Source organism: Papilio machaon, chromosome 2, assembly GCF_912999745.1.
Source record: "Papilio machaon chromosome 2, ilPapMach1.1, whole genome shotgun sequence".
In the NCBI taxonomy this organism is placed as follows: Eukaryota; Metazoa; Arthropoda; class Insecta; order Lepidoptera; family Papilionidae; genus Papilio; species Papilio machaon.
This window is the reverse complement of record NC_059987.1, coordinates 669,843-741,657: the sequence shown is the minus strand read 5'-3', so window position 1 is coordinate 741,657 and position 71,815 is coordinate 669,843. Positions and strand designations below refer to the sequence as shown.

At 36.0% G+C, this 71,815-nt stretch overlaps 6 protein-coding genes across 8 annotated transcripts; 4 read left to right on the top strand and 2 right to left on the bottom strand.

The window, feature by feature from the left end:
• The first annotated feature begins 22,781 nt into the window (after window positions 1-22,781).
• Window positions 22,782-24,416, top strand: LOC106716078 (putative flavin-containing monoamine oxidase AofH). The gene has a single exon (XM_014509512.2). It carries the CDS (start codon window positions 22,782-22,784, stop codon window positions 24,414-24,416), a length of 1,635 nt encoding a protein of 544 aa, XP_014364998.2.
• A 6,931-nt stretch (window positions 24,417-31,347) lies between these two features.
• Window positions 31,348-47,740, top strand: LOC106716035 (zinc transporter 2). Of its 3 annotated transcripts, none has more exons than XM_014509460.2 (10): window positions 31,348-31,735; window positions 44,090-44,259; window positions 44,607-44,711; window positions 45,365-45,485; window positions 45,634-45,813; window positions 46,016-46,103; window positions 46,210-46,398; window positions 46,557-46,688; window positions 46,984-47,092; window positions 47,545-47,740. In XM_014509460.2, exons 1-10 carry the CDS (start codon window positions 31,470-31,472, stop codon window positions 47,688-47,690), a joined length of 1,506 nt encoding a protein of 501 aa, XP_014364946.2. In that variant the 5' UTR covers window positions 31,348-31,469; the 3' UTR covers window positions 47,691-47,740. The 3 variants fall into 3 exon arrangements, with proteins under 3 accessions (XP_014364946.2, XP_045538272.1, XP_014364949.2); XM_045682316.1 differs by lacking the exon at window positions 31,348-31,735 and adding an exon at window positions 37,595-37,731; XM_014509463.2 differs by lacking the exon at window positions 31,348-31,735 and adding an exon at window positions 43,278-43,590 and having other exon boundaries at window positions 44,056-44,259.
• Window positions 47,741-50,420: 2,680 nt separating this feature from the next.
• Window positions 50,421-56,641, bottom strand: LOC106716073 (myrosinase 1). Its single transcript, XM_014509508.2, has 9 exons — window positions 56,508-56,641; window positions 55,823-55,926; window positions 52,593-52,785; window positions 52,342-52,513; window positions 52,061-52,265; window positions 51,886-51,980; window positions 51,416-51,718; window positions 50,984-51,222; window positions 50,421-50,655 (listed from the first exon to the last, which is right to left on the bottom strand). Exons 1-9 carry the CDS (start codon window positions 56,558-56,560, stop codon window positions 50,532-50,534), a joined length of 1,488 nt encoding a protein of 495 aa, XP_014364994.2. The 5' UTR covers window positions 56,561-56,641; the 3' UTR covers window positions 50,421-50,531.
• Window positions 56,642-58,160: 1,519 nt separating this feature from the next.
• Window positions 58,161-58,956, top strand: LOC106716074 (protein lethal(2)essential for life). Its single transcript, XM_014509509.2, has one exon. It carries the CDS (start codon window positions 58,210-58,212, stop codon window positions 58,804-58,806), a length of 597 nt encoding a protein of 198 aa, XP_014364995.2. The 5' UTR covers window positions 58,161-58,209; the 3' UTR covers window positions 58,807-58,956.
• Window positions 58,957-59,404: 448 nt separating this feature from the next.
• On the bottom strand, window positions 59,405-60,112 carry LOC106716076 (alpha-crystallin A chain). Its single transcript, XM_014509510.2, has one exon. The coding sequence runs from the start codon at window positions 59,965-59,967 to the stop codon at window positions 59,410-59,412; it is 558 nt and encodes a 185-aa protein (XP_014364996.2). The 5' UTR covers window positions 59,968-60,112; the 3' UTR covers window positions 59,405-59,409.
• Window positions 60,113-67,947: 7,835 nt separating this feature from the next.
• LOC106716038 (protein lethal(2)essential for life) lies at window positions 67,948-68,883 on the top strand. The gene has a single exon (XM_014509466.2). The coding sequence runs from the start codon at window positions 68,226-68,228 to the stop codon at window positions 68,742-68,744; it is 519 nt and encodes a 172-aa protein (XP_014364952.2). The 5' UTR covers window positions 67,948-68,225; the 3' UTR covers window positions 68,745-68,883.
• The last annotated feature ends 2,932 nt before the right edge of the window (window positions 68,884-71,815 follow it).

Genomic DNA, 71,815 nt, shown 5'->3' with positions numbered 1-71,815 from the left:
GGGTATTGGCTTCCCGGATCATCCAGCATCTGGAGACGGAAGGGCCGCAGCTCTCCGAGAATCAGTTCGGGTTCCGGTCCGGGCGATCCACTCTGGACGCCCTGACCGTCCTGAAAAGGTTCTCGGAGGATGCGGCCGAGAGGGGACAGGGGGCGATGGCGGTGTCACTTGACATCGCCAACGCCTTTGGCTCCCTCCCCTTCGGAGTTATAGAGGAGGCACTTCGGTACCATGAACTGCCCCTCTATCTCCGGAGGATTGTGGGACACTACCTGCGAGAGCGGGTAGTGTCCTACATGGGGAGGGGGGGAAGAGAGGAGCGGCGGATGGCCTCCGGTGTTCCTCAGGGGTCCGTCCTAGGACCCCTGCTGTGGAACATCGGTTTCGACTGGGCCATCCGCGGGGAGGTGCTGCCCCGGATGGCTGTCATTTGCTACGCAGATGACACGATGATAGCCGTCCGGGACACCACCTGGAGGAAAGTTAAGAGGAGGGCGGAAGCCGGGGCCACCCTGTTGGTCCGGAGGATCGAGGCGCTCGGACTCCGCGTGGCACTCCACAAAACCGAGGCCCTCTGCTTCAAAGGGTCGAGGTGGAGAGTGCCCGCAGGAGCGACCCTCCGGATCAACGGGGACGAGGTCGAGGTTAAGGCCCGGATCAAATATCTTGGCCTTATCCTCGATGGGGGTTGGCGTTTCGGAGATCACTTCCGGACGCTAACCCCCCGACTCGTCGGCGCGGCTTCCGCCCTCGCCAGGCTCCTCCCGAACCTGAGAGGTCCGGGCGTGCAGGTCAGACGACTGTATGCCATGGTCGTTCGCAGTATGGCCCTGTACGGCGCGCCGATATGGGCAGAAGCCCTTGACGCGTCAAACAGGGCCCTCCTCCGCAGGCCGCAGCGCATCGTTGCGGTGCGCGCATGCAGGGCCTACCGCACGGTTGGCCATGCAGCGGCCTGCGCTTTGGCCGGCACTCCCCCATGGGAGATAGAAGCGGGTGTGCTGGCCGAAGCGTACCGGGAGCGGGTCGAGCAGAGAGCTCGGGGCGAAGCCCCGGCTCCAGAGGAGCTCGCCCGGTCCCGGGCGGAGAGAAAGCGAATGACCATAGAGCTGTGGGCTGCTGGCCTAGCGGACGCCAAATACGGCGCCCGCACCATAGAGGCCATACGCCCACAGCTCTCGGACTGATATCACAGATCCTTACAGGTCATGGCTGCTTCGGGCGGTACCTTTGCCGAATACAAAGAGAAGAGACGACGTCGTGCCACGAGTGCGGCGCTGATGAGGACACCGCGCAACACACCCTTCAGGTATGTACAGCGTGGTCCGAAGAGCGCCGCACTCTGGTAGCGGCGATTGGTGATGACCTCTCACTCCCAGGCGTAATTCGCGCCATGCTGGGCAGTGAGGGGTCATGGGAGGCGGTTTCCTCCTTCTGCGAAATTGTAATTTCGCAGAAGGAGGAAAGGGAGCGAGAGCGCGAGGATAATCCCCTCGCGCCCCCGCTCAGACGCAGGAGAGTGGGGAGAAGGAGGCGGGGTTTCGCCGCCGTACTTCTCCCCACAAACCATGCGTGAGAGGGAGGCCCCTTCAGGGCGATAACGCAGGCGGGGCCACGGAAGAAAGCTAAAGCGTTCCCGTGGCGCCCGCCATAATGCGTTAGAGGGCAGTCAGGTTTTAGTGGGTATTCCGGTCACCTTCTGTGGCCGGCGAGTCCCACACTCCCTACGCCATTGCACAGCCCGGCGTAGGCGTGCGTAAACGCATTTCCTGACTATAAAAAAAAAAAAAAAAAAAAAAAAAAAGGTATACCTCTGATATCTAAAATAGCTTACTGCAAAGCGTCTCGTGCGAAATTGCAAGCAGTCATAAAATTGGGATGTCTCTATACATCATTATTTGTAATTTAACAGGTCATCAATCGTATTAAAAGATTAGATTATATATTTATAGGTATATCACTCATCGTTCTTATGATTAAATAGAAATTTAAAGTGGTTGTTATTGTGGTGCTATCAAATGAATAAGGAGGTGGTCACGGAAAATTATCTGATGTAATTTTGTTTATAGATAGTGTCACGCGCAAATCCAAACGGGACAAGCGAGCTGTGTCCTACAATGTATAGATACGCTACATTTGAGATACAAACGAAGACACAAGCTCTTATAATTGAATGCAGTTTAGGATGTTACACGTGTAACCTAAATACGATCACAATTTGAAATAAAACAATAGTTATTTCTACTACACTTAGTATTGCAATGTTCAACTAGTAATTCCCAAATGTTAGATGATATAAAATGGATGAATTAGTCTAGCCATTCAAAGAGGGAACGCTGCCAGTATCTTAGGAACCTTGCCTAAAGGGACACCTTTTAATGACATATTTTAGTTTTTATATTATACTAGCTTTTACCCGCGACTGCGTCCGCGCGGAATAAAAAATAGAAAACGGGGTAAAAATTATCCTATGTCCGTTTCCTGGTTCTAAGCTACCTGCCCACCAATTTTCAGTCAAATCGATTCAGCCGTTCTTGAGTTATAAATAGTGTAACTAACACGACTTTCTTTTATACATTTAGATTTTTTAAGGTTTTTAGTTTTGGATAAAATGGTAAATTATTAAAGCTAAAAATAACTTTATAATTCTATGGACTTTATGTTTACGTTTTCGTCACAAAGTTCTTGGAAGTCCAGATTCGACAACAATAACTAACGGCTGCATTTGCAAAATAACTGGAGCGAGTTGGCGGCATCATTTTCCTAGTACAAGTGTGTTTATTTATTTAATTTAACCTATTTTACTTTGAAATTTGTTTATAGTAAATTGAAATATGTTAGTACTAATTGGTGTAATTGCTTACGTTGATGTCATTGCTGGCCGATTGAGCATTATTCTATACACTATTTTTCATATTTCTTTGTTACGTCCACAATCTCTTACCAAAAATCAAAGTCTGTGTGGATTTTATCTTTTCTCTGTATTTAGAAAAATCACAACGACTTGCGAAAATGAATGAAAAGAATTATACAAACATTTCACGTAGCTTACTGCGTATTTGTAATAGATTTTGATTTCGTATTCCTAAGAGATTTGTTCCGCGATGTTTCTTATCGTGCTGTGAAAATTTCCACTCGTTGTGCTTGTAAAGACATCGCCTTTTATGGTAAGTATGATACGAGTAGTTTGATTTGATATATTGATTACGTATTGTTAGAGATAGCAAACCAAAGTGGACAGTCTATATGAGACATTTAAAAATATTTCAAACCTGACCGAACCGGATCGTAATTTAAACGTTCAGATTCCATCCCAGGCCTGTATTAAACATTTTTTTTGACTTTCGAACTTTGTATGTATTATTCGACATCCATATTACCATGCGTAAAAAGATATTTAATCTGAAATGTTTTGTTTTTTTTTTGCGTAAAGCGCAATTTGTCAATGGTTTATATGTAATCAGCGTGTTTATATTGGTACCAGGATTTTCTTTATGTTCGGGATTTTGATGCATAGCTTCAATCAATGATTTAATTCCATTATTGACTTATTTTAAATTCCCAGTTTTATTTGTTTCTGATAACTAGGTATCGGTAAATAAAATATTTTCAATGTATCACAATTCTTATGAATACCAATAACGTCTGTGTTTATTCCCGATAAATGGCTTGAGAAATCCAGACAGTAATAATAAATTAGTAATGATAATGTGTTTAAGGAATATTAACGGCTAATAATATTCATTATTTCTGATTTAACTATGGCATCCCAGCCTTTGGGTTAGTTAGAATAGTGTTACCTCTTTCAGTATCATTTCTAGCGGTCGCCCGTGACATCGTCAGCGTAAAAAATTAAATAAAAAAAATTAACATGCCAGCATGCATCAAAATAAGGCCAGTCGTTTCGGAGTTTTCTTTCTCAACCGTATATTTCGTATTTTCTATCGTTCTCTTTGGAAAAAAACAGAGATGGTAATTTCAGTCGATACAAAAATCACGGCAGTGGTATTAAAAGACAACGTTCTACCAGATTGTATTGACAGCAGTCGGAGTATGTTTTTAAACATTTTGTTTATTTATTCTGCCTGTTGTTTTATAAAACAACTGAATACCGACCGTTGCTGTCTCAATAAACAATGTCTACATCACAGTTAAGGCCAGAGTGTTGTAAACCTACGGCAGAACAAAAAATAGTACTACTTTTGACGCTATACCCTGTGATTCTTTCGTTTCGGAGATGCTTTCAAACAATCATCCATCCATCCAAACATTCGCAATTATAATATTAGTAATATATCGGTTATAATTATAATTGTTTCCACATGTGTTATATTATTCGTTACGTGTCGATAAACAGCTAGACCAGTTTTTATCAAAACTAGTTTTGTTTTCATACCTGTTATTTTTTTTGGGCAATTTTTGCCGGACTTTCATGTAAATTATTATTAATCAAATTGGGTTCAATTCAAACTTAGTTCAAAAAAGTATTTTAAACTTCTAAAATGGTAAATATATTTACATAAAATATTGTTTTATAAATTGTGTTTTAATTTATTAACGAAAATTTTACGTTTTATTTTAAATTAATTACGTTTTTTACATAAATCTTTAATATGCGTTAATTGGCATGTAGTTTATTTTTTGTGATTTTAAATCAATTATTATTCAATTTAGTAACCGGTTTAATTGTACGATAAATCTATACTTATAAAAAATTTAAGTATGTCTGTAACATCAAGAAAAAAACATATTTCGTCCACATATATATGTAATACGTATTTACGTTTGTTTCGGGTAATCTCTGAAATTGCTCGACCGATTTTGATGGGACTTTAACGAGAAGGTACCTGATGTATGCGAAAATATTACAGGCTACGTTTTTTAAAATACTCAACGTTGACGAATTCGAGGGCGACTGCTAGTACAAAATAATAACGTATACTTCTGATATAACAAAAAAAAGTGAATTAGCTGCAGCCTCATATAACTAATTGCATCGAATTGAATCGCATTGAAAAATCACGAAAAACTTTTTCCGCGTTCATTCGATGCAAATATTTGATAAGTAAAAGGACAAATGAATAGTAAATTCGTGGAAGCATTGATTTCTTACAACACGTACTGTGTGAGCGATATGCGGTTCATTTTAATTCATGGGAACTAACCTCGCTCCTTGAATTTTATAAACAGCGCGTGGTCAATCGCACGTCCACAGTTGCAAAAATCTTACAGCATCCAGTGCTCTTGAGGAAAAAAAAATTAAGAAGTAAAATTGAAGAAGAAAGCTATATGTTTTTTAATGTAAACTTGCATTTTGAGTGAGGGCAAAACATAGATCATTCGAACCCCACAAAAACTTTTTTCGAAATAGAATGTACGAAGGAAATGTAATGTGGCAGCATTCAGGTATTATTACTCTTCGTAGTTATAATTAGAGTTTTAAAAATACTCTATTTAACATAACTTACCATTTTAATGTGTCACTGTGTCGTTAAATTTTTAAGCAATAAGGTAAAGCTTTGTATCATCGTCTAAGTATTTTGTGGATAAAGAGAAGATGCTTTTAATGCCTCAAAAGAATTTTAAATTGTAAGTAGTCCTTAGTAAACGACATATTTTTTTTATAATTACTTAAGAGCACTTCGAAAGTTCATTAGATAAGACTATTTACCTGGCCCAGTTCGACAACTTGTGCAGGAATATTTCGAATGGTGCAAGTGGTGAAAGATTACAAATGATAAGATATGGTTAAGAGTATTGTACTAATACTTGATGAGTCATCGTGATTTTTTACATCATTAGATAGTGTAAATATCAGGGGTAATAAACAGTCGGTGTATGTAAAATATTTATAATATTTTTCTAAGATATTCGAATCACGGCCCAGCGAAATTACTCATTAAAACTATTTAAGTTTTTAAGCAATGATCAATAAAATAGTATTGTGCTCACAATAATTGTTTTGTATTACTTTTTAATCAAAGTACGTAAGTTATCTTTTGCTTCCAGGTTTTTTCCCTATTGATAAAGTTTATGGATTTTTTTTCTTACATGTAGAAGTAAATCTTAATTTTTCTGTGTCTACATATTTTATTTATATTAAAAATAACAGCAGTGGGTATTTCTTATGACGTCAATATGACATATCGGTATTTAAAGGCTGTAAAAGGAATAGGTATGTTCCAAATTCTTCAGAAATGCCCCGGCAAGCCCCAATGGGGTTTCCCAGACCTTTCAGAAGATAGTATGATTAATATAAAGCCTACAATCTACGTGGAAATTATGTTATTTAAGAGACATCTATAAATTGGTACTTCCCCGATAGAATTTTGGTATCGTATAACATTTGCAACATTTTTCTCTAAAACAGAAATAAAATTGACGAAAAACTACACGGACATTCAAGTGTGGAATTTTTTACAGAAACAATAAAACATAAATAGCAGGGAACTTATTTATTTTCTTAAAACCAGTTAAGATTACTTTTTAGTGATCGATATTAATAGATATGATTGATAAATTAAACCACTGATAATATACGATATACTTTGAAAAGAGGAGAAAAACAATACACAAAGATGTACTTAGAAAAATAAACAAGGGAAAGAAAAATGTTGTACACTGTAAATACGTAACTGTATTATTGGCAAGGATATTTGCGGTATCAGGTCAAGATGTGTACAACAATCATAAAAGTACACTCAATAGTTAGTATCTTTCACAATTAGAGATAGTATTTCACAACATCTTATCTATATATATAAAAGAAAGTCGTATTAGTTACACTATTTATAACTCAAGAACGGCTGAATCGATTTCACTGAAAATTAGTGGGCAGGTAGCTTAGAGCCAGGAAACGGACATAGGATAATTTTTACCCCGTTTTCTATTTTTATATTCCGCGCGGACGGAGTCGCGGGTAAAAGCTAGTATAATATAGAGGACACTCATCACTTTTAGATTTCTGGTTGACACTACGAAATCGTTTTAGATTTAAAACTGCATTACTGTATTTACAAAAGGATATATTCTCTTTTTTTTTTAATTCTTTGCAAGCTAGTCATTACAAATAATTGACGGATTAAGTTTTTATGTTTGGCTCAATTTAAATAACCGTCGTTTCGTCCTTGCTTAACTTTGATGCGTGACCTCAGAGATAATAAATATGAAGATGATTTCTTTGAACAAAACTCAAAATTGGTATTAATCGAGACTTCATAAAAAAAGAAGTAAAGACAATTTTCGACCAGAAGTAGACCAGATGATGTTGTTTGTTAGATAACAAAAGCCTCTAAAGGCTTGACATAAACTTCTGAAGAAAAATGCTTCAGAATAGAACTAAGTTAAAACAATTTTCCATCCCTAATCTTTCTAGTTTCTTGGTTAGTTGTATGGTATATATGTCAAGTATTTTTAAATGTGTCCTTGAATGACCTTGGCAAAGTCAAACTCTAACTTAAGTAGGTAGTATAACTCTCGTATTTCAATCTTCGTTAAAACAATTTCGCCTTATATTATGTCCTTCTGATGGACTTTAAAATGTGTCAGTTCAAATGTGAGTCGTTTCCTAAATTGAAATACCCTGTTTTAAATTGCCACAACGATGTGCTTAAGTTTCAACTGACTGACTTGTGTTACTGCAAATAAATCAGCCAGTTGTATGATATTAAGAATTTTGCAGTTTGCTAATTAAAAAAAAACTGTTCCTCTCTCCTATAGGTCAGGGCAACATGATGCCCTTTTCCTTACGGAAAACAAAACAAGAACAAAAAGTATTTATATGGAAATAATCGTTTGGCTATTATGACTATAGGTGATGTTCATCCGCTTGAATGTTTGCCATTTTCTCGTTCTCCAATAAAAAAAAATCATGATTCAAGATGATAATTTCGACAACCAAATATTCATGTACATCGTATTATACAGATTTGTTATTAAAGTTATTATCATCGTATAATATTATTAAATATATTTTCGTATATTATTTTCGTTATCAATAAGAAAATTATATGTAAAGTATTTTACAGTTTTAGATTTTACGAGTTTATTTATCCAACTTTATAAATGTAATAGTGGTATTATTTTATATTTCGACTTGAATCGGTAGTGGTTTGAAGGGACTTCCCCCCCAATCTTTTTTCAAAGAAACTGGAAACATTTCGATTACTTTTTATCATGATATTTTTCATCACTAGTGATATAATTAGCTGGAATTTCGTTATTTTTTTATTTTAAATTTTTACGTTTTTATTTTTTACTTTTCTCTGGTTAATCAAATATTAAGTTTTCATCTGCGGTTATAATTAAAATTGACGTTTTTAAAATAAATAATACAAAGCTCGAGAAGAAAAATACATTTCCCAAAAGCGAATCAATAATAAGGCACAATAATTGACCAGATGACATAAATGGCGTCACAGTAGCTCTACATGACCTGATCGAATGACATACGAGCGAGGGGCGATGTGGGAAGGTACCAATTACAGCAACGCGAAACTCGCAAATACCTTCAAGGAAGAACGCATGTACAGCCACCAGAACATTTGAAATCTAACTCTGATACCCTGCAATAAGGTGTATATTAGTTTATCTGAGATCAGTAGGTTAGGGTCGCAGATGGATGCTTTGGATTTGATATTTGCAATGGGTGCAGCGACCTGCAGATCACGTAGGCAAATCGTCACGTGTAGATTAATATTTTTGTACGTTTGTACGTCTCAAATTCATACCGTGTTATAATTAATCCATTATAATTAAGTTATAAAAAGTTTTGTCTTTGCTTTTGTTTTGTGGAAGAAAACGAAAAAAGAAACCTTAAACACATTGTAACTAAAGTTACTTTGTCACGTAATTATTTGCTAGCCTTTAAATTTAGGAGTGGTTTGTTTACTATGGTTTTATGGCAATACCAATCTAAATTGTCGGAAAAGTAAGTCAATATGATAAAGCCGTTTATAGATTTCCGAACAGATAACATACCGAACATATTGAGACAAGTCTTAAAATACAACTCATAAAATATACAAAGACAACAGTCGGTTTCTTTCATTATTGGCTGCCGATCAAAGTCACAGACATGGAGACTACAAAAAGACGACTCCACCAATCTATTAGTTACGATTTCCGTTGACAAAGAAACGAAGACGTGGCTTGCGATCATCTGCTAAATTGATTTGAATGTGCCGCTCATTGTACACATATAACCTTACTGAAACTATATTGTATTATCTGCGGTTTCAAATAAGTTCTTACCGTTAGTCATCAGCTTCAAACCTTCATTACCATTGTTTGTATTTTCACGCAGCCCTTTTAGAATCACCGCACAAATATCTGATGTTAAATAGCCTATTTTACAATATGTTATATTTTCAGTGTATATAAAACGAGACAAAAAAATACCAACTTTTGTTTATACGTAAACAAAGCGATATTTACTTTCAATTTTTACGGAACTCATTTATTTACGGAGTTGTTTCAGAATATTATGACGTTGTTTACTTTAGTAGCAATTAAGTGAATTTTACAAAATTATTCAAAAGGACCACATATTTACTGCACAAAGATTTTACGTGTACGTATGTTTAAACTGCCGAATGTACAAAAAGTATTTCCATCCTTCTTTATCATCTTTTTGAAAGCAGAGATAAATATGTCGGAGGAAGTCATTGAAGGAGTTGCTTGTTGATTGTACCTTTTGTAAACCTTAATTGAATTTAATACGAATTTTTACATTGTTATAATTCCTAAAACATATTTCTGAAAACAAATTTGTAATTATAATAGAAACTAAAGAAAGTAGGAAGTTATCAAGTCGCCGTAGTCAAATGAATTACTTTGTACGCATAATGTGCAATGTTTAATGTTTATTGAAATTTAAAAGCTTTTCTAATCATTATCAGATTCTAATTTTAATTCGATTTTACTTTATTAGTTACGTTTTTCTTAGATTAAATAACAATATGATTGTAATTTAAGTAATGACCAAAAAGAGCAGAGCACTTGGCTAGAGTGTGGTCGAGGCGCCATCTTTATATAAGGTACAGTTGTGAGGGAGCTCGGTGTTGTTGTGTGGATGCGATCGAGTTGGATCCTTGAAGTTTGTTCGCTAGTGGTGTTAAAGATTGGTGCTTTGAACTCACTGCTCGGTCTTAAAAGTTATAATTTCTCTTTTCATTATTAATTATCGATGTACATTGAACTATTAAGTACGTGTAACCTAAAAATAACGCGTAACTGTGATTTTAAAGTGATTTAACGTGCTCACATTAAATTAAACATTTTGAAAGACTGTATAAACGTGTTTTGTGCCCGCACTTCACCCTCATGACGCCCACCAAGTCCGGAACTCCTGCAAATGATGTCGTCGAGAAAAGTATTTCTCCGACATCAGAAGTGGGATCGGTGCCGGCACAAAATGAGGATCTACGGACACCAGCAGACGACGGATGGAGTGCACTATTCGAGGCGCAGCAAACCAGCATGCGGCTGCTAGTGGAGGCGCTATCCAACCCACCGAGAATGGAAGACAAGACCATCACGCTGCCTAAATTTGAACCGGAAGATGCAGACAGCGACGCACGTGCCTGGATAGCAACGGCGGATATCTGCTTATCGGACCGCGATATACAGGGAAGTCAATTAGTTCTTATACTTAGTAAAGCCATGAGAGGTTCAGCTGCAACATGGTTTTCTCAAATAGCTTTTCCTAATATGAAATGGATTGAATTTAAGGAAATTTTTCTTTCCCGCTTTGATACGCTTGAAACATGTGCAGCGACGATACTAAACACGCTTAATAGTAAACCACAAGAAGGTGAAAGCCTCGCTGCATATGCGAGTCGTCTGTTTACTTTGCTCATGTCACGTTGGGGTAGTTTAGGAAAGGAAGAGATAGTGGTGTCGCTAATACTTGCACATATGGGGCAAATTGAGCCGCGACTACAACGTCACATATTTTCGGAGGATATAACTACCCGCATTAAAATGCAGCGACAGCTGATGGCCTTTTCTTACCGCAAAAGAAGTTACCAAGAGGCAGCGAAAACTGTTACAAGCGCCGCACATGATAATAAACGTCCTAGTTTAAGTTTGATATCAACCAAATGTTACTCTTGCGGAAAGTTTGGTCATAAATCTTTTGAATGTTCCAGCCGACCGCAAGACAAGCAGCAAACAACTCCGTTCTTCGAGCGCCCCAACACGGCCGTTGCTTCACGGACCTCTGTCACCTGTTTCAAGTGTGGTGTTGAGGGCCACGTGGCAACACGTTGCTCAAAGACATTTCCGGTAGCAGGCAGCAGCTCCCAACCCAGCGTTGTGAAGCGAGTGGACATGTGCGATGTGAGACCTGTCACCGGAATAATCACTCAATTTGGTGAGCAGCTCTCATTCTGTTTCGATTCCGGTGCTGATTGTTCCTTAATCAAAAAAAAAGCGTCTCTCGCAGGCTTGTTGGCGTATTACAGCATGCAATTGTTACATTGACCGGTGTAGGAAAATCTAGTGTATTATGCGACTCGCAGATCTTATGTAGAGTCACTCTTAGTGGTCATGACGTAGAAATTTTATTTCACATTGTACCTGACGATTATCTAAACAACGACGCTTTGATAGAACGCGACCTGTTGGCCTTAGGGTTATCAGTACACATAACGAGCGATAAACTCACTATTGTTGAGAAACCATTTCAAGTCAACATTTGTAACGTAGGTAGTGCGGTAGTTGATTTTCGTGACGTAGATACCGATATGCCTGATGATCTCAAACCACAGTTTCTAGAAATTCTTAACATCTTTAAAGGCTCGTTCGTCGAAGGTACGCCTACTAGTAGAGTAAAAACTGGTGAACTAGAAATTAATTTAGTAGACCCTTCGAGGTAATTGAAATACTAGACGGTGACAGGTATCATCTCAAAAGTTTGAATTGTAATCGCACTTACAAATACGCTAGAGACCGCTTACGTCCACTTCCCCAATCTCATGTCCCAACTGAGCTAGATCCATGTCTCTCAGATGACTGTGATGGTAAGACTTCCGTATAATACTTTCTGTTTGAATGACTGATTATGAGTGTAGTGTCTTGTGATCAAACCTAGTAAATTTGTCTAAGGTACTTTAGCACCAAGTACATTGTTGAAGTTTGGTGTAGTTTTGTTAGAGGCGTGGTGGCCATTAAATTAACAGTTAAGGGCGAGGTGGCCATTAAATTAACAGTTAAGGGCGAGGTGGCCATTAAATTAACAGTTAAGGGCGAGGTGGCCATTAAATTAACAGTTAAGGGCGAGGTGGCCATTAAATTAACAGTTAAGGGCGAGGTGGCCATTAAATTAACAGTTAAGGGCGAGGTGGCCATTAAATTAACAGTTAAGGGCGAGGTGGCCATTGAAAATAAACTATTAGAGATAAAGGCGAGGTGGCCGTTGAAAGAAATAAGTTTACAAAAGGCGAGGTGGCCTATGGATGTTACTGTTATTATTATTGTACTTCTGAGGTTTTTATGGTTGTGATATGTTTGTTTAGTCAACAGTAGCCGAACTCTACCGAAATATTTTCTTATTTCAGACAACGATGATGCGCGGCCTTCAACATCACACGAGGCCGTGTGATATGTCAGGACGGCCGTGTCGGAGGAAGTCATTGAAGGAGTTGCTTGTTGATTGTACCTTTTGTAAACCTTAATTGAATTTAATACGAATTTTTACATTGTTATAATTCCTAAAACATATTTCTGAAAACAAATTTGTAATTATAATAGAAACTAAAGAAAGTAGGAAGTTATCAAGTCGCCGTAGTCAAATGAATTACTTTGTACGCATAATGTGCAATGTTTAATGTTTATTGAAATTTAAAAGCTTTTCTAATCATTATCAGATTCTAATTTTAATTCGATTTTACTTTATTAGTTACGTTTTTCTTAGATTAAATAACAATATGATTGTAATTTAAGTAATGACCAAAAAGAGCAGAGCACTTGGCTAGAGTGTGGTCGAGGCGCCATCTTTATATAAGGTACAGTTGTGAGGGAGCTCGGTGTTGTTGTGTGGATGCGATCGAGTTGGATCCTTGAAGTTTGTTCGCTAGTGGTGTTAAAGATTGGTGCTTTGAACTCACTGCTCGGTCTTAAAAGTTATAATTTCTCTTTTCATTATTAATTATCGATGTACATTGAACTATTAAGTACGTGTAACCTAAAAATAACGCGTAACTGTGATTTTAAAGTGATTTAACGTGCTCACATTAAATTAAACATTTTGAAAGACTGTATAAACGTGTTTTGTGCCCGCACTTCACCCTCATGACGCCCACCAAGTCCGGAACTCCTGCAAATGATGTCGTCGAGAAAAGTATTTCTCCGACAAATATATTTGTATACTTGTGTTTCATAAGTCGAAATCGACGGTGACCATTAAGAGTGCCTTCTCGTAAACATTTTCGCGTGCGTCGGGAACAAGGTTTCAATTTTCGTAGACGTACGGCTCGTGAGCGTTGTTGTGTGTAATTTGCGTTCCAGTTCACCGGGCCGATTGCAGATCCTGTGAATTTATTGAAGTGTTTAAAGACCTCCAACTAAAGGATTCTTTATTCAAATACAATTTTTTACAACATTTAAATGCACCGTGGAAATCAGTATCTGTAGGTAAATGTTGACTTTATTCATTTCAGATAAAATTTAAGTATTTAGTCACATTTTACTACATTGTTCACAGATATCATAATAGTAATTTAATTTTTCTCATGATCGGTGGCGATAGAAATAACATTCATGGACAAAATTTTCGAGAAAGATTGAAATTGTTGAACGTAAACTGTTTAATTAATCATTCAAATAAACAAATAATAACTTGATAAATAAAGTCTCATGAACAGTTTGTAAGGATCTCTAAAGCACTTAAACCTTACATATTTAACGTGAAGTACCAAAACCAGTCCTGGCACGAGAGAGGCACGAACACAAATGAAAGGTTTTCTCAAAATTATTGGCGGAGGGTGAAATTAAAGATTTGGACAACATTAATTTGACATTAATTCCGTGTAAACTGATACATCCACCATCGTTTCGTCTGTGGTTTTGTTATGTTGTCATACGCCTGTTTGTGTACATATTCATAACTAGGTATCGCCTGCGACTCCGTCCGCGCGGAATTAATAAAATAAAATTTAATTAGTAGCATACGTGTTCTTCCGCACTATGTTCTACATCTATGCCAAATTTCATTGAGATTCGTTGAGTCGCTTTGGAGATACCTTGTAACAAACATCCATCCATTCATCCAAACATTTATAATATTAGTAAGATGTATTTTTAACTGTACACGTAGTGAAAGCCTTTTAATTATAAGTGAGGTTACTATGTAAACATTTGGAGAAATAAGAAATGTATATGAAACTAGCTTTCGCCCGCGACTCCGTCCGCGCGCAATTAAAAAAAACTTAATAGGGTTATGAAAAATAGATGTTGGCCGATTCTCAGACCTAATCAATATGCTCACCAAAATTTCATGAGAATCGGTCAAGCCGTTTCGGAGGAGTTTAACCACAAACACAGCGACAGGAGAATTTTATATATTAGACTAGCTTTTACCCGCGACTCCGCCCGCGCGGAAAAAAAAAAATAGAAAACGGGGTAAAAATTAGCCTATGTCCTATTCCTGGTTCTAAGCTACCTGCCCACCAATTTTCAGTCAAATCGATTCAGCCGTTCTTGAGTTATAAATGGTGTAACTAACACGACTTTCTTTTATATATATAGATGAAGCACAAAGAGATACGCAAATTCAATTTTCAACGTTCAATTCTGTGAAACTATACTCATAAAATAGGTTTATTGCTTTTGGAAACTAATCACAGGTTAGTACGCTATCGCCATTGGCTGACGTAGTGACTAAAGAGTTTTACAATGCCAAAATAAATATAAACAGCTGATTACAATTAGAAACACGTAGGCAGTTTATTTCCAGCAATCTATGAAGGAAGTCAGTGAGGATTGGCGGAGAAATAATGGTCTGACACGTTTGGTTTAACACGTACATAGTAATATTATATTGAATATCTTTAGATATAGATTGAACTCTAATACTTACCTTTTTAATATATCTCTATTTTTTTAATAAATCCAATTTATATCAACAGAAAAAGATGGGAGTAAATTGTCGACAAGAGCTGGAATCGCTTAAAGACGACGTGGAGTAATTTGCTGGACTATGTCTAACTACTGCTGTAGTTTCTTAGACTATATTTGTTATTAATGTTTTTGTTTCTTCTAATCATTATATTTTAAACTTGCGGAGAGTTTTGTATGATATTTTTTTTGAACACTAGATGTCGCCCGCAATTCCGTACACGCGGAATTAAAAATAAAACTGAATTAGTAGCCCATGTGTTATTCCAGATTCTATACAAATTTCATCGAGATCCCTGCAACTGTTTTTAGATACCTAAAAAACATCCATCCATCTAAACTTTCGCATTTATAATATAAATAATATTTTTAAAGAAAATGTTAATTCATAACTATTCACTTTCGGCTATTTTCTTAAAAAAGAATCCCATTCTTTATTTCAAAAACTCAATAAGTCAATGTATTTTTTGCCGTATGTGTAAAAAAATGATTGCAATTACGGCGACATGAAAGTCGTAATGTTCAAAGAGATTACATCTTAAAACATGAACGATTATTGCACGAAGCCTACCATTATACAACTTGCAGTCAATAAATAACCCCATAGTATTGTAAAATTTGTAGTTATTTTTACTGTTTCGCTATGTAATAATATTATATAAAATGTTGTCTATATTTATGTGTTTTCTTTATGTAATAATAATGTATTTTGATTGTAATTATATATCTAAACTAGCTGCCGCCCGCGACTCCGTCCGCGCGCAGTTAAAAAAAAATGAAAAATAGATGTTGGCCGATTCTTAGACCTACCGAATATGATCACAAAATTTCATGAGAATCGGTCAAGCCGTTTCGGAGGAGTATGGCAACGAAAACTGTGACACGAGAATTTTATATATAATAGATTATAACTGATAGTCAGATAAATTGTACTTCTCAATGATATAAAAATACATATTTCTGAATGCAAATACGAGCAAAAGTAGGGTTGGGAAATTAAAATACAATTTAAAAAAATAAAGTGTCAGCCATAGTAATTATAGACCGCGAAGTGATAATGTTATGCTCGTCTGGAACATTTTACTAAAAGCTTTAATTTCAAGCCATTACACGCTTGACAGTTGAGTTATCTTGTTTAAATTATTATATATTGTATTCGATGCATGTAAACATAAGAATATTGTGGAGTTTTTTCTTTTTATCTGTTTTTTTGATTGTTAATGTCAAGTTCATTTCAAGTTATTTTATGTAAGCTTATAATAGTTTTTAGTAAAATGCTTGGAACGTTCACAAAGAATCGACTAATTAGTATAGATGAAGAAAAGCATACACAATTAGATCTGATAGTATAACATAAATCAGCACTTGGTACCTTATACTAAAAAAAAAAAAAACTTTTTTTTTGGTACTTGGGACTTTATGTCGAAAGTCGGATTCGAAACCACATTACGTTCTCTAAACTACTATACTAGTGTTCCATACAATAAGACGTATGCTTTATCTGATTCAGAATAGATCACGATCTCAGGAACAATTGAGTACCGAGTACATGACTTCAGTAAGGTGAGTCAGCGGGCGCATGTCCAGGTCACGTCCCTTCTAAAAGTCTATTCCTATTCCGCTCCCGTGACGCTCTCACATGACCAGCTGAGCGTGTACGTTCTATTTTCAAATTCCGTCAACTATTTATAACGGAACTTTTTTTAAACAGTTGACCACTGGTTGAGATTTCAACCAGTGACATTTGTAAACAGTTTAAGGTTTATTATATCATCACTAGAAACAATTTTTAATAGACAAATGGGACGTTTTAATGATGTTCGACGTTCAAATACTTAATTGAAGGTCAATCGTATTTTAGCAAGATTTGGAGATATGTTCTTTCTAATTTCAAACGAATGTGTAATGTAAAGTCAAGTAGTTATATTTCTAGCATTTGAAATTCGTAAACAAAGCCTATTAATAACAGTCTATTTTATAACAGGATTATTAGCGGTACCATAAAAAATTGTAGATATCTTTATAATAGGTCAATTTGCTGCGTTACTTCGCGGTCTTAACAAGATACTGATTTGTGGCGTCATTTTAACGGTACACTATAACTATGGAATATATTTCTGATCCTATTTTCTACGCCTTTTAATATAATTGCAGACTATTTGTTATAAAAGATTATGTCTAATATATGATCGAACAAAATATAACGATACTTGATACAATACGATGTTATAATATTATGACCGTTAATAAGTTAATTGTGGTATCAAAAACATAAAGATTACATTATAAAAAGTTCAATGAACATTCAAAAGTCGGGTCATAAAGTTAATATAACTTTTGAACCCTCCAAAACCATTTCAACAGAGGAAAGAAAACCATTAAAACTTGGTGCTAAATTGAAATATACCGCTATTAACGCCATCTATCATTCAAAAACTACACTATTAACAGCACGGGCTAAGGCGAATTAAAAAATAAATATGTATATTAAAATTTTAAGCAAATTATGTAGCAAATGATACGCCTAATCAAATTGGTTGTCTAATTTAAATTTTTTTTCTTTATTTAAAATTGAACTAATTTGTTTTTTGTTATCTTAATCATTTAATGTAGACAAAAGAATCACGCAGACAGGACAAAAGATGCGAAAGTTGTCTATACGAAATGAACCGAGGCGTGTCTGAGACTAAATCGCACAATAAAGTATCCGGTATCTGAATACAAATCCGCAAGAGAGGCCACCGCTCGCGGCCGCCGCCCGCCACCGTGTCCGCTATAAATGGGGTCCGGCTCGATTCGCACTGCCACCTATCGACGATTCCGCGTTTTCATTGTTTCACGACACGATTGTTATGACGAAATAAAGACGTACCCTAATGACATTTATCTCTAATACGCGCTGAAAAAAAACATCATCAGTTCTACAATATCTTTCACAATTGAGTCAGCATAAAAACAATAACAAATTTTATTATTTATTACCTCAATGATAACGATGAAAATACTATAAAACGATGACTTTACGTCATTAGGAAGTCAATATATTATCGAACGGACTTTGATTCGAACAGAGAAATACGGGACTAAATGTCCACACAGATAACTGCTAAATTAATAACGTAATTAACTTATCATTTCGTAGAATTAGAAAATAACTAGGTGTCGCCCGCGACTTCATGCTCGAGGATTTTATACAAAAAACATAAAAAGTAGTCTATGTGTTCTTCCAAACTATGTTCTTCATCTGTGCCAAATTTTATCAAGATCCGTTGAGCTGTTCCGGAAATACCATGTAATAAACATCCATCCATTGCCACGTTTCCTACTCCAAAAGCCTGTAACTAAATGATTCGTAAAAATTCGATGGATATTTCAGTCGTATGGATCACATCTACTGGAAACATTTTTCTATGTCATAATTGATTTAACACCTACCTAAAAATATATATAATTTAATATTGAGTAATGACAAAAACATTTTTATCATTTCAAAACAACAGTACGTCTATTTTATTCACTTTCCAACTACTTCTAAATGATTTGCATCGAAATAAATTAGGACAAGAACGATAGAAAATTTAAATGGGATTCGAACACGCTTCTCGCATTAACTAGACGACTAGGCAACGCTGCTGATAATTTTTATCGTAACGATACGATATTAAGTAAGATGATTAGTGTCGTGTCGTGTAACAACGGAGCCAGTGAAGGAGGGTGGCCTACGTGCGCGGGCGCACGTCCACACCGCAGTTCAAGCCCCCACCGAAGCCGCTTCTCTCGCGAATTTATTTATATTGACTGTGAAATTGCAAATACAAACTACTTTGACATTTCGCTTTAACTGTTGTCGGTTTATAAAATGTCTTCATTTGATCACATTACAAGATTAAACACGATTTGTTTTAAAGTCGTTTTTTTTTAGAATGAATGGAGTAATCCATACGATTATACGTTAAGTTGTACTTGTTATTTAACAAAAACAATCAATGTTCTATAAGCTTTAAAGTGTTAAGCTACTAAAGACTAGCTTTTGCCCGCGACTCTGTCCGTGCGGAATTAAAAAAAAAGTAATAAGTAGCTTATGTGTTCTTCTAGATTATGTTCTACATTTGTGCCAAACATCAAGATCCGTTGTGCTTTTCCGGAGATACCTTCAAACAAACATCCATCCATTCATCTAAACTTTCACATTTATAATATTAGTAAGATTTTTTTCAACTCTTCCTATTCCAGTAGATTTCCCTTCGATAAACAAAAAGTGTTGTTTTCATAGTGAAAAATTCTCCGAAGTCCTAAACTAACTCGGCCGTATCTCCAGGTTACACGATATCAGTGTCATTGACTCGCATAGAGGCGTTGCAACGTTAATATATGAATACCAATTTTCATCTGTTCCGAATTTTTTCCGTGTTTCCGTACTTTATAATATAAAGGACACGTTGTAAGTTAATGGTAAAGCTAGCTACACACTTTCATCTTCGGAGTGTTCAGTTAAAACTGAAGGTATGCAGCTGGCTTAAGTGTTTGTGAATAAAACTCTGCAATACAGAAGAAAATTACTTGTTTATTGTACAATATTGTATTGTCATGCTTTAGGAATTAAATTGAGGATATTTGTTATGGAATATTTTCAATTTATACTTACATAGCATATTTACGTCTATACTTATCTAAACTATATGACAGCTGATGAAAATTAAACAGTCACGCTATTTGTCCTTTTTATTTGCACAAATAGGGTTGCCAGTTCGCCAAACTTACTAGCCGGACAGACCAGCCAGTTTGGAAATTTGGGTAGAAAGGTTGGACATCCTATATTATTTAGAATTTTGTCTCAGTATTAATAGGTGCACTCTCGTTTGGGAAATGTAAAAAGCCTAACAAAAGCCGGACAACCGTTTATTTTGGTCGGACACGCATATAAAATGTTACATCGACTGTGCTTTAGACGTTTAGGACTCGGAATTTTATTTGGAGCGTCGATAACGAGACTTATCTTTTGCCCGAAGTGCTAACCCAAGCGCCAGGAAGTAAAGGTTTAGTCACAAAATGCCACGTCAGCCACGAAAAGTAGGATTTTTTAAGCAGTTATATTTATAAGATAGGATTTTGGTAGACGTCTTTGTTATCTTCTTTGTGTTACATCATTGTCGTCGACTGCAGAAATTGAATGAGTCGCGCATCACGTTTTACTACACGCGTAACGCAGTATCGCAGTATGTATGTATGTCATATTTATCTTGCTTTCTAATCTATCTGACTTGATGACGTTTTTCGTTTTATAGAAGGAAAAAAATGTGTTTGCAAAATTTTGTTGAAATAATTTCTTACGAAAATTATTTGAAAAATATGTTCTTATTAATTTTAGAGGATTAAAAAAAACAAACAAATTAATTATTAAGGCACATAGATTTAAATAAGAACAACATTTAAAATGTATACGGATAAATTCTTAACAACCAAACATAATCACCGAATACTTACTACTTACTACGTGTGAGATTTCTAACAAACCGAAGGGGCCATAGAACGAGCTGTGTTGAAGTAAATTGAAGATAATAATTGTAACAAAATTTTTAATAGACCATAGGTAAATTTATCTACTTGAAGATCTACTTGTACTTAAGTATGTATGGATTTTTTATATTATATGGTGGCAAACAGGCAAACGGTCATCTGAATTCGCAGAAATTACGAAGCGATCGCTGTCTGTACCTTTAATAGATGGAGTCGGGGGGCGCACAAATGTCCTATAGCTCCCCTCCTCCACTGTTATATTTCAAATTTACATGACTTACTTCCGAAATTCAAAACTATAACATCTACGTCATTTACGATGCAATTCAAAAACGTAAGTTTTATGGCCCCAATGTGGTTGCAAACAGCAGACATAATAAGAAAAGCTATGGCATCCAATCGCCTGGCGACCTAACGCTCCGCAGTTTTGTTATAACTTGATACGTTTATTTTGATCACTATTATTTGCCATCATAATTTTAAATCTTGTACATCATCACTATTTATTTTAAATTTAATTAGTTCTAACCTAATGCTTTCTGTGACATCAGATGCTATTTATGACAGTGATAAAGTGAAACACAGAAGTTATTGCAAATAAATTGGGCTTTCGATGACCTTATTGTAAAACACTCAATTAAACTTATAACTTGGACAAAGATTTTTTTACTTTTAGTTGGGCCTTATAATTGTCAAGATAAACATCTTGAAATTTTTTTAAAATCTTAGAGCGTAAGAATCAATCACTATAAAAACATGGCAGTATAAACACAGATTATTAAACAAAAAAGCATTATTTCTGTAAATTTAGCTACAGTACTAATAGCGTTCTTATTAAAGTTGTCTTGTTATATCATGGTAATGACCTTGTCCGTGCGGAGGCGTGGCTGTGACGTCAGCAAACGACGAGTCTTTATTTGAATGATTCAGTCTGCAGCGACGCGACGAGATTATTGTTATTTAGAAGCAAGTTTTCATTATACGGACAGATTGCTACTTATTGCTGACTTCAAGTGTACGTAACGACTTGATGTTGCTAAATTGAGATTAACAAAGCCTTAAATAAAGGTACATACAAAGAAATTATTCGTTGTCGTTAATTCGATTTTCAATTCCAGTTTACTTCCTTACTATCACATATTAAAATTTTCTAATGTTCATGACAAGTTGCTTAAAATCTTTATCAATAGTATTTGGATTAAAAAGGACGTTAAGGAATACATATTTTTAAAAGTAAATTAGATTCCAGAAACAGTTAACATCTGGTTTTACACTACGAATACAAAGAACGGCTTAACAAAACTCGTATCAACTCGTTTCAAGTAAATTATTTTCTGTACAGGAAAATCAATTTATTTAAGTACTATAAAATCAGACACCGTTGCGAAACTGCACGACCTCCCGCTTTAGGACAGATCTAAAAATGTCCAGCGAATCGTTGACCATTGCAACATGACGGACACCGCTGTGACTAAAGCCGCGTAGACCACACGCTCATTAATTTAATTAATTAAGTATTTCGAGATAGAATTTGATATACACGAAACCTAGTTCCAGCTTGTTTTCACTATACAGTCAAAATCTGTTATAACGACATCGAAGGGACTACTCATAATGAGTCGTAAAAACCGATAGTTGTAACAACCGGTGACAGGTATTAATAGGAAAGATATGTATATAACATTCAGCCAGGACCTTTGATTTTGGTCAATTTAACCGGTATGTTGTTCTAAACGATGTCGCCATAAACGGTTTTGACTGTATTTGGAGAAGGCAACACGTACCATAATAATGAACAAGCCTATCATGTAGGTAGGCACTATAGGTATCTCTTTATCGGTAACTAGCTGTAGCTCGCGACTCCGTCCGCGCGGCATTAAAAAAAATATGAAGTAGCCTATGTGTTCTTCCAGACTATGTTCCACATTTATGTCAAATTTCATCAAGATTCGTTTAGTCGTTCCGGAGATACCTACTAACAAACATCCATTTATAGTATAATATACAAACAAGCGTTTTAAAATTGTTTCACTTCATATTTTTAGGAGATATAAAACCTTATTATTTGCTTTTAGTTATTGACATTTCAATAATGTCTTTATGACACTTGTGGTAATTATTTTATTTGTACCATAACTTTGGTATTAATGGTGAAGCGGTGCGAGAGCAGTGAGGAGGGGCGTTGCGGGGTGCAGGCGGATGTGATCGTGCTGGGCCGCAGTCTGCCCGGCATCGTCACCGCGCACAAGCTCAAGATGAGGTTCGGCGACAGCCTCGACGTGGTCGTCATCGACCTGCCCCGCCCGCCCAAAGGCGTCTCCAAGATAGACATGGTCACGTTCTACGACGATGATGACAATACGGACGAGATTGATAATAATGCGACGCAACAGAACCTCGACAGCTACTCCCGCCGCTTCCTCCTCATGTACGCCAAGGAATTTAAAATCTCCATACCTGACGAAGTGCTCAACCCACTCAATGTGCCGCACACGCACAACAAAGTGTTCGAACACACTAACGGCAGCACCGTGCCCTGTAACAACAATTTCCACGACTTCGAATACCTCACGGTACTCGAGAAGTTCGAACTGAACCAGTATCAGCGTTTGATAGACGAGCATATGATTAATTTGTTTTGCGTTTCGAAAACTCCTTCCGCGTCCGAAAGGAAGCAGCTCCTGTACTTCGACAGGACGACAATGGAGCGACACATCTGCGGCGCACTGCTGTTCCCGACTTCTCGGGAGATCATGCGGAGCATAGTGCGACTGGTCTGTGGTGTGTCCCCGAGCTCTGTGTCCGTCTTGTTCTACCTTCACCAATGCTACAGGAATGACGGCTGTCGGGACTACATTGACGGCAACAACATGAAGTTGCGGGAGAAGCTTCTCGGTTACTACAGGAAGCTGCTCGCCCATAAACTTCAGGAGAGCGTAGCCGACATCACGCTGCAAGCAAACTCTATCAAGAACATCCGTACGTACTCACACGAGCAAGTCATTTTAGAGACGCGGGACGAGGACACGTATGTGTGTAGGCTACTGGCGATGGCGCTTCGGCCCGACGAGCTGCATGATATCGACGTGGAGCCGCTTCTGCTGTCCCCGCGGCACGCCGACATCGTGCATTTCATGCTACCCGGTCGTCTCAAGAAGTTCAAGATTCGATACGAGACGGACTTTTGGAGGAGAGACGGCTTTAGCGGTGAAATACTCAGCATCCGAGGACCTATCGTGTGGGCAATAGAGCGGCCGATGTTATCTGCCACGGGAAGCAAGAAGCGGTTGGCCTGTTTGGTGGGTTTCCTCAAGGCCGTGAAATACGAATTACATAAACACGATTCTAAAGCTGAGGTCATCGAGCAACTGGTGAAGTTGTTCGGAAACGACGCGGCGCACCCGGTGAACTACAGAGAGAGCGACATCGAAGATTTGTTCGTACCCAGGTGTGGGGATTACGTAGCGTTAAAGAAGTGGACGGAAGAGGAGAACGTTAGATTCGTGGAATGGGGTACTTTGGACATGTACAGAGACGGCGACATATCGGGAGCGCTGGAGGCGGGGCACAGCGCGTACTTACGCGTGTCCAGCCAGCTTCGGCCACAGGGTGCTACTTACGAGGAAGTCAGCGCAGTAGACATACGCACAAATGTGTACGGAAATTTCTTTACCAGACTCACGTCCAAGGTCAACTTCGTAAGCGGTTTGTCACTCGTAGCGTATACTGCCGCCCTGTACGTAGGCATACGTCTCATAAAATCTTATATGAATAAAACATAACAAACGGAAAATGTGTAGAATTATTGTTGTTCATTTTCAAAACGCTACTGCTTATGAAAGAACAGTCCACGACAAGTATATTTGACATACTACATAAGTCAGGGTCATGTCACGTGATGGAATGGCGGAGTTATCTAAATTGAAGTCCACCCAATGATTTCTGAAACACTTTGGTTCCTCCAAATTATTTTTTACCCGAATGATTTTTTTTTTTGTGAAAGTAAATGCCAATTTCAATGACTGAGTTGGTATTGATATTTTAAAATAGAGGAATCGCTAACTATTAATCTAGACTAGATCTTTGCATCTTAAAAGTGAGTGTTTATTTTTAGCAAAAAAATATCTTTAAATTTAAGATTTTTCATCTGCTGGACGATAAAATTTATGTAAGCATGCATTGCTTAAATTTAGATAAACCTTTGTTAGTTCTAGAAACTTCAGGTGCTATATTGATTGAATACGAGATATTGTGTAGAGTCGTATATCCCTGTCACATTGGATGTTAGTAAATAAAATAATAAACTAAAACTAAGTTTAAAAACTAAACTAAGCGCAGTTGTGTTAAAATATTTTATTAAAGGTAAATGTAAGGTTAGTGTTAATGTAATATATTGACTGTAAATTTAATTCCTACATTTAATTTTGTAAGAAAACATAAAAAAAACATTCAAATTATTCAATCATATCATGACACGCGTTTTCCTATTATCTTATTGATTCAGATAACGTCACCAACGCTGTCATCTGTTCGTGTTTTCATGAAGGGCCCCATAATAGATGTAGTTTGACCTTCTGCGGTGACGGCTGGTCAGTCTCAAGGTCGGATGGCTCTCCATGGCAACTGGGTCAAGTTTCTGTGGTTACAAAACAACGAGGAAACTATTGATGTTTGTTTATCTAGTTTTAATATATTCATACAACGTAATGTTACCGATTGTCAAGACGAATTAACCTTATTCTTAATTGAACTAAAATGATAGTGTTATTTTCTTGGTTAACATGCTAATCTTTTAACAATATAAAGTAATAATATGTTTACAATAGATTACATATTTCTCGATTTTTTGATTGTTTTTTTCCATTTTAGTTTGTCTTTATGCGCCTACAAAATAAAATTAGCAAAATAACTAGTAACAAAATTGAACAGGTTCAAATTTGTAGGAGAAGTTTGGTAGAAACGATTATTACGAGAAAATTTATGGTAATATTTAATATTTTTAGTGTAGAGATAGTTAGCCCTATCCACTACTGCTATTAGATTAATATTACATAGAGTGTTTCACTATTAAACTTAACTATAAAATTTCGTATGTAGAAACTGTGAGTAAAATTTTCAAATAAATTATTTTGTTTTACACTTACTGTAAACTCGTATTTCATGTTAAATTATATGTTTAATGTTTTTACTTATGTATTCAATAAGTATATTATGATATACTTATATCGGTTAAGTATATTGATTTTTCTTTGTAAATCTGCCGTAATTTTAAGCAAGGAAGCAGCGAATAATCCTCACGAAAAACCATCTACAGCACCGCTCTGCGCCCATTGGACTGTAATAAATAGAAAACAATTAGTTTCCTCTTCCTAGTGGTTGTCATTACATAAATAAACGACGAACTGCGATGTTTTTAACCGGAAATGTATCCGCTTTACGAAGGTTTTACCGCAATTTTCTTACCGAGTTTTTTCGTGTTCGGATTAATCTTATCTACAACATTTAATTCTGATGTATTTTTTAAAATCACTATTACATTAAACAAAAAAAAGACTGATAGTTGCTCCCTCATCTGCGACGACAAGAGGAAAAATGTGCTCAACTATTGACCTTTGGAATGAAATTTTTTCAGTGTGCATTTGACACAAACATATGACGTCACGTACATGACATAAGACATTGTACAACTAGATCAGCGATAGTCCGCATGAGATATGGTCACGAGGTGCTGCAACCGAGTACAAACTGTACCAAAATTAGTGGGTCACTACCAGCTGCGGCGCGTGCAATACCATACTACGACGCATATTAATTGACCCATACTTACGTTATCTAACTCACTTTCGATTGGTTATGCTGACTATTTTTATTAATAAGTTTATTCAAATAAATCGTGGATTGTTTTGTTACATAACAAAGATATTTGATGAATAAAATTAAATTTTAAAACATTTGATTTTAATTCAATTCGTCCCAAATTATCTAGACTCAACTATCACAAGCACGTAAACGACAACTTTATTTAGTAACTCCGCCGAACTCACAGCAACAATGGTGGCTAATGTATTGTGCACGTAATTTCAACGAAGCCAGTGTCATGCACAAATGTACATATGTAGAAGCTGTAGTCGACACTACTTTGACGAACTGAACACAATACGGCTAATTTTAAACGGGACGTTGTCGTTTTGAATTCACGTTGTGTACGCACGTGTCACGTGTAATATAGTATACTTGAATATATCTTTTTCTTCTTTTCAGCCATAGCATAGGCCTCCCCAAAGATCGCCGCGATGATGGGTCCTGTGCAACCTGCATCCAGGATAATCCCGCAACCTTGACCATAACATCGGTTCATTTTGCGGGAGATCTGCCCACCCTGCGTCGACCTGTTCGTGGCCGCTAATCCAGCACTTTGCATCCTTTCAGCCGTCCGCTCTGCGAGTCGGCCCATTGCGACTTAAGGCTTACAATTCTTCGGGCAATGTCGATAACCTTCATTCCGCTGCGGATCACATCATTTTTGAGGCGATCTCGCAGAGAGACTCCGAGCATTGCCGTAGCAATTGCCTTTTCTGTAAACCTGCGAACAGCCTCAGGAAGTTCAAAATCAACGCGGAATACAACACACCACCTCAGGATACAAATCTTAAAGAGTATTTTATTTACTTCTAAAAATACGATTCCAAATTTTAGTATAAAAAACAACATTATGGTACAACTAAAAAAAACTGTACAAAAAATTTCTTTCATATTTATCGTTAATTTTGATACACATCTGTCAAATTGTCAACGCTTATTTTCCGAGGACTGTTCGTAAACACATGACGCTAACCTGAGTATGACACGCCAATACAATTCAGCAATAATACAATACCCTTATTGTGTCTAAAACGCGTGACAACACCAAAATAGTCGTGTAGCTGATAGACTGACAGACTACACAGTTGAATCTTTCTGTTAGTTTCAAATCATTTAACCATCTTACTTTGTATGGGAACACATAACTACCGACATAAAGTTTAAAAACTTATCCACACCCCTTTTATTTATTCTCTTTAAATAACAATACATATTTGCACAGATCCTTCTTTCAGTAATAAGAAAAAATAAATATAATAAAAGATGTTGTCAATCTAATCAGTTATTTTTTATCAGCGCTTAACCACGATCCAACCTGATATTAAGTGGTGGCCGAAACGTACGCGCTAGCTAATTCGTCCTACTCTTGAAGGCTCTCACTTCATAATTGGATGAAAAAACGGAGGTATATGTGACCCTAAACATATGTTCTTATCACATTTATTATTTTCAAAATAAAATTTCACGTATTCGACCCTGTCACAGTTTTGTTATGCGTTTGAATTTATGAAGAAAGACACGCGATCGCACGTTGTTGTGTAATGGTACCGCGAAACGGTAACATTGTGTAAACTTTATCATTAAACTTCAACAATATGTATTACACACATTACACGATATGTTTTACACATTACACGATGAGATTTTGCATCATGAGATAAAATTTGTGCTAATTTTTCGACTAAATTTGACCTTAGTATTAAGTGCCACCTCAGTCTTGGTTTCTCATAAAAAACTACATGCCTTCAGTGAGAGTTTAATGACTGTTACGACACTTATTCCTTAAACATGCGAGTTTCATACAAGTATATTGACGTGTGGGCAGGCCTCTAGCAAGATGGACCTATAATCTAGACAAGTTTGCGGGAGTATTCTGGATGCGTGTAGCACAAGGCCGGCGATCTTTGAGGGTGGCCTATGAGCGGCAGTAGGCGTCGTATAGCTGAAAAGAAGAATTTGATGTATTGTCTAATACTGTGAACGCTATAGTTCACGACTCGTTTGGTATCCTTGAATAGGCCATGGTTTTTGTGCGATCACGTTGAAATAATTAAGTGCGGGTTCACTAATTTCTGGTTTTCTTGTGCGGATGACATCCAAAGAATAAAGAATTATTGTTATAAAAATCTTAGTTATCGTATTAAACAGCATATTCTTTGGCTATAGTTCATAAAGGGACAAGACTTAAGACCCTTGTAACTAAGATGTTAGAATAAAGGTAACATTAAATTACAAAAATTTTTAAAGACAGTGAGAATGATCACAATTTTTTTTGTAATTGACAGCAGTGGAACCCCGTGGTTAAAAGATCATGAAAAACCCAATCTAAACTTGTTTCTACCTAACCTTGTTTGTGCGTTCAATGATAGGATAACAGACGGGCGCGGGGAGCGTGTGATATGTAAATACAAGATAACGCTGTTGGTAGCTGAATGATTGATTCATGCGAGTGCAATGCCACACATCGTAACATTTCCTTGTAATGAAATTATATTATGTTGTAACATTTGCAAACCATAATATACTCTAGATCTTTCCTAAACATTGTTAAGAATCGAAAATGCTAGACGCATGATGTAATATTTTTCTTTATTGGTTAAATTACGCGCTAAATATAAACAACAGATTATTATTTCTAATGCAGTTTTTAATCAACATACTCCAGATAAATAAAAATGTCTATACAACTCCTTGTCAATGTTATATAACTTAAGAACCAGTATAAATGTTACGGTTACTTTGATAAATTAATAATTATTAACAATTTTCTACCATTATTAATAATTACCTCGTGATTTGGTAAATCTTACGAATATTATGCGAATGTTTAGATGGATGGATGTTTATGTTAGTTTGAAGTTATCTCCGGAACGGCTCAACGGATCTTGATGAAATTTGGCACACATGTAGAACATAGTCTGTAAGAACACATATGCTACTTATTATGTTTTTTTCTTAATTCCGCGCGGACAGAGTCGCGGGCGACAGCTCGTTATTGATAATCTATATCTATATATATAAAAGAAAGTTGTGTTAGTTACACCATTTATAACTCAAGAACGGCTGAATCGATTTGACTGAAAATTGGTGGGCAGATAGCTTAGAACCAGGAAAAGGACATAGGATAATTTTTACCTCGTTTTCTATTTTTTTTATTCCGCGCGGACGGAGTCGCGGGTAAAAGCTAGTTATAAATAATTGTTAATAAGTTTCTGTTAATCACATTTACTGTAACTTAAACATTAGAAATACTGCTTATATTCTCTTATTTCAAAAGACCAATAGGCAAAATTATCACACTTACTTAATGTATCAATAATGTATTTTAAATTATTCACAGCAATGTTTCACATCACATATATCAAATGAACGATCACTATTTATTGTGTAGCGTCAAAAATCCGATCACGTGTTTGTTTGTTTGGTCGAAACATGCCACGCAAATATTAAGTAATGATAATGCCTTGCTAATGGACCTTTACTTTCAACCGAACGTATTTTATTCCATCGATATACAAAATATTTTTATTAAAAAAATACAAGCGCAAATGTGTAATTTTTTTCTTTACAATCGAACAAAAACAAAAACGACACACAAATCACTAAGCTATTGGAATGAAATGGGAATTCATTGGGAAAAAATCGGATTATGGTAATTACCTAAGTATGAAATTAAATGTACCGAATATTTAATTGCTATGTTTTAATTGAATTTGTGTAGACAGATATATGACAATATATAACCTCTTCCATAATCTTTATTAAATCGTGATAAAGTAGATCACGTAGCTCTTAGTGATACATTTGTTTGGACATTTGAGCACAGACAATTTTTCATCCAAAACATAAGTATCTAAATTTATATCTCCCAACTTTTATCTTTTATAAAGCTAGTACTTATAGATATAAAAAAAAATGTTTGCATAGTACGTCACTAGTTGCAGCACTAGGCTGTACAAATAAAATGATGCATAACCAATTTATAAAAGTACATTTATTATTCGGATCATACCGTAGACCATGACAAACTAATAACGTTATTGTACTTTAAAATTATATGATTTATAATAGAGCCAGACTTAAAACGGTGTAGACGATATTTTAAGTTAATTAAAAAAAATACAGACTAAACATTGTGGTTTCTACTTTATATAATCTATAGAATTCAGTAATAAAATTGTCAATGAGTGTTTAAATATTATGTGGGTAATTAAAAAAATTGTGACAAGCCCTAGTAGCTAGTGTTTTCTATTAAAAATCAGAACGCGTACAGTAAAGGTTAAATATATAGCCTCGAAAACTACTTCATCGTTGCATTTAAAATATCAATAGCTTTATTATTTAATCGAATACCTAGTTTTAGTAACAGTTTAACTATTAGCATATTAAATGCATCAACATTGGAAATAATTAACTTATAGGTAAGTTTATAATGTTATTATCCAGTGATCATTGTAACGATCTTTTAATAGCACAATTTTTTATTATAATGAAGATTAGTGATGTTTAATTAAATATAAAATCTTTGATGAAAAAATGGAGAATGCTATTAATGCTTCCTGTTTTTTTGGACGATAGTCTCTATTTCCTTAGTTTTTAATATTCCCCCCATTGAATTGACCAGCTATTGTTTTGTATTATTGACCGCTCGTAATGTATTCAATTCATATTACAATAGAATCGATTTCGCCGTCACTCTTGTTTGCTTTCCGAGTGTTCCGACATTGAAATAAACAGACCAATTTTTTAACTAAACAAACGTCACCGCAATCTACACGCCTAAATGGAATATAAAAAAAACTTAATAAATACAACGAGGTGTCGGTGTTGTTGTTAATTCGGCCGAGTAGCCTTGTTTTGTTCGTTGTCGGGCGCTGGCAAAACGTTCGGTTTCTGCTCGCGACAGTCAGTTGCTCGGCGAACTGACATTACGTTGACGTTTGCGTACATGCGCTGTGTTTGTTTATTTCGAGATGTCATCTAAAATAATGAATGATAATTTTCAAAACGACACAAAATTGAACGGTTTGAGTGGCACATTCGGTGATAAAACATTAGTTCCATTGAATGCTAGGTATAGATCTAAAAGTTTGTCTAGTGATAAGTTGAACCAAACAAATGCAGATCGAGCCGCGATCTTGGAGGATGTGGAGGCCCAGTACGTGACGGATAAATTAGAAACTCCCAGCTGTTTGATTAAGAACAAAATAATGAATCAAGGTGCACAAACGATAAACAAGTAAGTATAACCATTTAATCCTTTTATCCACTATTTTTAAACATTTAAATAATCATTCATTTTAGCGTGCGGTGTTAATTTTTTCCAATTAGTTTCTCAATTTAAATGCAATAATAGCGCGAAATATTTTATCATGCTAAAAATATTAATTAATGACATTCGTATTTAATTTTTTTTAAACTTAATTTGTAAGTTTGACATGTCTAATAGTCAACTAATTTTGAAACTTCTTAACCAAACATTTAATTTTTTTAACTTTCAAAATGTTATTTAAATCATATCTTTTTGGTTTCTAAACCATTAGATATCAAAAACAAATGCTTTGAAATAAAGTGACATAAAAAGTACTTTATCTTTTCCAATAAATAATTTTAGCGTGATTTTTCATGTTTTGTGTTTTGCTTTAATTGAGGAAATTTATAACCTAAAATATAAATTAAAATGGTGCCAAAGTATGGTGCTTAAATAAAATGGTGTTTATTTTTTATTATGGCAATAAATATAATTATATTTATGCAGGTGTTTCTTGCATATGTTTAACACATTAAATTGAAACATATAATACACATATTTAATAATATTGTCAGTTTTATTATGTTTTTAATTCAACACTTTTCTTTTTATTGTAAATACTAATGAACTTACCAACTGTTGCTGCCATATTTGTTTATTATAAATATTAATAAAGTAATTTAATATTAAGTATTGAGTTAAGTTAATAATATTTTTATAATTTTTATTATTGCAACAGTAAAAGATATAAACAACATCTTATAGATTGTGCAATAATCATGTGTGATGACCATCAGCCCCCTTAATATATGTGGTGAGGTTTTAGACTACCTCCCCCTATACCTAAAATCACGTTAATCTTTTAGTATAAAGTAATATTTGAAATTGTCAAAATTTTATTGATTTAATTTATTTCATCAGTCATAAAATAAATACAAGCGAAACATTTAAAATGCTTAAAAAGGGTTCAAATAATCAATACTTTTACTCATACCAAATCAGTAATATCCAAATATAAGTTTCTAAATTGAGTCTCGCGGTCCGTAAAAAAATGAATTGCGGAATGTGAAAATTTTAGAGAATCCAAACTGTGTCGGAGTTAAAAAACGCTAGTTGTCGTCAAAATTTTACCTCAGTACACAATCAAAATATATTCGCCTTCTGTCCGTATATGAATTATAAGTTTTATATTAAATTCGTCAGACGTCCCCAATTATTTTTGCATTGACCTAGCACCACACAATTAACCACATTATTTTATCAAAAACCCACAATGCACACCTTTTGTTTAGTTTTCAATTATCATTGACCCAGAATTATTAATTTTTTTCTTCAATTTTATTTTAAACATGTTTATATTTGATTTTTTATTGTCTAGCCGTGCAATGCGTTATATTTCTTTCCACTGGGCTACCAAGTGTCTATTTAAACGTGATATAATTAAACTAAGTCCTAAGAAGCTAGAATAATCTAGAAACCTTTGGTAAAAGTATAAGTAACAATATTTTTTTTCTTTAAATTAAATTGACACGTAACATAGCATGTATGTATTCTATCATCATACCAGTATGTATTAATTAATCTAATATAATGAATCAAGAAATCTACATTTACACATTTGTATTTATTAAACCTATTTGTATGTGTTAAATGTCATATATTTGGTCACACGAATATGAGAAAAACGCACGTTTACCAAATAAAATTATATTACTTAACTTTAAAAGGTATTTGTATATAATATTGTTGATTATACATAATCGATTCATTTCCGAATATAAAAAAGTCAATTAAAATATTAAAAAAAACCTAAAGGTGTGAACACAAACAAACATTAACATCTTACAAGCAAACAAACAATTCACAGTTGTGTGTTAACGTAGTATTAAAGTAGAAAGATCTGTATTTTTAGCCGACTTCAAAAAGAAGGAGGTTATCAATTCGACTGTATTTTTTTTTTTTTTTTTTTTTTTTATGTGTGTTACCGCGATACTCCGCCCCTGGTGGTCCGATTTTGATGAAAAATATTTTAATCGAAAGGAAGTGCTTGCAGGTGGGTCCCATTTTTTTGTTTTTTTTTTTAAATAACTAGAAGACTAGTAGATTTTGAATATAGCTTCAAAATTTGTTGCGAACATTAGGGACATTTTTGTTTTCAGCGCTTACGTAGGCTAAACTATAGGACCTACATAAAAATGATGTATGGCGAATTGTAGCTCTTTAAATGTGCTAAATAAAAGTCAGCGATAGCATATATCTATCTTTTATAGTTTTCTCGCAATAACCATTTTTTTCTTCAGAAACATCAATTAAATTCATGCCCTATTTCCGACGCTATTATTCGAGTTCAGTATTAACGCTTATGTAAATAAACATGTTCATTATCAAGAGAATTTAATGTAGATTATATTTGCAATTGAAACTATATCATTCTGTCTAATAGTTTAGGAGATATCGTAAGAATAAAATTACGCGGAAACGAAAAATGCTACACGAAAAGCACAATTTTGCTTTCTGGGCTTACGTAGGTCACACTATATGACTTACATAAAAATGATGTATGGAGTAATTATAGATCCTTAAATTTGCTAAATAAAAGTCTTCGGTGGCATATATCTATCATCTATGGATGTCTCACAAAAACCATGTTATTGTGAACAAACTTCGATTAAAATGCACACGAAAAACAGCGTCGTAAGCTTACGGCGCTATTATATTATATTCGATATGAATCCTTATCCAAATAAATATGTTTTATGGGTAGAGTATTAAATGCAGACTACATTAGCTTTTAAACTATGTAATTCTGATCAATAGTTTGGGAGATATTAAATAATTAAAAACTACGCGCATTCGAAAAATGCTAGTGCGGCGCGCGGCTGGACAAAATTAAAGGCACGCTACGATGTATTAGTTCGGTAATTTTCAATTTGTATACCGATTTTGATAATTATTTCATTGTTTAAAGGATAAGTGGTTATCTGCTGCATTCTAAATTAGTTTTTGAATTGAAGTACACACATATCAAATAGGAAAGTCCTTTTCTTTATTTGTCTTATTTATGTCTTTATATGTATTAAGGAAATTTGTAATTGAACTTCAAATTCACTAAAAATTGTGAAATAAAACAAAAATTTTAAGAAAAAAAAATAGCCGACTTCAAAAAAAAACAATCGCAAACAAAATGCACTCAAAAGTAACCTAAAAAAACCAATTTCAAACAAAATGCACTCAAAAGTAACATAAAAAAAATTTCAAACAAAATGCACTAAAAAGAAACAAAATAATGTCATGAAAACTCTCTAAACTCTAGTAGTTAGTAGTAGGGGCTCAGTTTTCCGCAACTCCACGACAAGCGCGTATTTTGCGTGTCTCTAAACTCTAAAGAAAGTTCTCTTCTTTCTTGTAACATGTCTATATTGTATAATTATTGTTATTTTGGAGTCGGTTTCGGCCTAAGTAGGGACATAAACGTAAGTATGTCTAATACATCTCAAATATAAAATGTCACCTATTTACTTCGGCCGACACCGACTGCGAAATAACAATAATTATACAATATAGACATGTTACAAGAAAGAAGAGAACTTTCTTTAGAGTTTAGAGACACGCAAAATACGCGCTTGTCGTGGAGTTGCGGAAAACTGAGCCCCTACTACTAACTACTAGAGTTTAGAGAGTTTTCATGACATTATTTTGTTTCTTTTTAGTGCATTTTGTTTGAAATTTTTTTTATGTTACTTTTGAGTGCATTTTGTTTGAAATTGGTTTTTTTAGGTTACTTTTGAGTGCATTTTGTTTGCGATTGTTTTTTTCGTAAAATAACATAAAAAACTACTGGATAGATATTAAAAATTCAATTTTAAAAAGCTATAAGATATATTATACTAGTCGCCCGTGACTCCGTACGCGCGGAATTAAAAAAAACGTAATAAGTAGTCTATGTGTTCTTCCAGATTATGTTCTACATCTGTGCCAAATTTCATCAAGATCTGTGAAAGTGTTCCGGAGATACCCTCAAACAAACATCCATCCATCCATCTAAACATTCGTATTTATAATATTAGTATGATTTAAAAACAAAGTCTATAAATATATATTTTTTATGTTTTTAAAGTTTAAAAAATAAATGACGACCCGTCCGAAGTCAGGACATAACGCTAGTATGAAATACTAATGAATGGACTCAGTCCAATCTCTGGCTAGTGCCTACCTTTGGTCAAATATTTGTCTTAGATAAGTGAGTACTCGCCAACATCCTGCTTACTTCAATTTGCTCGTCTTATCTCTGCCATTGCATACACGTTTAGTGTCATGATTACTAACGGTCAACCATGTGTTTAAAAAATAATACCGGCCATTATATGTCCTATATTTTAAACTAATCTGTATATAGTTTTCGAAGCCGTTTTATAATCTGTACATAAATTGAGTTTTGGGTGAGCAATGCAATTCGAATGCATTCTAGTATAGACAAAAAGCTAGATAAAATATTTTTTGTTTGGTGGAAATATAAAAGTGCTTTCAATTCTTCTCTAGATTTAGTTGCTGTTCCTATATCGTATATAAAGTTGATAAAAACTGATTTGTAGATGTGTTTTACATAGAGATATTATCACTTAACATATATTGCATGTAGTATACAACATAGGTCACAGGTATAATAGGATTTGTAATTGTCGTCATTAGATCGAAGCGCATGAAAACTGTTAGTGACTGTACCACGGTACAGTTAATGTACCAATTCAAAGAAGAATTATAATATTTGTTACTTTATCATGTCATGTGCCTTAGTGTTAAGGCACTAGATGAAGAACTCCTTACCTTTTTTTTTTCATTACGAAACCTAGTATTTTTCATCAATAGTGCATCAATTTTCATTAATTGCATCAGAGTAGCTGTTTCTTGTACAAAAATTGATAAACTCAATTTTAAATAAGTCGTGATAAACGCTGAATTATATTTCGTAATGAGTTTACCGTATTTACGACTTTCTTCGTTTCATTGACCACGTGGTAATTCACTTTTTTTTAATTTAATTTTACCTCATATTAATTTAAACGAGCACAACATGTTCAGTTATTGCTGGCATAGATAATTATGATATGTTGTACGCGATGTACGACAAAACTCTATGTTGCATAGATATCATTGAATCAACGAGGTCCTATTACTGTGTTGTTCGATATAATTATTGCACTAGATATAATGTGAATTTCGATATGAATTGCATTTAACGGAGAATGAAAATTGTAAAATGCTAGTGGTAATTAAAGAAAATGTGTTTGAAAAACAAATAAATTAACTTTCCAGCTCTAAAATACACAAATTGTAACATTAAATTTTTCACTTCATCGGTAGATTTTCCCAAATTATAGAGTTCTTAAGAACAATTTTTTGTTTCTCTCTGCATATAGAATTTGTACATAGCGATGACATTTTAAAATAACAACTTTTTCAAAGACTTAATCAAAGACTAGAAAATAGTCACAAATAACGTTTATCTTGCGACATTTTATCGATGGCTAGAGAAGTAGTAGCACCCAACGTTTATCGCTTAGTCGGTAGTATTTGCGCGTCGTGTCCTTATCAACTAATGTGAAGTTAAGGAGCGCCCGACGATAGACGCTTTGGAGATAACATTAACTTCGATGGGTTCGATTTAGTGCGTCCTCAGACTTGACTTGTACCGCTTCCTGCATCTGACGGATTAATTGACTGTGACTAGCGTTAGTCAAATCTGTCGACGTCATACTTTGACATGTCTAGTTGTTAATTACAAACGCTGTAATTATTTTTCTTTCAGTGTTGTGTAGCGTTTTTGAATTTTAACCTTAAAAATTAATCGAAAAGTTTATAAATATTTTGTAGAAATCGTTGCGGATAGTGTTTTTTTAGTGATTGTTAGGGTCCGTGGTTACTTGGTTTTTGTTTGATTTTCTGATGTTCTACGGGGAAATGAATGAAGAAAATCCGTTGGTGCTGTAAGTTTGAAAATTATTAATTTGTATACTACCAGTTTCACATCTTATTACAGTCAAAACTTTTACGTTCTAAGATTTTTATAGGAGAAATACCCGTATGTGCTCAGCACAATCCGGTGGCAAAACCCCTATATTTGTGGCAAGTTATTCAAAAATCCAAAGCTAACAATCAGATTGAGCGTTATAATGAAATTGCAGTTGCAGCGTCAAATGCTCAGATGTTGTCAGATGACGCCTCTGTCCACGTGGGTGTAATCTGATCTATGAGTATAATCCCTCATGAGAACGTAATTCTAAAATCAGAAAGCGTAAATGCTAAGTTATATTCACATATACAGACTCAGTTTCATTTCACATTATTATAAACTAGCTTTTACCCGCGACTCCGTCCGCGCGGAATAAAAAATAGAAAACGGGGTAAAAATTATCCTATGTCCTATTCCTGGTTCTAAGCTACTTGCCCACCAATTTTCAGTCAAATCGATTCAGCCGTTCTTGAGTTATAAATGGTGTAACTAACACGACTTTCTTTTATATATATAGATACATACCATTAAATTTGGGTTAAATATATTTGTCTAAAGATAAGAAACACATTGTCTTTCGATATTAAAATCCTCTAACAATATGTATATGGGTGCATACCTAATCATTACACTATATAATGTACTAAATACATTGGTAACAATGTAATGTAGCAATCTATTCTCGGGTCTAAGATGACTTTTCTTTGATACCGCGGAGTAAATACAACAAGAAATATGCTTACATAATCTCCCTCATCAGATGAAGACTACATCTCCTTTAAAAAGTTAATTTATATTGAATTCAAATTATTTTAAGAAACAATTAATTCTATTCGAAAATTGAGCGGTTGTTAGCTTTAATATAGGACAAAGTGATCTTCGATAGCCGAAAAATATCGTCATACTTTTGACACTCGACTACCAAACTGACAAAACACGTCAATGCAATGCAATATGACCTTGGACAAGGCCATTGATGCATTGAGTGCAATTGTTGTGCTGCCGATGGTTGTGAAATCATAATGCGTTGTCAATTCAATGGCACACCAAATATATATTTTTAATAACTTGGCATGGCCTGTATATTTTTGTTCATCGATAATTTAATAACCTATAAACTTATCCCACTAGAATCGTAACTATTTCCATGATCAAAGGTGCTCTTTATGTGCTCTTTCAATTCCAGGATCAAAGGTAGCCAGCCAATGTGCTCTATCAGACTATGCTCTACCTGTACCTCAAATTTCATCGAGATCCATAGAGCCGTTCTTGAGATACCTTCAAACAAACATCCGTTCATATAAACATTTGCATCTATATATATAAAAGAAAGTCGGGTTAGTTTGCACTATTTATAACTCAAGATCGGTCGGATTTAGCTGAAAATTGATGGGGTACCTCCCCATCAATTTTCAGCTTAGAACTAGGAGACGGACATAGGAACTTTTTTATCTTGTGTGCATTTATTTATTCCGCGCGGACGGTGTCGCGGGTAAAAGCTAGTTTATAATATTAGTAAGAAGTAAGTAATGTATAGTTTAATAACTCTAGAACGTCATCTGATAATCCTATTGCGATGAATAATAGGAGATGAAATCTATGCCTCGATGTCGGTACATGTTGATAAAGTGAACTAATTTTTGTTCTTCGACATTCGACATTAATACGTTTCTCGATCAAGTGCAATTTTAATTTAGTTTTCTTATTTGTTTTATCAATGTTATTCAAATGAAGTTATGGACAGTAAAGTTTGCTAATAAGAGATTAAAAATGATTACCACAAGCTATTTGTAAAAGCTATAAACAAACTTGACGTTATTAAGATCTCGTATACTAGTTAGTTCATTTCCAGTTCTGTATTGCTTATGAAACATAGAATCTCTGACCTAAAATTATCTTTTTTTTAAGGTGATCTGTTCAGTTATAAATGATGTTCCCAATGTATGGATTGACCATTTTTTTTTTCTATACGATTTTTAAAAGATAACTCTAAAACTGGACTTATATATATTATGTCTACATTTAGAAGCTTATGAAATTAATTGTTCCATAGAAGTGCTTTAATATCAAACCTCCCATTAGCAACACGGTCACAATTGTTGCCACAGTTTAATAAAGTAGCGCAGACCCATTTTTTCTAATTTATATCCTACTATGTTGAACATAGCCTGGAAGAACACATAGGCTACTTTTAAGTTTTTTTTTTAATTTGGGCGTGGACGGAGACGTGGGCGACAGCTAGTGATAATTATAAATAAGTAACATTAATAAACATGAGCGTTAGTCATTCGGGTAACACCGAATACGAACTGTTATCAGAAATTAATTAATTTAATAACAACATTTGATCACGTATTTACATGAAGTGGTTCTACGATCCGATTACACTGTGGTAAAATTGATAGGCGCCTATTTTTATTTATCAGTCCTCATTGATAAGGCAATAAAATGTTAATGTTATCAGATAAACGAAGTCGCCGGTTGTTTTTCAACATAGTTGAGTGACCGCGTCGCCGCAAGGGTGTGTACAAGACAGGAAATAGGGTTAAACGTAGGTCGATATTAACAGAGGAGCCATTGAAATAATTTATCAAGACAAATAGCGTAATGATAGTTCTGTTTAGGAATATAAGTATTTATGACTTTGATCAAAATGTTGTCTAAGATATTACGTTGTCCGCATCCATTATTTGTCTTTTATACTTTCAGGTCTAAGACTTCCAAGTTCGCACGTAGATATTCTGTAAAATTATTATTAGTGAACGAAGGTCTTATAAGATCGTGAGAAAATGTTTTTTGTGTACGCACTGTTATTATTATTGAATTGCGGTTGAGTTTGACTCGATAGTTCAACTTACAATGTCGGGATGTTTTCATGTATAAATTTAACACTTTAATATATTTCAGTATGTAAGGAACTCAAAAAATGATTTGCAAGCACGTAGTAAAATTAGGAATGTTCGTAAAAATAATTAAAATCGTTATATTTTTATTTATGACAACATATTATTTATTTACATGCATAAGTCTAACAAAAACTACTCTTATATTGTGTAAGTACACTAATATATTACGAAGATTCGTATTATTAATTGTAAAAATTACTCAGCAAATATATAAGGCTGACAAATGACAATTATAACACGACCCCTATCGGATCGTAATGATATATATTGTATAACACTTACACATCTTCAGACTATGTATAAAAAAGGACATTTTCTTGTTAATACATAGTCTGAAGTTAGCAACAAGTAGCAGATTATCCTCTCTCTATCTAAAAACTAGCTATTACCCGCGACTCCGTCCGCGCGGAATAAAAAATATAAAACGGGGTAAAAATTATCCATGTCCGTTTCTTGGTTCTAAGCTACCTGCCCACCAATTTTCAGTCAAATCGATTCAGCCGTTCTTGAGTTATAAATAGTGTAACTAACGCAACTTTCTTTTATATATATAAGATACTAGCTTTTACCCGCGACTCCGTCCGCGCGGAATAAAAAATAGAAAACGGGGTAAAAATTATCCTATGTCCGTTTCCTGGTTCTAAGCTACCTGCCCACCAATTTTCAGTCAAATCGATTCAGCCGTTCTTGAGTTATAAATGGTGTAACTAACACGACTTTCTTTTATATATATAGATTTAGTAACAGGAGCTACTTTAAGATTATGTGGTTAGAACACGCCCTTAGAAATGATAAAATACTATGTAACAAATGTACTGCAGTTTAATTGTTACCAATCGGTTAAGATACACAAGGTCCCGGCGACGAGATAAGATAAGATAGTACATAATATATAATGTAGTTATTTCTCGATTGACTTCGAAAGTAATAATTTGTTTCTATGGCATACTTTGTTAGAGTTGGCTTTATTAATATTTAAGGGTTCTGTACTAGAAGAACAGAGGCAAGCTGAAATTTGCATCACTTATTCCTATAATTATTGCAATTTCCTCTTCCAACATATTGTCATGTTCAGTTTGTAAAAACACCATAAGGTGACATATTCTTTTGAAATATTTAAATGTTACATCTATACTATAGAATAAACTTAATAAAATTAGCCACGATCAGTGGGCCTAGCAGGAATATATGCGATAATCGCTTTCGTAACGTCATCGTCAATTATATCAAAATTGTAATAGAAATTTTTGTTGATAACGATACGATGACGATTGTCACAAATATTCATGCTAGGTCCATAGACAAAACAATGTAATCTCATAATACATAAGAGCCACTTAACCGGCTTTTGATACTCATGAGAAACGAATTCAAAGTGTATCATTGCATAGTCGTCATTTGCTCTGTGCTGTTACTCAAGGAATTTGATAATACGAGCTAATGCAGTGAGTAGAAAATTGTTTTAATAAGGGTTTATATGAGTACATACGACTAACTGCCTAACACGATCTAGTGAAGATTACTCGCCCTGGCTTTAACAAATTAAAGACCAAATCGTTTCATTAAATTTATTTTAAGAATAACAAAGTTAAAAAAAAATGATTCTCATGCGGATTTATTTTAAATAGTGGTAGACACCAGCAGCAATAACATCTGTCATACGAATGGGTCGCCTCACCCGGTGAAATACCACAATCATACAGAAGACAGGCGTCAAGTGGAAGTAATTCCGCGTACAGTCTGATGAGTGTGCTTTCCGGAGATCTAATTTTAGTTCTCTTTCCCTTCCCACTTTCTTCTTAAAAGGTAAGGATGGGAAGGGGTAGTGAATTATTCTCTTTCTGTGCGTCTCCTCCATTAAAGGTAGGCAACACATCTACAGTTGCGGATGTACCTATATAGACAGCAGTCGTTTTGCCATTTCGGCGAATTAAGATGGCTACTTGCTCGTTTGCCATCATCTATATATATAAAAGAAAGTCGTGTTAGTTACACTATTTATAACTCAAGAACAGCTGAATCGATTTGACTGAAAATTGGTGGGCAGGTAGCTTAGAACCAGGAAACGGACATAGAATAGTTTTTACCCCGTTTTCTATTTTTTATTCCGCGCGGGTAAAAGCTAGTTATATAAAAAATTGAAGTCGCGAACAACAGCTGGTGGTTATAAAAAGTTACGAACTATTCTTAGTGCAATACACGAAGTCATTGTTAGTTGCTATTTAATTTCTAAGCGGATTAATGACCTCAGAAGAGATTACATATGTAATAAATATATGCTAATTCTATGCTCAATATTTGAATAACCGGATTACTCTTTCAACATTGCTCATTGTGTTTTATAACGGAATCTTTGTTTTTAATTACAATGCTATTAGAAAAAATACGTCTACGAAATATGTTTGTTTTTTTTTTCTTCTTTTTTTGACCTTTTGCGTTGTTTATAAACGAACAGGGCGTTCTCACTAACGATACACATGTATAAAGCATGTTATTGTATCTGTTTCTGTATAATAAAAATTCTGAACACTGTCTATAACTTTGTTTCATTATTCGTCTGCTGGTGAAATATTACGTTATTATCTTATCAAATCAATTTGTTGTGTTATTGTACGCGCGTCTCGTGCTATTGTAAATACGGTCATTTAGTTGGATAAGGCCTACGCACGCGTTACCGTCTAGCGATATCAATTGACCTAGGGTTGACACTATTTAGTTTTTGTTTCATTCTATTAAGCTACTTAGTAAGAATGATATAGTAAAATTGAGTATTGGACTTGCAATTAACCTAATAAACATTTTCCAACCATTAATACTCAGCTGAAGCTTTAAACAGCATGATAAATAAATTAGTGACAACCCTAGAAATCAATAGAATCATGAATTGCAATAAAGGCAGCGATCAACTGCGTACAATACCGTCTACTTGGAATAACAAACGTGGCCTGTATGCGTTGAATTATTCCATTCTCATAAACATACTGCTTATACCTAACTTATTTGATTATACAAAACTAGCTTTTACACGCGACTCCGTCCGCGCGGAATAAAAAATAGAAAACGGGGTAAAAATTATCCTATGTCCGTTTCCTGGTTCTAAGCTACCTGCCCACCAATTTTCAGTCAAATCGATTCAGCCGTTCTTAAGTTATAAATAGTGTAACTAACACAACTTTCTTTTATATATATAGATATGAGAATATGACTTCAGAAGCTTCGGAATGGAATAGCTTGAGCAATCATTCGTCGCTACCTGTTAATAATGTGTAGAAACTTGTAAGATGCTAAAATTAGAGAACATTAGTGTGCACTAATTTAAGTAATAAACGACTGAAATCAATGATAGATCGAATTAAAAAAAAATTGTGCCTTCACAACATAGAGCAAGGATATGATGGTTATTAATGCTAACTATGTTTTTTCCAGCTTCAAAGATGGGAAGGCGTCGTATGGGACGGGCACAGGTACGCCGACGCGCGGCCGCAGAGTAATCTACTGTGTTCACGGCAACCCCAGCACAGGCTGCTGCGCTGTTATTGAGCGCACCGAGCCCGACCACTCAGACCACCGCAACGGCAGCATGTCAGAAGTCGAAAGTCAGTATACAACATTGTATAACCTTATGTCTACCGAAAATCTACTGGTAAATACGAGTGAAGTCAGTACAAAAACAGTTGAAGTTCTTTTGTCTGTTCAGACATGGAATTAGTAACACATTAAAGCATCTTCTACGAATCCGGTACGCTCATTCACATCTTTATGTCGAATTGGAAACATAAATACCGTTGAAGTCGCGATTTGTTTCCTTTGGAACAATGGAGACGCGCTAATGTCAGGGCTGTGCAAATGTTAACACATCTGTCGAGCCTTTCACGTTGATGTACAACATAATACAAATTGCCACCGGTATTTCAAAGATTGATAAAATAAGTTTTTTTTCCAGGACATTGCCATAGATCTAGAAATGAAGACATAGACAAGCGGGCGCGGAGAAAACTTATCATTGCTAGTATACTCTGCGTTATATTTATGATTGGAGAAATTGTTGGTAAGTACCCCACATTTATACCATACTGTATTGTATGTACCGTACCAATTAAAAAATTGCTGCAATCTGTTGTTGCCTGTCGTGTTGAAGAGAATAAGTTTTGAAGGCCATTTGCTTTATTTTAACCTTCGTGACCAATAGTTGCATCTCATTTTATTGAATTCATACTAACGTAAGAGCTTATTCTGAGTTATTTAAATGTTTCAGAATTACCTTATTTATTATCAAGTACCTACAATTAAGTGATATCGCTTTACATTCGACAATGCCTGACTTAATCGATTATTGTTACATAATTTATAACAATGTGTTATTCTTTAATCGTAATTGTAAATCTAATTGTTTGTATCGGGTCGTGTATTGTTGTATTATAAATTACTGATAAGTCATTATTACGTATTCGATAACAATCAACAAAGAAATCAATCTTTAAGAAAGAAAAGAAAGATATCTTTAGTAGTGTAGAAAGATAAAGGGACTATGGTAGGGATAGGCCGAGGAAGAGACGACTGAAATTTAGAGCTGGAGGGCTGTCTTGGTGCGCCGATCCAGCATAGAATGGTGTTTTCATACAATGAACAGTTCTTACTAATAATGTATAAATGAACGTGTATAGTAGATGGTGTGTGGTAAACGTAATGTTGTACTCGCAGGTGGGTATATATCGAACAGCTTGGCGATAGCGACAGACGCGGCGCATTTGCTCACAGACTTTGCAAGCTTTATGATATCGCTGTTCTCACTGTGGGTCGCCAGCAGGCCGGCCACCAGAAAGTAAGTCATCATTAAAAAGAATAAAAGATTAAAATCTTTAATTTCAGGTTCACAGCCATATCTTATTAGTAGGTCTCGCAATTCACTGAACTATTGTTAAGTTGTCAATAGAACGAGGTCATTCATATATGTGTGTGGTCGTGTGCAGGATGTCGTTCGGTTGGTACCGTGCTGAGGTGATCGGCGCGCTGACGTCGGTGCTGCTGATTTGGGTGGTGACGGGCGTGCTGGTGTACATGGCGGTGCAGCGCGTCATCTATAACACCTTTGAGATTGACGCAACTGTCATGCTCATCACCTCGGCCGTCGGCGTCGCCGTCAACCTCGTGTGAGTACTCCAATACCTTTAATATTCTTTAGGTCTTCTGTATGGTCTATATATTGTACCGGTGGAGCAGCAACAGCTAATGCTGCTGCGGATTCTACCTCTTTTACTATTGGATTGTAGGTGGATACCACTGTGTCACTAACTTAACATTGGTAGTAATTTTCCTACCATTGCAGTAATATGTTTAACGTTGTGTTTGCAGAATGGGTCTGACGCTGCACCAGCACGGACATTCGCACGGTGGGCACGGCCACTCCCACGGCGGCACCAACCCTGTACTCAACAACAAGGTGAGCTTATTTGATACTCCTTTTTACTATGCTTATTAGCAGAAGACTCTCTGAAGATTGCGTTTATCGTTTGCGTAACACTACTTATATAAATAGTTGTTTACAGGAGAGGAATACGGAGTCTGACGCGGAGAGTGCGTCATCTCAGATGGGCGCGGTGTCGGGTCAGGTCGCGGGGGGGCACGGCCACGCCCACACGGAGAACATCAACGTGCGCGCCGCATTCATACACGTGCTCGGCGACTTCCTGCAGAGCTTCGGCGTGCTCGTCGCCGCACTCGTTATATACTTCAAGGTGATTTCTACATGACTTATAACAGACTCAATTGACTAGTCTCTACAGATTTTCAAGTCTTTAGGACTATAAACAACAGTAGAGTTGACTGCGCTAAACTAATATGACAGTGTGAAATGAAATTTTTTCTGTAATGTTCTGTTCTTTTAATTTTGTAGCCGGAATGGAACCTGGTGGACCCGATCTGCACGTTCCTGTTCTCAGTACTGGTGCTCATCACCACCTTCAACATCATCAAGGACACGCTGCTGGTGCTCATGGAGGGCTCCCCGCGAGGCCTCGACTTCCAGGTCAATATACATTTTACAAAACACTGCTTTATATTTGATATGCAACTTTGTGTTTACATTTGCTTCTAAATCTTACCAATATTGTAAATGTGAAAGTTTGGGTTCCCTTTAACCCGAGTTTCTCGCTGATAAAGGTCATCCATCGGGACCAGATAATGCCTCTCGCTTTTCTTATATTATAAGGTGATATACGAGCAATCGGTCATCTGAATTACTCTTCCTATGCATCCTCTCCTTCTACAACTTTCCTTCCCCTTCTTTATATATAAGTAATAGAGTGCAATGTGTGTGTCAGGATGTGGCCAACACGTTCCTGTCGCTGCCGGGCGTGGTGCGCATACACAACCTGCGCATGTGGGCCCTCTCCCTCGACAAGACCGCGCTCTCCGCACACCTCGCCATACGTACGTACACTACACATGCACTACATGCACTACATTCACTGATCTCGCACTGCAAACTCATTTACTACAAATATTCTAAATAATTCCATATCCTGCTCGAAGGACCATATTTTAACAACATATTTCGTAATTACCTTCTAATTTCACCACAGAGTCTTTGAATGATTACTTAAACGTTCAATTAGTGTAGTTTTCAAACACACGAGACTCCCTTAGTGATACACTTAAGACTCTAAGTCTATGTGTTTTTATGTTATGAGATGTCAAACGAACAAGCGGTCACTTGAATTCACATTGGCAGCTGCGTTGTCTCTTTTTAATGGACAGAGTAGGAGACACACATAAAGGGGATATTGTACCATCCTATGTGACTCTTCTGCCAAATCCATTTCTGCTTCTCACCTATAAGAAAAGGATGGGAAGGGATATCCATCATAACATTTCCACTTCAGGTAGCGGCATCAGCCCGCAGAAGGTGTTGGAGCAGGCCACCAGGTTAGTGCACGAGAAGTACAACTTCTTCGAGATGACGCTGCAGATCGAGGAGTTCAACGACGGCATGGAGGAGTGCAGCCAGTGCAAGATGCCGCAGGCGTAGCCAGCCCCCCCTCCCCCCACCGCACCTCCCACACCCGACCACAACCTACAACCGCTTACAGTATTTAATAACTGAAACTATATTAAAGTTATAAGATATCTAATAATATAGGCTCAAATCGAAGCATTATTGAGTACATAATCTAAATAAATAAATATCTAAACGGCTAAAACGCTCACGTGTGTTTGGTGTCGGCACCGACTAGTTTCGAGCCAATCGGGGCCCTACATCAGGATGAGTGGGATTGGTATTATTTCGCGGAATCGGCCTGTCACTCACTGTCGCTAGTCGGTGCCGACACACGACATATATACGTGAGTGTTTTTATATTAGTTTATGATAATGTCTCATAAAAGATTGAATAATTTATTTTAAATAAGGCTAACAAAAGTTTTAAATAGTTGAGCTAGTATAGTTTTCACATTATGTTGGCGGCACTTAACTTCTTACGAACTGAGCATAACACAATGTTAGATGTGTTGGGTATAAGCCGCAAATATATTTAAAAAGAACTATAACTAGAAATTAAATAATACGTTTTAATTTCTTACAGATGTTTGTTATACATGCATTAGAAAAATCATACAGCCTCTGAGTGTAACACTACAGTGTTACAAACACTTTTAAAGCAGCCTTTAATTGTAACACTACAGTGTTACAAACACTTTTAAAGCAGCCTTTAATTGTAACACTACAGTGTTACAAACACTTTTAAAGCAGCCTTTAATTATAACACTACAGTGTTACAAACACTTTTAAAGCAGCCTTTAATTGTAACACTACAGTGTTACAAACACTTTTAAAGCAGCCTTTAATTGTAACACTACAGTGTTACAAACACTTTTAAAGCAGCCTCTAATTGTAATACTACAGTGTTACAAACACTTTTAAAGCAGCCTCTAATTGTAACACTGTAGTGTTACACTCAGAGGCTGCTTTATTTAAAAAAAAAAACTCACAGAGTAGCTTACTTATAGAGAGAGATATTAAAATATTTTAAAAATGTGACCAACAGATGTTTAATTATAAGAAGTCTTTTTAAATGATGATTAAATTTGAATTGTTAAGTAAGTTACTTAAGTAATACAAAATGAGATGCTCCATTTGTTATACAACCGAATTATTATATTTTTAAAACTTGATTATTTACAACTTAACAAAGAAAAGTGCCTTTATAGAAATTTGATTTTTATTATATATTCTTAGTATATACTTAATTGATTTATAAGTCAATATTATTATAGAGGCTGACATAGAAGGCTATATAATGTTGGCATTTTAATTACAGTACAATATATTTATGTAAAAACAACAGGATTTTTATAAAAACATGCATTTTACTATTAATATAGGTAAAGAGTAATGTTACAGAGATGTTTTTTTTTTGTTTTTACTGATTGAGTTATAAATATATTTTTAAAAAAGCTTAAATCTTTTTTATGTTACTAACTGAAAAGTTAATATGGATTTTTCTTTTATTCAGAAGGAAAACTCAATGCAATTGTTGTTTCACTGTATTTTAGTATATTTTTAGTTGTTTGTCCCTTATTCTTTTCTTTCGAAATGGTATCGAATCGTACAAAAAACCGAATTTATTGTTAAAAAAATAAAACTTTTAAATGTGACCATAATGTTAGGTATATGATAATTTTTCATATGATATAAATACTATTCGACCGGAGTGAACTTAGCTTCATATAGAAAACTGTCTGAAGTTGGCAACAAGTAACAAACTGTACAAAACTACCGTGGGAGTCGAGACACATTTTCTATCTCTGCCACACTTGGTAATATCGTATATGTCTGTCTCATTCACTCTTAAGATTCATTCGTAATGTACAATCGCTATGAAAAATGTTTTAAAATTTACGAAAATTAATTTTTAAAATTTGTTTTAGAATATTAGAATACATATAACATTTTTTGGTCCTATTTTTGATAACACTTTTATTAGCGACTGTTCATCAAAGAAGCTAATTTCACACCAGTGGTTTTAAGATTGATTGTAAGTGAATGTACCAATGATTATATTAGAATGATTCACTTTTGGTTTTTAAGACTCTAATTTCTGTATAAAACATATCTTCATCTCTGTCTTTATCTTTGACAAAAATTATAAACGAAAATTTTGTCTCAGAAACCCACGATTAGAAAAATTACTTTACAATTATTATAAAATGAATTTAGATAAGACATTTAAAAATTAAAATGAAGAAATGTAACAAAATAATTTATATTAACTAAAAAAAAATTCAAACTACTTTAAAAAAAAATAATGAGATGTATTTTTTTAGCATTCTTCTTTACTTTGAATAGACAAAATTATTTGTTTTTTTCTTATATTAAAAGTGAAATTGGAATTATTATTAATCACAACTGTGATTTAGTGAATAGCAAAATATAGTATTTGCTAAACATTTTTAATTATAAATGAATACTACATTTTTATTATCAAATAATTATTCATGATCATTGTATTAATATTTTATTAATTTACATAAAATGTTACAAAGCTATATAAAGTAAACTTAGTTCCTAAACGTAAGTTTTATAATCAAACGATATGATTGTACATATTTATAACATCGATTATTATCTTAGATTTAATTAATTTATAGTTTTATTTAAGTAATAAATAAATATGTAATTTTCCCTTCGAATTAATTTAAGAAAAACATTTGCAATAAAATTAATTTGAAATTTGAAACAATTTTTTAAGATTTATTCCTCCTTTTAGTCTTGAAGACCCACAGTATTTCAACACAATGTAAAAGTACTGTATAGTTTACATAATAAAAAAATAATTAAATAATAAAATTTATATACAATTTTATTAAGTATCTATTCCCATGTGTTGGGCAAACAGCGAGTGCGCGTCAGCTTCGCGTAGAACCGCGCGGAGAGACGCGGCGAGCGCGTGCGCGCCGCAGACGCGTACTCCACGTCGTATAGACCGAAACGTTCTCTGTAAAAAAAGGGACCCATTTACAAACACTTCCTTTCTATTAAAATATTTTTTATCAAAATCGGACCACCAGGGGCGAAGTTTCGCAGTGACACATAAAAAAAAACCGTCGAATTGATAACCTCCTTCTTTTTGAAGTCGGCTAAAAAATATGTTAAGAAAAAAACATGTTTAACCTTTTTTATACAAGGCTGCAAACAAAAGTAGGTCACTTAGATGCTGCTATCCATAGAATATATTGCAGACGCGCTGCCTTGATAGTACAAGAGACGATTCCACCTATGTCCATTTTTTTTCTTAATATAAAAGGGTACGTGGGGTTACTCACGAATATCCCCTTGTCCATTCGAAGTTGTCAATGAGACTCCAGTGCGTGTAACCGCGTACGTCGCACCCGTCTTGCATAGCCTCGTGCAGCGCGCGCAGATAGCCCGCCGCGTATTGTACGCGCCGCACGTCGTGTGTCATCCGCGGCAACGACACGCCGTTCTCTGTCACCAGCACCGGCGGGTTGTTGTACGACACGCGGATGTAGTTCAAAGCACGACGGAAACCCCAAGGCACCACCTGTAATACAGTTCGCTTAACGATAGCAGCCGTAGATGCTGGATCGAGGAAGTATTTATTTATTATCATTCACCAAATGTATCTCTGAAAATCATCAAGACAGTCTTTTCTAAAATATGTAGACCTTTGCTCCATATAAAATGAATATTCTAAAATGTAACTATTAAATATTAATAAATAAGTAGGTACATACTCTAAGCCAAGTGGAATTAGTCCGCGGCCAGTCCGGGTTCTGTGTAATGACGACGCCCATGTCAGTATAGAAGGATGGCTGGGGGTATATCTTGCCGCTGCCCGCCGCCACCAGACGCGTGGTGTAATGGTTCAAGCCGAGGAAATCGGAGGAGCCTCGTAAGGAAACCACCTCCTCCTGCGTGAACACCGGCAAACGGGAGCGCGGGAAGTTCTGACGTTTGGAGATCTCGTTGATGCGTTGCTTCATCACAGGCGGGTAGTCGCCCTCGGGGGAGAAGATGGGATGCGCAAACCAGCCAAACTGAAATTATTACATATTTACCTCTTAAACGGCATACTAATGGATTGTAAGAAAACATTAAAACTTGTGATCGCTAAGGAAAGACTAGAGTTGAATTTTGACCGAAAGGTGACCTATGCGCTCTACCTATGCGATGTTTTAAACTTCTTTAAGCAGTAGTTACTCACTTGGAACTGCCGCGCTATTTCAGCCGCCTTCTGATCCTCTGCAGCTGTGCTCGCGGGCTCCATCCACGCAAAGTCCAGCACTATGCCAACGGCACCTGTTTAATGGAATTTCAAGTTAGACCTAGATGCGGTCTTTTTCTCTCACTTAAGACCTAATGTGTTCTCTTGTACCCACCGCCGGTGTGCCTGTAGTCTCGCTCGAACATGCGGTAGACGTTGGCGTGCGCGCGCAGCACGTTGTGACCACAGAGGTAGTCCTCGAAGCCGCTGCTGTTGCCTGCGGGTGCGTCCGTGCCGCCGTACCCCTCTTGGCAGAAGGACAGCGGCTCATTGAACGTGAACCACACTTTGACGCGGTCGCTCAAGTGCTCGAACACAACCTAAAACAAATTAAAGAATTGAGAATAAAATGAACAATGAATTAAGTGAATGAATGCATGTATGATGTCTTTCTACCTTAGCGTAGTCGTGGAAGTATTCGGCAATGATGGGGTTGGTCCAGCCGCCGAGATCCTGCAGCGACTGGGGCAGGTCCCAATGGTACAGGGTCACCATAGGCACGATGTTGTGCGCTAGAAGGTGGTCGACCAGCTCGCTATAGTACCTTATGCCGTCCTCGTTTATGTCACTGGGATTAAGAATGTTAAGATTTAAAAGGTGAAAAACTTTGAGATCAAATCTATCAAAAAGTGGTTGTTATATCATACTTGCTGAGACCAGTGGGCAATATTCTCGGCCAGGAGATGCTGAAACGGTAGTGGTGCACGCCCAGCTCTACCAGTAGGCGAACATCCTCCTTGACCTTGTGGTAGGCGTCGGCGGCTACGTCGCCCGTCTTGTGGTCAAAGATGCGCTCCGGGTGGGTGTGCGTGTATCGGTCCCAGATACATTCGCCTTTACCTGGCCCATGTTATAAAAAATAAAGCCACGTACAATTATTTTATTTATTTATTTATTTATTTATTCTTTAGCACTTTTATAAGTACAAGGAGGACTTAATGCCTAAAGGCATTCTCTACCAGTCATCCGGTATATGAGAGGAAAGTATAATTATGTGCAGGGCAGATATTAATTGAAGATTCTATTTTACTAATACAATATTATGTAATACAGTAATATATTAGAAATAAATAAGTATAAATAAAATATTGTATATAATATTAATAAAACATTGTACATGTAGAAGAAAAAGAATAGGATAAATAAAAACTCTAGATTAATAAGTGCAATAATAAGCGATAACAGCGAGAAGGCTACTTATGAATGGAGTCTCATAACATAATGATGCCGAATCAGGCGCTTGAAAATAATTTTGGAGGAGGCTCTTTTAATGTTGGGTGAAAGATCGTTCCACAGTCTAACAGCTGTCACAGAGAAGGATTTATCCAAGAAGGACGAGTGATGAATAGGCGCGGATAGTGAGAGATTATCAGAGGACCGAAGAGAAAGCTCGTGATTTTCACACAGAAATTTGAAGAAGTCTTTTAAATAAGTGGGGTAATTTGTATCATTTAATACTGAGTAAAGAGTGCAGAGAATACGAACGTTCCTACGTTCTCTGATGGGCAGCCATTTTAGTTTTGATCGGAAATCCGACACATGATCGAACTTGCGAAGACCATAAATATATCGTATGCAGTTATTAAGTAGTCTATCCAGCTTATTCAGTAAGTCGGTATTTAGATCAATAAAACAAACGTCGGCATAATCAATAATGGGAAGAAGAAGGGAATTTACTAAAGTAAGCTTTGTTTTGACGGGGAGGAAGTGTTTAAATCGGATGATAGAATGGAGAGATGCATAGAATTTGCGACAAATTTCTTTGACATGGGCTGACCATCGCAGCTCGGAGTCAATAATGACACCCAGATCCTTGACTGTGCTCGTAAACGGGATGACACAACCGTTGAGTGAAAGGGACGGGATGTCATCAGTAATGATTTTAGTTAACTGGCGGGAACTACCTATAATGATTGCTTGGCATTTGTGTGGGTTAATTACGATACCGTATGCTTCAGACCACTTTTGGAGACGAGACAGGTCATTATTCAGTGATAATATAGCAGAATTTAGGTCATTGACTGATGCAGCACTATATAATTGCAGGTCATCAGCATACATGTGGTAATTACTTTTGAGATGAGGGGAAAGCAGATTTATAAAGAGAGAAAAAAGGAGAGGGGACAGTAGTCCGCCCTGGGGGACGCCCGTGTCCACTTCAAGCCAGTCGGATATAGTCTGACCACATCGAACAGCTTGACTGCGACCACGCAGATATGAACTGAACCAGTCAATGGAGAAGGGAGAGAAATACAGCTGGCTTAAAAGAGCTAGAAGGAGATCGTGGTCGACAGCATTGAAGGCGTTACTGAAATCAACAAGGACAAGCACTGTTATCATTTTAAGTTCCATGTTGGAACGAATATCCTCAGTAATTTTTAATAAAGCTGTTGTAGTACTGTGACCTTTGCGGAAACCGGACTGGAAGGGATTAAACACTTTGGCATTAGTGAGGAAGTCATTGATTTGAGTGAGGGCAACTGATTCTATGATTTTGGAAAGAAAAGGCAGAATTGATATAGGTCTGTACTCGCTAGGTAGAATGGGGTTAGGTGTTTTAGGGAGTGGTATCACATGGGCTTTACGCCATAGTGCTGGAAAGGTACTAGACGTGAGGGAGAAATTTACAATATGTGTGATAATAGGTAGTACTTGGTCAATAATGTGCATCAACATGACCCGTCCAATGTCGTCGCATCCCACAGCTTTGGTTTTTAGGGAGTTAAATACTTTTCTGATACAGTCTTCACTAGCTGGCGCAAAATAGAAAGGAGTCGAAATAGAAGGGGTTTGTATAGATTTAATTTCATTGAGGGTGTCGGATTTCATTGATGGGGAAATTTTAGAAATGTTAGTGAAGTGGGAATTTAAGGTATTGCAATCAATATTAATTTTACTATCCGTAGGCAATTGCTGACCTACTCCGAGAGACCTCAAAAATTTCCACAAAGCAGCGGGAGATGAAGTTTCAATCTGCTGGTTAATGTATCGACGTTTAGCGTTACGAATAAGCTTATTGCAAAGATTACGGATAACTTTATACGAAGACCAGTTCAGTTCGTTCCTTTCGCGTTTGAATATGCGAAAAGCCCGATCTCTTTTCTTCATCACGTTACGTATGGTTTCATTAAACCATGGTGACGGTGGGTGCTTCAATTTGACAGTATGAACTGGCGCATGTTTATCATAAAGTTGAATGATTAATTTGTTAAATTCTCCGACTTTATCATCGACAGAGGCAGCCGCTTCGACCGCGCTCCAATCAATTTTTTGGGCATCACAGTGCAACAGATCGATATTCAACCGAGCAAAGTTGCGTTTCTCTAAGACTAAGGGTTTATGTTTAGGAGATTTTAATTTAAATGAGCAAAAGATGAGGTCGTGATGTGAAAAAGCAGGTGCAGAAAACTGGCCGTAATGTGCAACTAAATCGGTATGCGAGGTTAAAAGAAGGTCGAGAAGAGTGTCTGTGGCACTAGAGTGGTGCGTGGCAGTTAGTTGTAAAATATCCAAATTAGCTGATTCAATTATATCTTTTAGTTTTGAAGAACGAATATTCTCGTTGAGAAGGCATGTATTAAAATCCCCCATAACCAAAAAGTGCGTATAAGTTCCCATGAGGGATTCAAAAATGTTTTCTAACTCTGAGAAATAATCGACATTAGGTGGGCAGTAGATAACACCTAATATAAGTTTAACATCGGAGTCGATCTCGAGAAAAAGGTATTCAGCATTTGCATGGTAGGCGGAAGCTGACTGCAGGATTATTTTATATGGATATTTACTTTTAATATAAATTGCTACTCCACCACCACCACAATTATGACTTAAATGTATTCATATATAATCATAATTGTATTAAAGCTTAAGAAATTACCTGACACGTTCCAGGCGCCCTCTATCTGGTAAGCGGCGGTAGCAACACCAAACATGAAATGTGGCGGGAAACATACTTCGGAGCTGGCTCGCGTTGCTTCCACTCTTTAAACAATAATAATATTAAATACCTACGTATGTATTTATTAAAAAAACCCTACTTTTAGTGGCTTTTCCTACTCTGTATCAGTGGGAAGCGAAATTATTATTACGCTTGTTTATTAATTTATATTATGAAAAAAAAAAACATTTACACCAGACTAATGACGTTTAAGTAAACCATTCGAGGACATCAACTCGACCTCAACATTAATCGTCACCCTTATTTAATTACATTATGTTGCATAATTATATTTATAAATATTATCGAAGTGGACTCTTATCAATACAATAATAAATAATTGGCACAAATAATAAGTGGAAATTCCAATGCAAAAATTAAATGAATTGATTTACGAATGCCAAAAGTGACCAAGGTCAGGTTGATTTATGTTGATAAGATGTAATATCAAAATTCATTAAACACTATTTTTATATACGTTATAAAAAACAAAATAAAACTCCACTAATTTAAAAGTTATCTCAAAGATCATGTCTTGTATTTTTGGAAAAGTATATTCATTATAGGTATCAGAGCTTTTGATGCCAAATGGTCGTGAATGCATCTTAATTGATTGATCACTCACCTTAGACACAGAGCAGTCACGACTACAGCAATAAAACAATATTTACTCTGCATAGTTCACAGGAGCGCGCTCAATCGTCAACTGAGGGCGTGCTTGATAGCCCCTAGCCTTAGCGGTTTATGACGTTCAACTTAATGTATAAATAATATAAAATATTATACACATATAATATGATTGGAGAGATTTTGATACTAGGTCCTCCTACAATCAAAAACCTGTATACGGCACGGAAGTACCATGACTTGCAACACTGTATACGTACAATATTAAATAATAATTAAATAAAAATAATACAGCCCCATTTATATTACTTATTTAACATTCTGAGGAACAATACGAATCTAGCTACATCTCAAAGGTCTAGTCGTTTAGGGTACGGACAGTCACAGTGGAATGGACAAATAACCTGTGCCCTTACATTAATTGTTAATCGAAGCCTTTGCCTTGCCCACGAAATTCATCACCTTGGTATCCTCCCCTCCAGTGTTCAAATTAGGGTCAATTTTATTATAGTACTATGTTATAAATAGAAATATTTTTTTGTCTGAACTGATAATAGAACTCGGATCAACGGCCTAACTTCGTAGTTAACATAAAAACTATTACATATGTACTCTACATTATCATGTGTATGACTCAATATTATGAGTGTCCCGTCCCGTGGCATTGACACTGAGCCGAACCTTCCTGTACTCTTATCGTATATGCAACTCATGAGGTTCAACATAGCATAAACGGGAAGCTGACTCTATACTTCGTTTCGATTGAAAGCCTAAATTAAGTAAATAAAGAGGCACGGGATTGGTATAAGCTGCCAGCGTTTGTTCTTCCGTCCAAGTATGTCGTGGGTGCCTTCAAGAGTAGGGTGTTCATTGAGGTATTGCGTACCTCGTTTCAGCCACATCGCCACTTAACGTCACTTGGACTAGCACGAATATTTGTGACAATTGTCTTTGTAACGTGATCGTCAATGATGTCAAAATTAGTATGAGATTGTTGAACTTTACGCCCGATACAAAAAAAAATTGATACAAATTTTATCGATAGAGATACGATGCCGATTGTCACAAACATTAGTACAAGGCCCGCAGATGGGATTGTGGTCAAGTGCTAGCTAAGTTTATTATTAATGGCTTGTTAACTTTTTTACTTGTTTTGTGAAAATTATTGTATTAGTGTAAAGAGCTAAATTCTTTGTAAAAAAAAAAGATAAGAATATGTTATGAGTGTGGATGCAGTGAAAATTCACACGTGTAAAGCCAGATGAAGAGGGTGGTTAGCATGTAAATTAATTTTTCCGAACACCCAAATATTTATAACTGTGCCCGAATAATTTTCTCAAATAATTCACATTTTAAACCTCCGTTCAAATTGAGCTATCCGCCGATAGATGGCGCTAAAACGTAATGTGTCTGGAACATTCCACCAACTACTCGATGACGTCAGGGACAGTTGTATAATATACATTCTAGAAATCACAAAGCCAGTATTTTCTTGAATATTCTTGACAGTTCGCGTTACTGGCAAAAGGTGGCGCTGTTCCGGCTATATAAAAGCCCAATCGCGCGCGGAAAGACATATAATATATAGTGAAAATAATATATAGTGAAAATATATAGTGTATTATCTATGGACGTAGTATTGTCAACACGAATACGTTCTGAGATAGTTCGGTGAAGCAAAACAATAACAAGTGTGCAAAATGTCAATCATACCGTTCTTCTACGACATGGAAAGACCTTTCCATTCAATAAGCAGAGATTTCTTCCGACCATCGTACGATATGGTTCCTCATCAGTTCTTCAACCATGCATTTGCGAGACCTTTTGGAAATATGCTTCAGGAATGGGAGAACATCATGCGACCAATGGAACAGTTGTCAGAAGCTGTCAATCGTCTGGCGCTCAACGAAATCGATGCAAAAATAAGTTCGGATGATGAGAAATTCCAGGTGAACGTGGACGTGCAGCATTTCTCTCCAGAAGAGATAAACGTCAAAGTTGTCAACGGCAACGTCATAGTAGAGGGTAAACATGAAGAGAAGCTAGATCAACACGGGTACGTTTCTAGACAGTTCGTTAGACGGTACGCACTACCTAAAGGCTGTCTGCCGGACACCGTACAGTCTTCGTTATCCTCGGATGGTGTGCTAACTGTCACGGCACCTAAAGTTCTTGCCATGCCATCAATCGGCGAACGGATTGTACCAATTACTCCCACTGGCCCCATCAAAAAGCAGCTTGGATCTCCGGAAATGAAATCTATCAACAGTGAGGAATCTATGGAGTCTTCAAATTAAAAAAATCCTAAGTAACAAAGTGTATGAGTTACTGTTTATAATTTGATTTATAATATTTTTATTGTAAGACTGATTTATGAAAACCCAAAGGTGATATTCTTACCTGGCTCTTGTATTATTGTAAAATTTAAGTTTGTAAATAAATTATTTTCACCATTTATTTGGCCTTTTATTACTGATTACTATCATTGAAATTATAATATAAAAACCTATTTTTGCTTAGACTTCAGGAAATGTTGAACTTCTATAGAATCCACTCACTTCACGAATATGTATACTTATATATACGAAGTAGGATGATCATTACATTTATTTTGTTGAAGTAAAAGCTAGTTGTAGTATTGATGTGCCATCTTAACATTTCGGACCTCGCAATGGTAGCGTTTTACAATTTAAGGAATTTCAAAATAATTCAAATTAACCTAGAAATTAAAATAAGTAAAATAAAGTTTTAGTTTAGTTAAAATTAAAGTAAGTAAAAATAAAGTTACTTTTATTTAAACTGTCACTGATAAATTAAGTACCAAGCACAAACTCATTGAATTAAAATTTAAATTCAAGTGAATAAATGGATGCAACACCAGGAGATTGACGCAACGCAAGCTATTGGCCGTTTTCGATGGTCGCCTCTAGAGTTGCAGGCGTCCCGCCGTCACCCAGCGGGCCCTGGGCTGATTTGGATTTGTTCCGTACTGGCCCCGTGAGGACCACGGGCACTTGACGCTCCGCCGCAGCCTTCGTCGGCAGCGACGCCGTCACTGTAAGCACGCCGTCGGATGACAGCCGCGACTTCACCGCGCCAGCGTCGCAATCCCGCGGCAGTGCGTACCGTCCCCGGAAATGCCTGCTCACCCAGCCGTGCTCATCTTGCCTCTCCTCGTGCTTGCCCTCCACCACTACGAATCCATCGCATGTCTTAACCGTGATGTCTTCAGGCGCGAAGTCCTGCACGTCCAAATGCACTTGAAACTTATTCTTGTCCGTTTTTAAGGTGGAAGAGGCGTCTTGCAACATGGTCGCCAACTGGTTCCACGAACTGTAGTAGTCCTGGGGCTGGCTGAGCACGCCGAACACCTCAGGGGCGAGCGCCAGCGCGACGTGGTGGTGGTGAGGCAGCCGCGGGGCTTCCAGCCCCAGCAGCAACGGCAAAAGGCTCGCCATTTTACGAATTTTGTCTATATTCGCAATGAATGCCGGCCGGCTTTCACCTGTCCGATGCGACACTGCGCAGACAGCTAGCGCATCTAAAATATATGGCCGTCTAGTAGTTTCCAGCCAGACATTAATATTTACTGTCCATAATATTTTAAACTTTTACCTTACATTTATCATAAAAAATTGTTAATAAACATTTTTGTTTAATATTTATCACGAATATTAAGTGACATTGAAAAAATTAAATGTGGTATACAATTAAAGAGTATCGAATACTAAGTATAGGTACTCTGTCACTTGAAAAAGTAGGGTAAAATAACTTCTTCACGTAGTAAACACATTAATTCATAAAGTCATCTACATTTTAAACCAGTTCTCCTCAAACTATTTTGGTCAAGTGAACCTTTTTCCAAAATGAACTGTTACCTCGGACCCACATGGCCAAATAACCTTGTTTTAAGACCAATTATTATTATTATTTTTCGTTCTGACTTAGGTCAATAGAAGAAGAAACAGTGAGAATTAGCAATGCTTTAAGTTCCAACTCAAGACCACTTTGGGAACCCCTATTTTATAAATTATAATCTACCTGCACCAGTTTATAAAATTCACACTGTTAGAAAGCTTTCAGATATGTATTTGGAGTAACTATCATTTATTAGACTCAACGTCCACATAAAGAAAGCGTTACAAATTTTATGCAGACAAGCTAATTAATTAAATTAAACGCGATTGATATCACGCAATTCATAGCAAAGATTTTTTCAGTTCATCAATTACAAAACGGTGTCCTGGTCTAATTCTATCTCAAGGACAATAAAGATGTAATTATTAGTAGTTGTTAAAAATAACTTGAGAATATGTAACAACATCTAAAACCATATTTCATGTAAACTCATAATGTGGCCGTACCCTAATATTTTTCCCGGGCGAGCGTATTGATCGCGGATTATACCAACCTAGTTATCTGGTATACATGAAGCTGTACTCAGATGTAGACAGAGTAGGGTTGTCAAAATTTTACAATTTTACGATTTATATATTGTAACACTTTGTCATATATATTTCTTTATTTTGGTTAATAGTAGCGGTCCGTCCGTCCGTCCCAGCTTTGTTCTAGTGAATTTTTATTCTTTTTAACATCTTGAAATATATTTTAAACATATTTAACAATATTAATATAGTCTATATTAGTTAGGAACAAGGTTAAATTCTAATAATCAAAAAAAAAATTGAAATCGGTCCAGTACTTGTTGTGTTTATTCATTACAAAAATACAAATTGAAATTGACCAAACGCCCACTTCGTAAATAATGGCCCATTTATGACGATGTCGACAAGGGAGACGTAATAAAGCTGCGACTTTCAGATGCGTACTCATTTATTAATACTTTATTTATAACTACCCTTATAAACAATACCGACAACCCCCTTTTAAACAAAAAAAAAAAAAGTACAACAATATAGAAAAACAGGAAAAAAAAACATTATATATTATTTAAATTAGACTAACACATGCCTTGTAAAACATTGTAGGTAATTTTTGTAACAATACTCTTGGGGTATGAATTAAAACAATGAAAACCTCTTTGTTTTTCAAAGAAATATTTTGTTTGTAACATGTAAATTATATAGGTAATCAATAGCAATTTCGGTTAGACTTTAACTGTATTAAAGTGCACACTACTATTCTTTACATTTATATGTATATTATTTATTTGTTCATTACTTCCATTGAATATTTTGTTATAACATTATTTATTTTACTACTTTCGATATAATATGAAATAAACTAACTAATACTTACTAACTAACTAATAACACTAATAATAACTAACTAATACTTACTAATACTTATCACAAAAATTATATATATTAAAATAAAAATTTACGTTTTTAAGCTGTTAACAGTTAACTATAAAACTTTAATGATGTAAAATTATAATAAATGGAAAAAGAAAACGAGAACAATTATACATAATCTACAGAGAAGCTATATACTGTGAATATGCCTTCTTAGCCATATTAAACTATTATATCGGCTTCAATTACAATAATATAAAGTTAATACAAAATAATTTTTATGTACGAGTATTCCAATTACATTGATGCTGTGCCGGGCGCGGAGTATCCCCACCGCTCAGGCTGCCTCACGGTCCTGCCAGAACGAGTTGTGATTTGGTTAGGCTGATGTGAATATGCCGGCTGACAACTATTGTTAACTGTTATGTCGTCGTAAGTGTCGCTATTTGAGTCGTTTAATGATTCATAATTTTTTAAACTTGTATTAAGATTTAAATGTCTACGGTTGCGAATTAATGTCGTACCATTGTTCAATTTTATGAGATAAGACCTCTTACTTAAGATTGCCTGTACGACCCCGCTTACCCATTGCTTATTGAAACGCACTTTAACCTTTTGACCTACAACTAGGTCACACATGTCCTTAGCTCTTTTATCGTAATAATATTTTTGTTTTAATTGTCTATCAACTAAATTATTTCTTACGTTCCTGTAGATGACAGGGCGAAGTAGACGAGGCTGGTAAGGAATTGTTGTTCTTAACTTCCTACTGAATAAAAGCTCAGACGGAGATGGTAATGTTGTACTTATAGGTGTATTTATATAATGTAGTAACGCAAGTCTAAAATCAGTCTTATCTAAACGGGTCTTTTTCATAATGTTTTTTATAGTTTGAATTGTTCTTTCAACTTGCCCATTCGATTGTGGATATCGAGGGGATGATGTTATATGCTTAAAGTTCCATTCGCGTGCGAAAAGTCGAAATTCTTTAGAATTGAATTCAGGGCCATTGTCTGACATTACTGTTTCAGGAATTCCAAACCTTGAAAATATATTTTTTAAATGATTTACTATAACATCACTTCTGAGCGATTCCACTTGAACTACCTCAACAAATTTACTATAATAATCAACGACGATTAAATATTTTTCGCCCTGAAAATGAAACGAGTCCGCCCCTATCTTCAGCCAAGCCCTATTCGGTACCTCATGCGGTATTAAAGTTTCTTTTTGATTTTCGTTTTTAAAAGTAAGACACGCTTGACATTTACTTATGTAATCTTCTAATTGACTATTTATGTTCGGCCAAAACATGCTCTCTCTCATTATTAATTTACATTTTTCTAAACCTAAATGCCCTGTGTGTATTTTTTTTAGCATCTCATCTCTCATGACTTTTGGTATGACGACTCTGTCGCCTTTCCAAACTAAACCGTGTGCAGTTGATAACTCATCCCTATAACACCAGTAAGGAGAAACAATATTATTTAATTTTTGTTTATGCTCGGGCCAACCATTTTTAATAAGTTCTATTAATGTCTGCAATTCATTATCGTTTTGTGTGCAATACTGTAATTTTACAAAATGAGAATCTGTGAGTGGATTCGAAGCTATGACCGCAGAGACGTGCGCTTCGGTGTCCAAGTAATTACTCAATTGCGCATGACTCACCGGCTCCGCGTCGCGCGACAATGCATCAGCTATGAACAAATATTTACCGGGCTTATATTTTAATGTGAATGTGTATCGTTGAAGACGTAACAACATTCTTTGTAGCCTGGGGGGTGCCTCAGCTATGGGTTTCACTATAATGTGCACTAAAGGCTTGTGATCTGTCTCAATCGTAACGTCACATTTACCAAAAATGTAAGAATAAAACTTTTCACATGCAAACACACAGGCTAACAATTCTTTTTCAATTTGAGCATAATTTTGTTCGGCTTTAGTAAGCGTACGAGATGCATAACTAACCGGTAAATTATTTTGTAATAAACAAGCACCCAGACCGTTTTTACTCGCGTCCACCGATAACACTACTGGCTTATTGACATCGTAATATTGTAACACAGGTGGTTTGGTAAGACACTCTTTTAGAACATTAAATGACCTGGCATGATCTGGCGTCCAGTGCCATTCTATATCCTTTTTTAACAACTGTCGTAGTAAATGTGTTTTATCTGACAAGTTTGCAATAAAGCTACCGACGTAATTAACCAAACCAAGAAACCTTTCGACATCTTTTTTATTTTTTGGAACCATCATTTTTTTTATCGCGGAAGTATGTGACTCGTCGGGATGAATCCCATTTTGAGTGATTCTATGACCTAAATACTTAATTTCCGTTAATGCAAATTTACATTTTTCTTTGTTCAACTTCAAATTAATTAATCTACATCTATCTAGCACTCGCTTTAACCGTTCATCGTGTTCATACTGGGTTTTACCATATATTAATAAATCATCGACAAACAAACACACACCTTCAATGTCATCAAAATTTTCGTACATCTTTTTATGAAATACTTCTGACGCTGACGAAATCCCGTACGGTAAACGTAAAAATTTATATCTACCAAAAGCTGTATTGAACGTGCATAAATCAGCGCTTTTTTCATTTAATTTTAATTGCCAGAACCCATTTTTGGCGTCTAATGTGCTGTAAAATTTTGAACCTGCCAAATTTGTCGTGATTTCGTCTAGCGTGGGTAAGTGAAAGTGTTCCCTTTTAATTGCTTTGTTAAGATCCTTAGGATCTAAGCAAATACGTAAATCACCGTTTGGTTTCCGTACGACAGTCATGCTACTCACCCAATTACTCGGCCCTTCTACTTTACTTATAATTTTTTGCATTTCCATCTCATTTAATTTATTTTTTACCTTTTCTTTAATGGCCACAGGCAACTTTCGCGGTGCGTGAACAACCGGACGGACGGATTTATCTATAGCTATTTTGTATTCACCTGGCATACATCCTAAACCTTCAAATACGTCTTTATATTCGTGCAGAATTTTCTCCTTAAAATTATCATTACTTTGTTTACTTATTGCTAATGTCAGTTTTATTAAATTTAATTCCTGACAGGATTGACAACCTAAAATTGGTGGCGAATCTACATCGGCTATAATAAAATCTAAGATGTAATTAACATCCTTGTACTTGACTTTTATGTTACACCGACCTACAACTTTAATGTCCCCGCCGGAATATCCGCGTAATTTAACTGCACTTTTCATTAGACTGTCACTTGTCATACCTATCTTTTGTAAATATCTTCTAGGCAGCACATTCACATCGGCCCCTGTGTCTAATTTAAATTGAATTTTATTCCCGTTTATTAATAAATCTACACACCATTTGCTATTGGGTTCATGAAAATAATAAATTACCTGGTCAGGGGACTGGTCAGCCTGTGGGAACTCCGACTGCACCTCGTACACATTGTTGCATACTCGCGAAAAATGATTTAAATTGTTACAATTAAGGCATCTCCTTCCGTACGCTGGACACTGATTATAACCATGAGTTATGCCGCACTTCATGCACTTTGAACTGTTATCACGTCTCACATACTTATTGTTCGAATTTACATTTTCGTTATTAAACGTCGAAGACGTAGTACGAAAATTGTTTGACGCAGAATGCATGCCGTAAACGCCGCCGGGGCGTGCGGGCTGGCAACGCCGCGATGTACCGCCGCGCCATGGCACGCCGCGAACACCGCGCCCGCGCGCACGCCCTGCTTCCGCTGCGCCTGCACGCTGAAATCTCCACATTGCGTCACACTCGTAGTTTTCATAACAGATGTCTTTATTTTCATTACGTTTGTTTACTTCGTATGCATTATTTTCTTCGGTTTTACATTTAATTGTTCCAGCTTGCACTTTTGATATTTGGGCAAGATTACATATATCTAATGTTTTTTGAAGAGTTAAATCCGGTTCTCTTAACAAACGTTCTCTTAATGAATTATCTGTAATCCCACAAATTATACGGTCCCTTATGAGGTCGTCGCACAAGTTCGCAAACTCACAATTTGCTGCCATTTTCTTTAGTTGAAAAGCATATTGTTCGACAGACTCATTATCTTGTTGTTCTTGGGTAAAAAATTGATGTCTGAGCACTGTAATATTCTTTTTGGCCTTGAAAAAGTTATCAAATTTTTCTATTAGTCTCCCTAAATTTGAAAAAGACTCGTTAAATTGGTTGTACACTTCCCTACACTGTTCGCCAACCAAATGCAAAAATATATTAATTTGAACTTTTTCACTCTTCTTCGCTAATTCACAGGCTTCGTAATAAATAAGGAATGCACTTTTCCATTTTTTCCACTCTTCCGATAAGTTTCCTGATGTTAAATTGTCCAAATTATTAGTATAACAAAATGGCGACGGTGGAGGGAGTACGGCTTCCATTTTTTGTTTGTTGCACGATTGTTATTTAATGTTCCTATATTTTATTTGTCGCTAATTTCTCACTATAACTGCACAATATTTTGTCCACTTTTACTTTTAAACTTTAAATCGATAATCCTACCGGCTGCGCCATGTCGACAAGGGAGACGTAATAAAGCTGCGACTTTCAGATGCGTACTCATTTATTAATACTTTATTTATAACTACCCTTATAAACAATACCGACAACGATACTGCAGTCCAATCGTTTGTATGAACCTAAATGAAAGATAATTTTAGGGTTGGCAAACAAATTATATTATGAGGCCCCTGAATTCACCGAAATAGCGACGCGACCGCTGCTCATACGAATCCAGAATAGCAGGAGCATTTTACCTGATAATGGACTTAAGAGGGACACACAGAGAAAGAATATTTCCCCTCCCTATGTCCCGTCTTCCGACAAATTAACTTCCCCTTCCCATCCTTTAAGTTCCTTTAAGTCCCGTTTCCTCAAGAGTACTAAAATTAGGCCTCCGGCACGCACACTCATCAGGCGAAACGCAGAATTACTTCCACTTCACGCCTACCTTCTATGTGGTCGTAGTATTACAGTTGCACCGAGCGAGCCGGCTCATTCGTGCAACAGCTGTTGCTGGCTTCACCCACTGATTCATCTTTAAATATAAAATATGCAACCCAAATACAAACTGTAACTAATTAGTCCACACAATAGTGACGTTGCAATTCCTCGATAATTTGATTGACGTTTTAGTATAGTTTATTTTTTTTATTTTTACAGATTTGTTTCGAATATGCTGGTAAACGTAATACCTATCATTAATATCGTAAGTGATCGTAAGAGACAAAATATCTCTCTGTGAGAAACCTGTTACTGGACGGGTCGTGTTTATTTAATTCTTATAATAATTACCTTCTAGAGACTAAAGTTATAATTCCTCTATTTCAGTTGCTTTGATTTCACGGTACATTGATAAGTATGACGCGAAATGGTTTTGTGAAAAAAGACGTTTGTATTACCTAATAAATTAAAATGTATGTTCTATATATGTATGTTCTATATATGTATGTTCGTACTTGTTAATGGTGGCTTATTAATACTAAGGAAATTAAAAGCTCGCAAGGAGAAAATAAAGTGTTTTAAAATAGTTTTAAAATGGAAGACAAAAATGTAATGGATGCCAAATAAACAGAGTGCTGCCATCTAGCTAAAGGAGGACATTTCAATGTTTGAACCAAAATTTGTTTTCTTGTTATTTAGAAACAAGTTTTCAAATATTTTTATATTTTATATAGACCGTGTGTCTGCAATAATTTTTTTATTATTATTATTATAAACATTCAAAGATGAAGGGATGATATATACAAAATGTTAGTGTATTTTAGGTGTGGTCAACATAATTTCTAGAATGATCTATTTGTGCAAATTACGCCCTCTAGTGACGAGTAGTAATATCAATCAGGTATAATAAACAATCAGGATCTTGTTTTTAAAATTTGAAACCTGCTCTGAAACCAAATAGGTTAATAAGAAATTTAAAAAATGTATTAATGTTTTCTGTCACTTAGATGTAAATTATGATTAAAATTCTATGTGAAATAATAATTAATTATTTTAAGTCACATAGAATTTTCTTGATGATTTGATCATGATGGGTATATTTCTATTTAATGTACTTATTATAATTAAAACATAACTATCAAATACTTCAAAAATATAAAACTTATCATTTAAAATTATTTTGTGAGAAAAACATTGAATTTTGCTGTGTCGTAAAATAATGTACGTTAATGAAAACGGTTTGTAACCACTGCACGGATGTAATGGGCTTCGAGTAATTTCCAGACGTTCTCGATTTTTCTACTTGTCGCGAGATGGCATTCGTTGGTATAAATGTTGCTGCCTACACCACTATGGCATCAGTTAATAACATTGTTGAGTAGAGGTAATTGGTAACGCTACCGGCGAGATTGCAAGCAAAAATACTCAGTATTTCTGCGAAATTAGAGTACTGTGACTTGTGAAAGTTGTAATAAATTTCGAAAATATGTCAGTGTATCCGTTTTTCATTGAATACGAGCGTCCACGCCCTCGTCGTTTGGTGGACCAACACTTTGGCTTGGGGCTGACTCCTCAAGACTACTTGACAATTCTGGCGGTGCCGCAAACTACCAGAGACTACTACAGGCCTTGGCGGAACCTTCAGGCAGCAGATCGTGATGTGGGATCTACTATCAAAGAGGAAAAAGACAAATTCCAAGTAAACCTAGATGTCCAACACTTTTCTCCTGAAGAGATATCTGTAAAGACAGCAGATGGATTTTTAATTGTTGAAGCTAAACACGAGGAACGTCAAGACGAACACGGTTTTATTTCGAGAAGTTTCACGAGGAAGTATCCACTGCCTGAAGGTATTGAGGCTGATATGGTCATGTCAAAGCTGTCTTCAGACGGTGTCCTCAGCATCACAGCGCCGTTGAAAGCACCCCCAAAGAACTCTGATGAAAGAATAGTGCCTATAATCCAAACTGGACCTGTCAAGAGGCAAGATGAAGAACAAGCTTAATTATATTTATGTAACATTTTCAGCATTTAATGTATGATTGTATTTTGCCAATTGCGTTTTGTTTGTATGTATGAAGTTTACTTTTAAGAATTATAAATTTCAATCTAGTCCTCTTAATTTTGTTTGATTTTCTTGCTTCCCAGATTTTCATACCGTTTTTAAATTGGAATTGTTAATTATAATAAAATCCTGAACTTTAATTAATCAATCAAATTATTTTATATAATTTTGTGGGACATAGTTCTATTTTAGGTTATCATTGTATTGTAAATAAATAAATAAATCATAATAATTATAAACTTGACCGACTAATAAGTTTAGTTGCCTAGCAAAATGACTATTTTTTTTTTCACAAACATTGCTCGGCATTTTTAAAGCTGTCTCTTTAATTGTAATCCATTTTTTCTTTTCATAACAGATCTCTAATAACAGGAAAACTTCTCTCATGATCGTATTTTGCATTGTAGGGGAGCCCAGACAGATACGGCCTATTTACGGATCGAGACACAAAGTTATAAATTATTTTTGTTGAACATTAAAATTAATAAAATAATATTTAAAATACTATCAAAATGATTTTAAGGTTCTCGTTTTTGACTTAACTATACGGTGGTCGGTGTCTGTCAAATCCATCCACCCCACTTGCAGAACTTCGATTAGCAAGAACTGTGTTTTGTTTTGATTACATAATCTTTGAATTTAAAGATTTAGCAAACATAAACTATTTAAACGCCATCTATTTTTGTTAAAAACATTCAGCGAAGCAATTTCTCTTTCATAGTTGTTCAATAGATGGCACTATAATATCAAAAGGAAAAATTCTGTAACATTTTTTTACTTATTCCCACTTTTTACACGTAAAAATGTTATCGCACTGTTTATTTTATTTTTAATGGTTTTCTAAAACGTACACACCACATTCGATTTAATTACCAGTTAGAAAATATCTGATTCATACTCGTACATTATTCAATATTCTTGAATAACTGAAATTGCAACACACAACAAACACAGCAAATTGTTGCTAATTGTTTCATTTTCAACAGTAATCATTGTAATTAATAAGCATTCATGTTATGTTTCAATAAGGGGTGTAAATAAAATTTCAGTTAAAATATTTACGACATGTGAAGCTTTATTTAAACTTACAGTCGGTTATTTATCTAGAACAATAATTTATTTGTCCTTTGAACACCTACAATAATTAATTTATTGTCTCGCTCGTGTACAGTTTTCACGGCAGCTGCAGTCTTCTCAGTTTCAGTCGTTTTCTTTGGTTCTTGTATTTTTCCTTTTCGTCCTGGTATTATGGCACTTTGGTTTTTCTTATTTATGTTCCCGTGTATCTTAGGACTCTGCACAGAAGTATTGAGAACAGGTTTGTTCTTGGCTACTTCTCCAGAGTTTGATATAGTCATTTGGTTTACAGTAGCACTATTTTTTTGTTTTTTAATATTATCTTTATTGACGCTTTTAACACTACTTGAAGTATGTCTCTCTTTTGGTGAAGATTCTTTATCAATCTTTCCATTTTGCACGGAAGTCGTCGTAGACACATCCTTTGCATCAAAATCTTTCTGTTTGGCCTGCGCAGAATTCCTACTCTGCTCATCTTGCAGTTTGACTTTGGCGAGGTCGTCCGTTATCTTGATCCGCTCGACGACTTTGACCTTGACGGTGACCTTCAAGCTATTGCCGGGAGGCAGTGAATAGGAGCACCAGGAGATCCTCTCCTGAGCTTCGATTTTTGCCAGGTAGCGCTTTATCGTGTCGCCCTCTGCGGCGGTCTCGGGCACGAAGCGCACGCGGCGACCGAGAGGGTATACGGCCGGCCGCCTGCCCAGCGCCTCCGTCAGCTCACCCACGTGGTACTCCAGATTCCGCAGTCGCTCTACCGCCAGTATCGGGTGCCGAGGGTAAATGTTGATCTCTTTTGTTTCATACGTCACCTTAAACTTGTACTGTTGCTTCGGCTTTTTCTTGTCTTTGAAGACCGAGGTATTTGTAGATGCTACCGAAATAACACTGCTAACCTCTTCGCTTCGTGTAGGAGAACCAGTGGACGATGTGGTGCTACGGTCACGCGATGCAGTCCCTGGACGTGTTCCGACCGATGACTTAACTAAGAGATTTTCAGAGGATGTTTTCTGGTCAACTTGGGAGGTTCGTTTCTGGAGAGGTACCTGAGATCTAGTTGAAGCAGTGACAGGATGCGTGGCACTCACAGGCTGGGGTGTAGTTCCAACGCGATGAGCAGTCCCAGGGCGGAGAGCAGTCCCAGGTTGGGGAGCAGTCTCAAGCTGGGCGGCAGTCCCAGGACGGGGGGCAGTCCCAGGTTGGGCAGCAGTCACACACGAGGTGACAGCCACCAGGTGCACTGGACGAGGCCCATGAGATGCGAACATTGGTCGGGTTCCCTGCAGTATATGAGTCGGTCGCGGTGCAGGCAAGGACTGGACCGGGCGAGGCGCCAGCATCGGGTACACCGGTCGGGGGCCGAGCAGACAGTACCCCGTGCGGGGGCAGGTCGGCACGGCGTACTTGACGTCGGGTCCCGCAGCGCCAGCCTGCACGCTGGCAGAAGCGGGTGCGGCCTGTGTCGGCGTGTGGACGGCAGCTGCGCCTTTGCCGCTCGCAGCAGACTTGCTTTTCTTTCTTCGTGTCATCTTCCCCCTCTAGTGTTGATGCACTGAATTGAATCTGTTTATTCAGTTCTTTAGACAATGTTCAATTTGCTTGCGCACTTTTTTGGTAGTATGGCTTAAAGTCAATTCTCTGCCTTTTACACCTGGCGAGTTTCTCGAATTCATTCAAGTACACGTCGTGAGGACTTCAGTTTGTGGCGTCGTGGATGCTGTGGTTGACTGCAGCGTCGAGGACAGGTCCGACCAGTACTGGTGTACTGGTCGTACTGTGCCTGACCACCGCTCCGTCGCACTATTTATGCGCCGGCGGCGGCTGACGTCGCTCCGACACGTTATCAGTTCATGGGTCAAAATATATCGAGTAAAAATTTACAATTATAGTATTTATTATATTATAAGGTATCAAACGATCACGTAGTTACCTGT

Coding starts and splice junctions, on each gene's coding strand:
- LOC106716073 (XM_014509508.2), bottom strand. CDS start 56,560: ATGCAGAGTAAATATTGTTTTATTGCTGTAGTCGTGACTGCTCTGTGT. Junction 52,786..55,822: donor GGGCGCCTGGAACGTGTCAG/GTAATTTCTTAA, acceptor AACATGGGCCAG/GTAAAGGCGAATGTATCTGG. Junction 52,266..52,341: donor ACTTCCACGACTACGCTAAG/GTAGAAAGACAT, acceptor AATTTGTTTTAG/GTTGTGTTCGAGCACTTGAG.
- LOC106716076 (XM_014509510.2), bottom strand. CDS start 59,967: ATGGCGAGCCTTTTGCCGTTGCTGCTGGGGCTGGAAGCCCCGCGGCTG.
- LOC106716078 (XM_014509512.2), top strand. CDS start 22,782: ATGGTGAAGCGGTGCGAGAGCAGTGAGGAGGGGCGTTGCGGGGTGCAG.
- LOC106716038 (XM_014509466.2), top strand. CDS start 68,226: ATGTCAGTGTATCCGTTTTTCATTGAATACGAGCGTCCACGCCCTCGT.
- LOC106716074 (XM_014509509.2), top strand. CDS start 58,210: ATGTCAATCATACCGTTCTTCTACGACATGGAAAGACCTTTCCATTCA.
- LOC106716035 (XM_014509460.2), top strand. CDS start 31,470: ATGTCATCTAAAATAATGAATGATAATTTTCAAAACGACACAAAATTG. Junction 46,399..46,556: donor CACTCGTTATATACTTCAAG/GTGATTTCTACA, acceptor TTAATTTTGTAG/CCGGAATGGAACCTGGTGGA. Junction 46,689..46,983: donor CGCGAGGCCTCGACTTCCAG/GTCAATATACAT, acceptor TGTGTGTGTCAG/GATGTGGCCAACACGTTCCT.